Raw genomic sequence first — 72,089 nt, 5'->3', positions numbered from 1 at the left:
ATAGAATGTCAAAATAACTTGGCAACTCCCTAAGGACAAACTCACAATAGATTTTCCTCAATAAATATATAGGAACCTCATGATTGTTATAAGGAGGGGAATAGAAGACCATCCATCATCTGTCCCACAAGTTATTTTTTGTTAGAGTAAATAATTAATTAATTATTCTATTTACTTAAGCTTACTTAGGTTAATGCATTTATTTAATAATTAGTAGTTATTAGTTGTAGTGATGAGTTGTTGACAACATGGGAGTTTGTTCCTTTCTAGCATGTTCCACTTTTTTGTGGAAGAGTGCTTAGTTGTTAACCTTATCTTCTACCTCCTTTCATCTTGTTCTACAAGCTTCCTTGAGGCCTTTAGAAGCGGTCTCTCTCTCTCATTATAAATTCATCCATTCACATAGCAATTTCATTTTTCCTATTGTGAAATATTTTCTCTTGCTTTGTTTCCTTCAAGCTCTTGCTTCTTAGGTTTCTCTTTGGTAAGCTATTTGCACTATAGGTGATCTTGACAACTGTGAAGTTGGATTTCATCAACTCCTATATGGTATCAGAGCCTCCTTGCTGCTTCTTGTTTGAAGGATTTTTTTGAAGCCGCAATTCGAAGACACAAACCCTAGTTTGTTTGTGATTTTTTCTTCAACAAGAAGGAAGAGCATTTTTAAAAGTATTTGGAGAAAAATGAGAAATAGGGTTTGGCATAATAGATCTAATATTTTTTGGGCTTTTTTCTTTATTTTTTGGAGGTGCGACGGTGGCGATTCAGAAAAAATAACTACAGAGGTGATTTTCAAACAATGATATCTCCCTCATATGGACTCATTTTTTCAAGCAATTTTTTTTTGTTTTGAGGTAGAATTTTGTGATCTACACATTGGTGCAAGTGGTTTGACATCTCTGTTCTTGAATTTTTTTGCAACTCACAAATTCCAATTTTTGCCACTTTAAATGCTTTGTACGGGCTCATCTAGACACATAATCAGGTTCCATTTTTTTTGAAAGTGTATATTGTTTTGTCTACTTTCCAGATCTGTAATTAGATTATAGGTTCTGTGGACAAAAATATTACTTTTAGAAATAGGCCCTAAATTGGCTATTATAATCGCACTAAGTAAAGAGTGCCCAATTTATACATTGTGGGGAGGGGGGGAGCATTTTCTTTTCTATAATTTACTTCAGAATAATACCCTTCTACTTTTGTCGTCTTCTTTCTCTCAATGGTGGATCCATCTATGACCCATCTCACACCACACAACTATCACACCTGGAAGGCAAAAATGACACAGCTTCTCATGTCAAGGGGCTAATGGTCATGTCTAGATGAGAATCAACCTATTCTTACACGAGCTTTTGAGGTTCTTCAGCATAGGAACAAAATGGATGAGGCCATGGGATTGATTGCACTAAACATTTCAGACAATCTACTATTTCACTTGGATGGTTTGACTACTCCATGAGCTTATTGGCTCAAATTTTAGACTTTGTTTGGCCAAGTGAATGAGTTTTGAGCTCTTCAGCTAGATGTAGAGTCGAATTCTTTGACACCTGACAACTTTCCCACCATTGAGGACTTCTTGATGAAGTTCAAATCTCTACATACACTTTTGCAGGGATGTGGGAAAACCAAGACAGATGATGAGTGTATCTTTTTGATACTCTCAAAGTCAAGGGGACAGTATCAGATCTTCTCTTCCACTTTCTACTTCACTACGGATGCCTTGGGTGATAGACACAGGATACCTTCATTTGAGATATTTTGTGATCGATTAACCCGTGAACAGTCCAAGATCAATCAAATGGATTCACTTTCAGGTTCACAGTCATAGGCATTGCTTGCCAAGGATACACAAGAGCAGAAGTTGAAGCAGATATCAAATCCCTCTTCTACTGGTTCATCATCTTCTAAGAAGGAGAAAAATAAGACTGAGACTCCTACCTATTCCTATTGTCAAAAAGGATCTCATGATGAGGCACATTATTTTTAGAAGAGATTTGATGGCTATGAGAAACAAATTGCGGATTTGCAAGCTCTTCTTTAGAAGAACATTGTCTCTTCTCCATCCTCTTCTACCTCATAGGAGTCTGCCTTTTAGTCTTCTTCCACATCTTTTCCATCTACATTGGATCTTGGAAAGGGTCACGCATTATAGGCTACCATTGCATCTCCTTTACAAGTTCCTTGGATACTGGATTTAGGTGCTTCTCATCATATGACATCTTCTCAAGGCATCTTCTCTACTCTTGAGGCTTCTCCTATTCCTCATATTCTCATGGGGAATAACACTGCACTACCAGTCTACGGGAAAGGTTCAATTCACATCCAAGATGGTATATTCAATGATGTATTTTATGTTCCTAATTTTATGTTCCATCTTTGTCTGCCAACCTTCTCTCGATTACTCAGATTACACATAGTGGATCAGGGAAGACAGTTGAGTTCACTATTGATTCATTCTTCATTCAGGATTGTGTAATAGGAAGTCTTATTGCTACAGGGGTAGTTGATCCTTCCACTTGTCTCTACACCTTCTCACACTTTGGTCCACCATCTCCATTATTGGAGCACACTTCTTCTCTTTTGCAGGAACATCATGTGGTGTAGTCAGGATACTTGAACCTTTGTATTGTTCTTGAGATCCCTATTTTGACTACCACACCACATCCAGTTGAGGACTTTTCTCTTTAGCAAGATTCTTCTTCTTATGCTCTGCCTGATCCTCTAGCTTCATTCATTAAGACTCTAGGATCACTTGTTGCAGATACTACAATGGACATTCATGACAATGTCATCACACCTACCTTAGGGATTCCCTTTCTGGTTCCTCATACATTCTCCTCTGAGCATCAGCTAGGCTTTTCAGTTTTGCCTCTCATTCAGGGATTCCCTTGTTATGTACCCTTGTTTCTTCCACATTGGAGTTGCATTGGTTCAATCCCTCCTTCAGGGGCTCCTTTATTCTGGGGAGGCTTTAGTATCTCTCATGGGGGGGCTGGTTGTACTTATGATTTTGAGTGGGTCTCTTGACTATTTTCTGATGGAAGTTGTCCTTGGGGGGATTGGTTGAGGCCTTCCTTTTTCTGCATGTTGTTTTTACCTCTTTTTGGGGGAGGGTTTTTTCCACGTGGTTTTCTCTATTTCCCTATTTATAGAGGTTGCATTTTTTTACATTGTACATGGGTACCTAACATGGCCTTGTTGTCGGGACCCATTCTACATTTTCTCTTAGTTTTTTGTGAGCTTAAGGCATTCTCCTAAGTTTCACTTAAGGGGGGGGGGGGGGGGGTTGTTAGAGTAAATAATTATTTATTTATTCTATTTACTTAAGCTTACTTAGGTTAATGCATTTATTTAATATTTAGTAGTTATTAGTTGTAGTGATGAGTTGCTGACAACATGGGAGTTTGTTCCTTTCTACCATGTTCCACTTTTTTCTGGAAGAGTGCTTAGTTGTCAACCTTATCTTATACCTCCTTCCAGTTTGTTCTACAAGCTTCCTTGAGGCCTTTATAAGTGGTCTCTCTCTCATTATAAATTCATCCATTCGCAAAGCAATTTCATTTTTCCTATTGTGAAATATTTTCTCTTGCTTTATTTCCTTCAAGCTCTTGCTCCTTAGGTTTCTCTTTGGCAAGCTATTTGCACTGCAGGTGATCTTGATGACTACAGAGTTGGATTTCATCAACTCTTACATTTTTCACATTCTCATTTAAGCAACAATGAATTGGGAACCTCTTTGTTTTAGTTCTAAGTGTACCATTTTCCTTTGGCATTTTATATAATTTGTATATTTCTTTTTTCTTTTTTACACCCTCATTTGATGATATATTTACATAAGAATGCCTTTGTTCTTCTCTACTATTATGCCATAAATTAATTTTTTCAATAACTATGTCTACATGGGTCAAGATTGATTCAAGTGAACTTGAAAGTTTTTCCCTTCTAGGATTTATTTGAACTGAATCTTGTAGCCTCCTAACTAAAGATTCTAATTTTGTTTTCCCACTTTCAATTTGAATTAGTAAATTTTCTTGTGTTTCAGGAGGTTTCTAGATTGGTGGAGGAAGTTGGGGTTCATCTTCTCAAATATTTTCTTTTTTCTTAGGCTTTTGAGGAGGGTTATCTTCTTGCACATTTTCCTTGCTGGAAATATTTTTAAAATCTATTTAAAATGCCTAATTAACCATAAAATATAGTAAAATAAACCTTGATAGTAAAATTAATTAAAATTAAATTGTAACTTTAAAACATATAAGAGGTGAAATGAGTTATTTCTTTTAACAAGAATGACTTTTCATTATCATGGGGGCATTTTTGGTTTTATCTAGTGAAAAAATTGGTAAATCAAGGTCCACACGTGCTTTGATAAGGCTCTTCTAAGAAAATCAACGGATTGTGGAAAAATGAGGTTTTAGTTGTTGGTTTTTCATTTTTGTATTTTTCTATAGTGCATGAATGTTATGCTTGAATCTCCTAAGGTTATGGATGGGGAAAGCCAATTCATAGTGCATGTGTGCTAGAGTATGTGTATGTAATGGATTGGATTGGCTAAAACCAAAGTGACATCTTTTTGGTCTCACATATTTGTGCACTTACCCTAGAGCCTACAATCATTCAATATTATTATTTTTATATGTGGACACCTAGAATCGAAAAATTGATGAATTAGGAATTGGACAAAAAGAGTGACCTTTGGGATTTTCCAAGTGGAGGATTCAAAGAGGCAACATATGTCTCTTGGTATTTCATCACTCTACATTACTTGAAAGATTGGATGCCCAAGTTGGATAGAAAGTATTAGAGCCAAAATGATCTTCCTTTCAACTTTTGTGGAAGTAATCCAAGGTTTGTGGTCATTAGAAATTTAAATCCTTCATTAGACACCTTTATTGATGGTTTTCAAGCTCTTTCCATTCTATAAAAAAGTCTTCAAGGATGTAGAATGTTGTTAGGAAATGAAGAGCAATTAAATGTAGAGTTAATATGCAAGAACAAGGATTGGTGAAATATAAAAGGATGTTGTTCAAAGACACAAAAGTGTTGCAATTTTAGAAGGTATAAGGAAAAAAGGAAGTGTTCACATATTATTGTCATGTTTATTGTTTACAATGCATATTTGATGGTGTAGGAGCACCTTTCGGTAGGCTAGAAAAACCCTAAGTTTCCTAAGTCATTTTGGATTGTAAGTGACCTTGGCCAAGTCACTAATGAATAAGGGCCTATCTAGTGTCCTATAAATGTGTTTAGGTGTCTAGAATGTCCACTAGGTGATAAGGGAATGAGTTACTAAATGTTGATGCAAGATTAATAGTGTTGTCAAAAGTTGTTAAGTTACAACTATGTGAGCAATTTATTTTTGGAACCCAAGATTGATGAGCAATAGGAAAAAAACATGTTTAAGGAGGTACTTATTCAAAATTGACCAAGAGGCATAAATTTGGAAGGCCCAAGTTGAAAAAAGAGGAAAAGTACAAGAAAGTTGTAAAGTTATCATTGATAACGTTTTGCCAAAAGTTACAAAACACCCAAAAGTAGTTTTGGGGCAGTTTGAATAGTTAAAGCTTGACATATTGGAGCATATAAGGAGACCTACAACCTAATCAAGGGTTGTTTAGCCATTTTGGTGAAATTTAATAGAGTAAACCAATTTTTGTGCATTTTTATCACAGTTTTGATTGCAAGTGAGGCAACTCACTAAAATGGATTGAAATGTAATATTGTAGATGATGGACAGTTAGATTTGTTCAATTTATTGCTTTTCCTACTTGGTTAGTTATAGTTGATTCCATTTGCATAGGTTTTGAATTTTTTTCTTCTCTGGCCAATTTACTGGTTTGTTTAGGGTAAGGAAGACAAAAATGCCTCTTCCATAAAATCCCACCAAGGGACTATCAAAGCCTATTGGGACATGGACGGGAAGTCTATGTATAGTGTAAATATTTATTTTGGAGGTCTAAAAGTGATGTAGTGCAAGGTAGGAGTATCCCCAAAGGAGGTGACCTAGCCCCCAACTATACAACAACATAGTAGAAACACAACAACAAGAAAAAATAATGCAAGACCTAATACCAAATTACAATAATATATTCATATAATATAACTGAGTACATGCAATATGCTGGGATGTAAGGCTTTCCCAGTTATGGCCAAATACAAAGCAAGTAATATTTCTAGAAGATCCCTCAAGATCCAATCCAAACATGTGCTAGTCTAGATCCACACTCTGGTAGAAACCCCCAAGGAAGATCTCAACTTGTGCTTGCAAGCCCACCAAGCAATCCCGTTGTTTTCCAAGCCCCAGCTACTAGCTCTTCTCCAAATTCACTCTTCAAGCTCCTCCTGTTCTCCACGATGGATGAATCCTAACTAAAGACTTCTCCACAACCCCTACTTATACCAATATAAGCCACAAGTTGGCTAGAACACAAATTAAATACAAATACATAAATTAAATGCCAAAGTCAGCCTCCAACAACAATTAAATGCCCAAAATCAATGTTTGAGTAAAATTGTGATATCTCCTAGCTCCAAATGAATTAGAACTCATGCTACGAACTGAAGTTAGTAATCTAGGCCCTCTTCAATCCCTAGAATTTTCATCCTCTAACTCATTATAGAAAATTAGTTATACAACTTGTAACAGGCACAAAATTCCTAAGCAAGGTCGAGCTCTTCCCAGACCATACCGAGCAACCAAAGACCATGCCGAGTCCCCTGACCATGCCAAGCTCCAAAGACCATGTTGAAGTACTAGAGCATGTTGAGCTCCAAAGACCATGTTGAGTCCCATAGACCATGCTAAGCTCCCAGACCATGCTAAGCTCTAAAGACCATGTCAAGCTCCTAGAGCATGTCAAGCACCAATCCTTCCTTGACCGAGTACCAGTCCATGTACCCTCCAAAGTAACTACCGAGCCTCCTCCCATGAACTCCAAAGTAGTCACCAAGCAAACCTAAGATGCTCCTACATCTAAAAGGATAGTTTCTATTTTTAAAACTTTTCCCTAAGTGAGACAAAGTGTACTTGGGTAGGAGCAAAGATCATCACAGTTGAAGAAAGCACACATAAATGGATGGACAAGTGAATTAAAGTGTGTGAATAGGTAGAGGAACCCATAAAGCTAGTGTGAGAACAATGACAAGGTTGGGAATATCCATTTGGGGATGTTAGAAACCCAAGTTCTCCAAGTCCCTGAAAACCCTTGTATTTTGGGCCTGCTCAAGAACTCAACAATATGGACAACTTGAGACCCTCAAACCCTAGAAATATTAAAGCTCTCCAAAAAGGGTATTTGGAATGGAAGTTTTTTCCTAGGGTCCTTAAGGGAATTCTCAAGCTATTAGGCCAAAACTATATTTGGAGGCCTAATTGGGGCTACTACGTCTACTAGCCCTATTTTCTAGTGATTGAAGAGATTAGGTAGAAAACAAATTCTAGAGAATTCCAAGAGGATTTAAGATTGATGAAAATGAATTGTTTGAAGCCCATTCATCCATGGAGGTGTTGGTTATAGAATTGATGTATCTTGGAGTGGTTTTGAGTGCTTAAAGCCAACAAGACTAGTTTTGGAGGTAAACTGGTGAAGAGATTCTTATAAGTAGGAGAATAGATTGGATTCTCCTGAGGTAGAGGGTAACTAGTGTGAACCCTAGAGGGGCTAGAAGGTGGTCCTAGTAGAGACCTAGAAGAGAAGGTCTATATGAGAACCCTAAGTAGGGGTTTTCTTGGAATCTCCCCATCATTTGAACTCTCTTCTTAATGGTTTTAATGTTGAAAGGGTTTCTCCACATATATCTTGTGTAAATTATTGTTCTAATATTTTTTATTTTTGCCTCATTCCTACTATCTTATTATGATTATATATATATATATATATATATATATATATATATATATATATATATATTATTGTAATAAGTTTACTTAAGGTAGGATTATTAAGTATTCTATATACATGCCAATTTTTGACATTATTAGGAAGAAAGATCTAATCACAATTTTCTAGATTAAGGAAACTTAATTCTTAGATTTGCATACAAGTCTAGATTCTCATGTTGTAGTTTTCCAAGTCTTGTATTGCATCCTTTGATTGGTTTATTGGATGGAGATCAATTTTCATAGTATTTGGAATTGAACATGTTTATTTTTCAACATATTTATTCTAAAAATCCATTACCCTACCATGATTCCACCAAACAAAATTAGTATCCAAAAAAATCTTGCTTTTGATTTCTTTTTTTAGATCGATCATTTTAGCACCTTGAGATTTCCTTGTAATAAAGAGAGTTACTATCCTATATTGTTACATCAAAGGAATTTGAGGTAATCCTTCATAATTTAAAAATTAAATTCAAATTCCATGAGATTAATGAATTCTATTAAAGTGATTCAAAAATTTCAAAATATTAATCATAAAAAATAATAATAATCATGATGCAATCCTAGTGAACCTTGATAAAGGATTTAGTGGGAAATGATGTTCATTTCTTTATATTTGTAAAGTTATATTTTTTTATTATGTGTGTTGCATCTAGGAGCACCTAAATGGACAAACATTGTGTTAAGATTCCTTGGAAACTTTATAGATATTCCATTCTGGGGGCTACTTAATGTGTCGTATCATAACAATAGGATTACATTCAATGTGGGTGTCATAGTGGGATACAATATATAAAATTTAATATTGGGGAAAGATATTCACTAAACTAAAAACATAGTACCCAATATTAAATGAGGGGCCATTGGTATTTTGTTCACATGGTTTTGTGGCACATAGTTTTACTTTGCCACTAGTATTTTTTACAAGCTTGTGTTTATAAAAGAAAACACATGTTAGTGGTTTGGGTTGGTTGGTCAAATGGGCTATCTTTATTGATTATTTTTTAGGGTTGCATTTGTGAAGAATGACATAAGATGTATGGATATATGCTTTGACACATGAGAATTTATTGAAGGGGTTGATGTTTTGAGAGCATTCATTGTAACTCTATAAGTGCTTTGTATTGGTTTATGACTACATAAAATTAGAGTATGGATGCTTTTGGAGCTAGGATTTTCACCCATGAGGATTTTCCCATAGTTTATCTTGTGGCTTGGCTATTTGATCTTTGCATCATGAAAATTTTGCAAGTTTGTATGCATCTTATCTATGATGGGTTATGTAGGAAATATATTAAACATGACTAGATACATGCATTATATTTTGATGCTAGGATCCACCATCTCAATATCCATATTCACAATCAAGCCCACCAGATAAACCATTTTTTCCAGATAAACCATTTTTTCTAATAAGAATGGCGTCTCACATTATTAGGAAAAGGTCATATAATTGGTTTTAGATAAGGATGTATGATATATTAGTAGTTATAGGAATAAACAAGGTAAAGATATAATGAAAATGTTAAATTATTCAAAGAACTAAGGTCCATACTGTTTAACAAAGTTGCAATCTTCTATATATTAGAATTGAATAAGAAAGAAGCATAAATCCAAAAACTCAATTTTAGGAGTGACCAAGATATGACCCTCCGCAAAGAACTTACACTAAGGATGTTTCCTTATGAAAATGAAGATGAGGGATCAATTCATCACATCCATAGAAACCACATGAACACATTTATTTGTGATGTAGTGCAAGGTAGGAGAATCCCCAAAGGAGATGTCCTAGCCCCCAGCAATAACCACACAACGAAAACATAATAACAAGAAGTAATAATGCAAGATTTGATACCAAAACAACTATAATTATAATTATACTCTTTATTTATAAAATAACTGATTACATGCAATATGGCTAGCTATAAGGCCTTCCAGATTAGGGCCAAATACACACAATAATTACAAAATCATTTCTACAAGATCCAACAAGATCCAACTTACAAATCCAACCCCAGCTAGTCCAAATACATGACTAGAAAATAACACCAAGAAGAATTCACACTTGTACCCTTAGGTCCACCAAGAGATCCTTTGGTTTCTAAGTTGTAGCCCTAGCTCTTCAAACTTCACATCTACACTTCATTCCCTTCAAAAAATCCATGACTAAAAGACTCCATAAGACCCTTATTTATACTTTCCAAAATGACTTACATAACATTCTAGAACATTACAAAATAGGAAGGCTGACCCAACAACGGTTAGAACACATCCCAAGGAAAGATCTTATCATAAACATCATGATTGAAATAAATCCTGCAAGTCAGCTCATACTAAAAATGTAGAAAACACATCCAAAATGCTAACAGTCAGCATCAACAGGAAAACTTGGTACATTAAGAACCAGTGGACACATGAAGAGTCACTCAGCACATGAAAAGAGTCAATTGACACACACTGTAGAGCGAGATGGGATAACACACTAACTTGAGTGTTAGCATGACATGGGATAACCTCAACTTGGCTTTAACTACAAAATTATTGGCACTTGACAATTGCTACAACTTGGCAATGATTGTACCTCGACAACAATTGCTAGAATGGACACAAATGAGTAGGATAACATGTCAACCTAGGATGCTCCTGCATTAGACACCCTAGGTTCAAAAAGATGTTCTAGAAGTTGGAAGAACATCTTCTAGGATTCAACACATAAATCCCAAACTGGTTCTTCACATAGATGCCCTCCAAGTCCTCAACTTGCACACTCTTTCCCTTGTTTTTATTCTTCGTCTTCTTCTTCTTCACATCCACCTTAGGTTTGCTATAGGTCTACTTTCCACACTGATCTCCTACCTTCTCAGAATTTTCCAACTCAACTTGACTACCAATTCTTAGGTTCCTCCTACCGAGCTCTTCATTCTGCAAAGGAATCAGGGAAAACTTCCTGCCACCTTTCTCAACAATAAACACATTCTTGAAATAATCATGCACACCCTACAATCATACTACCAAGGTCTACCAAGTAACACATGACAACTATTCATATCCACAATATCACACAATACATGGTCCTTATACTACCCAATCTGGAAATCAACAAGGCATTGCTCCCTCACTTCCAAAGCATGCTCACCTTACAACCAACCAATCCGATAAAGAAAAGGATGCCTCACTCTCTTCAAACCAAGTTTTTGAACCATCTCTTCAACGACAAGGTTATTAGTACTACCACCATCCACAATCACCTTGCAGATTTTACCACCAGACTTACAATAACTCCTGAACAAACTAGTCCTTTGACAAGAATCCAATGTTCTTTGACCTACTAGTACCCATCAAGCTAGCAAATTCTCTCCTTGCTCAGGTTGACTATCCTGGACTTCAACCTCATTCACAACAACAACTATCCTACTAATTGGACATTCAAAAAATCTATGCCCTTCTTTGCCACATTTGAAATAATTACCTCTGAACATACCTCCACCTATCCTCCTTTTCTGATCAATAGGTTTTGGTTGATGCTTTAAACTCAGTTTAGCTTGTGTTGAGCTATCTTGCTTCTCCTTTCCTCGAGGATTTCCTTGATGTTTCCTCTTCAGCTTCTCTTTTTCTCTCAAAGCATACTCATAAGCATCCTCAATTGAAGTAATATTCAACATACCAATCTCATCTTGAATATTGAATCTTAAACCATTAATGTATTGAGCTACCTTTTCCTTTGACAATTCTCTATGCCCAGATTGAATAGTCAACTTGTAGAACTCCTTGGTATAGTATTTAACATATATATCTTTCTATTTCAGATTCTATAGTCTTTTAAACAACTCAAGTTCATAATCAGTAGGAATGAACTTAGCTTTCAACTTAGTCACCATCAATCTCCATCTAGAGATCTTCATTTCACCTTCCTCCTCTCTGTCTCTTTGCAGTTCCTTCCACCAAAAAGTAGCATGTCCCTTCAACTTAGTTTGTGCCAACCTTACTCTAAGTGGATCCTCAATATCCTCAAGCTCAAAGTAGTCTTCCAATTCACTAGTCCAATCAATCAGGTCTTCAGGATTCAAAGTACCTAAAAAATTAGACACTTCCATCTTATGCTTTAGCTTCAACTGAGATCCATGTCGAGCAAATTGACCAGCCCTAATTCCAATAGGTCTCTCCACATGATTAGTTTTGTCCTTACCACTCAATCCAACACCTTCAAAGTCTTCGACAACTTCCTCATAACTACCTTTAGGACCCACATGCCTAGGCATGCCACCTAAAGCACTCATGATTTCAACAATCATGTCACTCTTCATTAATGCTATCTAAGATTTAAAATTGGCTTTAACCTCCTCCATCTTAGATCTGAAATCTGCTTTAACCTTCTCTGAGATCCGTTCTTCCATAACATCACTAAGATCATCAATCACCCTAGGGTCCAATATTCTTGGAGGCATCTTCCAAGGTTTTCACAAACCCTAAGCAATAGATCCACAAATCTAGAAGATCAATTGGGTCCACCAAATCAACCTTCTCCAACCCACAATCTTGGTACAAATTGCCACAACTTTTGTGATCTATCTACACACTTAAGAACGACCTTCACTTTGATACCACCTAATGTAGTGCAAGGCAAGAGAATCCCCAAAGGAGATGTCCTAGCCCCCAACAATAACCACACAATAAAAACACAACAACAAGAAGCAATAATGCAAGATTTGATACCAAAACACAACTCTTTATTTATAAAATAACTAATTACATGCAATATCCCTAGCTGTAAGGCCTTTCGGGTTAGGGCCAAATACAAACAATAATTACAAAATTAGTTCTGCAAGATCCAACAAGATCCAACTTACAAACCCAATCCCAGCTAGTCCAGATACACGACTAGAAAAGAACACCAAGAAGAATCCACACTTGTACCCTCAGGTCCAGCAAGAGATCCTCTAGTTTCTAAGCCGCAACCTTAGCTCTTCAAACTTCACATCTACACTTCATTCCCTTCAAAAAATCCATGACTAAAAGACTCCACAAGACCGTTATTTATACTTTCCAAAATGGCTTACAAAACATTCTAGGACATTAAAAAATAGGAAGGTTGACCCAACAATGGTCAAAACACATCCCAAGGCAAGATCTTATCATAAACATCATGATCAAAATAAATCCTACAAGTTAGCTTGCACCAAAAATGCAAAAAAATGTCATAAATACTGACACTCAGCATCAAAAGGAAAACTCAGCACATGAAGAACCACTCGGCACATGAAGAGTCACTCAGCACATGAAGAGTCACTTAGCACACATTGCAGAACTTGGCACACATTGCAGAGTGAGATGGGATAACATGCAACCTGAGTGTTAACATGACATAGGATAACCTCAACTCGGTTTGAATTACAAAATTACTGGCACTCGACAATTGTTGCAACTTGGCAATGACTGTAACTCGACAATAACTACCAGAATAAACACAAATGAGTAGGATAACATGTCAACCTAGGATGCCCCTACATCAGTTTGATACATGGAAATTGTTGGGTTCCTTTGCCAATACCACATTAAAATATTACTAGGTGAAAACTTTTGAGCTAGGTGCAGGGATAGAGAAATAAATAAAATTGGTGTCAAGGGTACAATCTTCTTCAATAATATAAATTGCATCATTTTTTGGTAAATGAATTGGGGTTTCCAAAATGATCCTCTCCCTAACAAAAGCACTACATTCATGATAAGGATTTACTTCTTTTCTTGCAAGAAATGTAGAAATATGTCTTTGAACAAGTACTAAGTATAGATGGAGGCCATAAGGTAATGAGAGAATGAAGGAGCATCATTTTTCATGTCAGATGCCAAAAGTTAAAGAAGGTTGAAATCTAAGTGAGACAAACTATTTGAAGCCCTTATAGCAATAAATTACCTGCCATTTTGACACCTTTTGTCATTATTTATATCGTCTAAAACTTTTCCTTGAATGTACTCCTTGCACTACACTTTCACTACTACTTGTTCACAAATGTCACCATATTTTGCAAAGAAAAAAAGTAAAGTTGATGAAAATAGTTTTTGAATTTGATTGTTTTGTAGCTTTTGCATCAATATTTTGGATCATACTTTGTGATCCAAAACGTTGATGTAAAATGATATAAGTTGCTTCATGGATTTGAAAAAATAATGAATTCTAAACTAAAATTACATATAGGAAAGCAAATGTATTAAAAATACCCTTAAATAAATAATTTTAATTAAAGTAGAAATCTTATTTTTCAATTAATAAATCTAGTATTGAAAATAGAAATGTTATGTATTTCATGAATTAATATATGATACATCAATTGATACATAGTAAAAAAGGTGAAGTCCATAAAAAAAAAATTTAGATTTGATTTTGTTGTAGTTTTTACATCCCTATTTCTTTTTTTCCATGATGAATGGAATCTGATTCTAAATGTTGATGTCAAAACTGTAACATGATTAAATTCAAAAATCATCTTTCTTAGAGTAAAACTATATATTATAGAAAAATAAATGTATTGAAAAATAATTTAAATTAAATAATTTTTAATTAAAGTACATATTTTGGGTTTTGCTTAACAAGTCTTGTATTATTATTTTGATCGGTAAATGACCAAAGCCTTTGTATTATATATATAATTTAGAACAAATTACTAATGTTAAAAGCCTTAGTTCAAATTGGTACTACTAGGAAAGAATGGAGAAGAAAACCTCTAGTCTTGCTTGAGACTTTCATCCTATACACTTACACATTATAAAAGAGGCGTACCCTAGTTTATTTATAATTGGATCTGAGCATGAGACCTCTGGTCTAGCCCGATACATTTTTACATCTTAAAAGAGGCATTCCCTAGTTTTTGTGTGAGCTCTGCTTGTTTTAATATTAATTTGAAGAAGTCAAAAGCCTCCTTCTCAAAATTCTAAATGAATTCTAAAGCATAATAGTGATAGAATGAAATAGTACGCTTGGGTCTAGCAAATATGCAAGAAAGGATAAACTCCTTCCCACCTAGCCTACTGACAATTTACATGAAGCTCCTTTGAAACATTAGCAAAGTTAAAATAAATTAAAAACTCTTGAATAACTACCAAATTTATGTTGGAGTAAATAATTATTTATTCTTTTACTTAAGTTTACTTAAGTTAATGCATTCATTTAACAGTTGTAGTTGATGAGTTGTTGACAACACATGAGTTTGTTCCTATCTAGTCATACTTATCCTCTCACCTTGATCGAGGATATTCCACCTTTTGTGGACGTATTCTTAGTTGTCAACCTTATCTTCTAGAACTTTCTAGCTTGTTCTACAAGCCTCCTTGAGGCCTTTATATTCAGTCTCTCTCATTGTAAATTCACATCATTCACACATCAATTCATTTTCACATTGTTGCAATATAATTTCTCTTTGTTGCTTCAAGCTCTTGTTCCTTCCTTCTTCGGTTTCTCTTTAGTAGGTTATTTGCATGTAGATGATCTTGGCAAACTGTGAAGTTGAATCAACTTCTAGATCATATCAAAGCCTCCCTACTGCTTCCTGGTTCAAAGGATTTTTGAGGTTGCGATTCAGAGACACAAAACCTAGTTTGTTTGTGATTTTTTCTTCAATCGGGAGGAAGAGCATTTTTTAAGTATTTGGAGAAAAAGGAGAAATAGGGTTTGACATAATAGATCTGACATTTTTTGGGCTTTTTTTTTTGGAGGTGTGATGACGGCGATTCATAAAAAATAACTACATAGATGATTTTCCAACAACGATATCTCCCTCATACAGACTCATTTTTTCGAGCAATTTTTTTTTGTTTTGGGGTAGAATTTCATGATCTACACATTGGTGCAGGAAGTTTGACATCTCTGTTCCTAAATTTTTCTGCAACTTGAAAATCCAATTTTTTGCACCTTCAAAGGCTTCATTCGGGCTCATATGGACACATATTTCAATGCTATTTTTTTAAAAAGTGCATGATTTATTGTCTAATTTCCATATCTAGAATTAGTTTGGAGTAATATTGAGCTCCTATTTTTGGTATTGAAGTAGAGGCTTTAGTTTCCTCCCTCTCTACATCCAGAATCCAAGTTCTTTTCTCAGTTTTTGTGCTTTCTATAGTTTTTTCTTTGGTATCTGAGGGATATATTTATCAATTGTGGGGGAGCATTTTATTTTCTATAATTTACTTCAGAATGGACCCTTCTGCTTTTGTCTTCTTCTCCTAATGTTGGATCCTTTTATGACTTGGCTCACGCCACACAACTATCACACTTGGAAGGCACAAATGACGAGGCTTCTCATGTCAAGAGGCTTATGGTCATGTCTGGATGAGAACCAACCTGTTCTAATGCGCCCTTTTGAGGTTCTTTAGCATAAGAATAAAATGGATGAGGCCATAGGATTGATTGCACTGGACATGTCAGATAGTCTACTATTTCACTTGGATGGTTTGACCACTCCACGAGCTTATTGGACCAAATTTCAGACTTTGTTTGGCACAGTGAATGAGTTCAGGGCACTTTAGCTTGATGCAGAATTGATATCTTTGACACCTACCGACTTCCCCACCATTGAGGACTTCTTGATGAAGTTCAAATCTTTGTGTACACTTTTGCAAGGATGTGGGAAAAACAAGACTAATGATGAGTGTATCTTTTTAATACTCTCCAAGTTGTGAGGTCAATATCAGATTTTCTCTTCTACATTCTACTCTAATATGGATGCCTTGGGTGATAGACACAAGATGCCTTCATTTGAGATATTTTGTGATCGATTAACTCATGAATAGTCCAAGATCAATTAGATGGATTCACTTTCAGGTTCATAGTCGTAAGCATTGCTTGCCAAGGATACATAGGAGTAGAAGCCGAAGCAGATATTAGATTCCTCTTCTACTGGTTTATCATCGTCTTTTAAGAAGAAGGAGAAAAAGAAGACTGAGACTCCTACCTATTCCTATTGTTGGAAAGGATCTCATGACGAGGCACATTATTTTCAAAAGAGATTTGATGGCTATGAGAAACAAATTACAGATTTGCAAGCTCTTCTTTAGAAGAGCACTGTTTCCTCTCCATCCTCTTCTACCTCACAGGGGTCTACTTTTCAGTCTTCTTCCACACCTTCGACATCTACACTAGATCTTGGAAAGGGTCATGCATTACATGCATCCTTTACATGCTCTTCACAGGTCCCTTGGATATTGGATTTAGGTGTTTCTCACCATATGACATCTTCTCAAGGTGTCTTCTCTACTCTTGAGGCTTCTCCCATTCCTCATATTCTCATGGGGAATAACACTGCCCTACCAGTTTGCAGGAAAGGTTCAGTTCACATCCAAGATGGTATATTCAATGATGTATTGTATGCTCCATCTTTGTCTGCCAACCTTCTCTCAATTTATCAGGTTACACATAGTGGATTAGGGAAGATAGTTAAGTTCATTACCAATTCAATCTTCATTGGGGATCATGTTATAGGAGGCCTTATTGCTATAGGGATAGTTGATTCTTCCACCTGTCTCTACACCTTCTCGCACTTTTGCCCACCATCTCCATTTTTTGAGCACGACTCTTCTCTTTCGCAAGAGCATCATGTGGTGTAGTCCGGATACTTGAACCTTTGTATTGTTCCTGAGATCCCTATTTTGACTACCACACCACATCCAGTTGAGGGCTTTTCTCCTCTGTAGGATTATTCTTCCGCTCTACCTAATTCTCCAGCTTCATTCATCGATCCTCTAGGTGCACTTGTTGCAGATACTACAACAAACATTCATAATAGTGTCATTACACTTGCCTTGGGGATTCCATTTCAGGATCCTCATACTTCTTCCTTTGGGCATCAATTAGGCCTTCTAGTTTCCCCTCTCATTTAGGGGTTCCCTTATTATGTGCCCTTGTTCCTTCCGCATTGGAGTTTCATTGGTTTGATCATTTCTACAGGAGCTCCATCATTCTGGGGGGGCTTTGGTGTCTATTCTCATGGGGGGACTAGTTGTACCTATGGTTTTGAGAGAGTCTCTTGAGCCATTTCTGGTTGTTGTCCTTGGGGGGTCTTGTTGAGGCCTTCCTTCATGTTTTTTTTCTTCGTGTTTGTTTTTACCTCTTTTTGGGGGAGGGTTTTTCCATTGAGGTTTTCCCTCTTTCCCTGTTTTCATAGGTTGCATTTATTTTCATTGTACATGGGTATCGAACATGGCCTTGTTGCTAGGACCCATTCTACATTTCATCTTAGTTTTTGTGAGCTTAAGGCATTCCCCTAAGTTGCACTTAAGGGGGGTGTTAGAGTAAATAATTATTTATTCTTTTACTTAAGTTTACTTAGGTTAATATATTCATTTAATAGTTGTAGTTGATGAGTTGTTGACAACACATGAGTTTCTTCCTATCTAGTCATACTTATCCTCTCACCTAATTGATCGAGGATATTCCACCTAGAAGAGCTTGACAACTCTAAGAGAGCACAAAAGAATAGGAGCACACAGCCCCAAAATCTTAGTGAAAAGAATACCGAATAAATAAAAGCAAACAAAGTATTAGATAAATAAAGAAGTCAGACTAGATACAAAGATCCATACATAGCCCGAACTATAGTTATGTACAAAACTACGAGAAGATCAACCACAGGAACAAAATAATAGAGAGCCCCATAAACAAAAAGAGAAGGGCTCAACCACAGAGAAGAAGCTGAAAGAAGGAACAAGGGAAAAAAAGAAAGACTATGTATTTTATGAATTAAATTATTGTATATGCAATTACTAAAATAATATTTAAAATAATAATTATGCAATCATATTTTGAAATAAATAATTTATCAATTTTTTTCCCCTTTAGTATCTTTCCTCCCTTTTCTTTTTGTAAATATTTACTTTATATTATAAATTAATTAAAAAGACATTATCCATAAAAAAATTGAAATAACCTAATTCATAAAAAATTAGAACTATGTTAGATATGCAAATCTAAGAGAAAATACATCAAATGAAAATTATTTTTTAAATATGAAACTATTTAATTATTACAAATAAATGAATTTTTAAATATAAACTATTTAGTTATTATAAACAAATATAATTTTTAAAAAAAAGTTGTAATATAATTCATACAATATAAAATTGGTTGAGAAAAATAAATAGATACAATTTTAAAAAAAAATCTAATTAAAAATATTGAGTTTTTATATTTATATAAATTAAGATATAATGAAAAAACTTGTATTTGCTTATGTAATTCTCATCGAAAATATTTTCTAGTGTAATCTTGTAACATAACCTTTTCAAAAAGATTAAAATAAATAACATCACATTTATTAGTTAATAAAATGAAATCAATAAGAGAAAAATTATAATTAAATAAAAAAAATTAACTTTACTCTTAATTATTCTATAGTCAATGATTAATTTTTTAAAAATATTGACAATTTAAATGATTAATTTTTTAAAAATATTGACAATTAATCATAGTATGGTTATTCTTTATACAAAATTGTACGAAAAAATAAAGCATAATAGTGCTTATTGAGTTCATGACTCCTGCTCTTACACTACAAGAGATGATGGTGGATTTAGGTCAAATGGATATCCTGAGTCCTTGACTCTTAGTGGAAGAGGTTCTAAAGCATAATAATGCTTAAGTGCATGACTCCTACTCTTACACCATAAGGGCCCGTTTGGTTGCTGGAATACAACCGGAATAGGAATAGGAAATTAGAATATGATTTGTATTCTTTGTTTGGTGCATGGAATAGGAATACGTATTCTCATTTTAGTCCCAAAATGAGCTTTTGTCCATTCCAAAAAATACCTGTAATTGGAATTGCTATTCTTGCATTCATTTTAACTTTCTCAAATTTGATTAAATTTTCAAATCCGCTTTGACCTGGAGTGAGCGCTGGAACTTTGTTTTCAATATTTTCAAATATTTCAGCGATTTTCCAATGGCGCCGATTGCATCTTTAGAAATATTTTCAAATGGCGCCGATTGCAAGTTAACCCTATTCCAATTTAAGCTTGCATAACCAAACAAGGGATAAACAAGATTGGATTGCATTTTTCCATTCCTACTCTTCATTCTCCATTCTCATTCAAATTTTCTATTCTAATTCTCAATTCCTACGCTTGCAACCAAATGGGCCCTAAGGGATGATGGTGGATTTAGGTCGAATGGATATCCCTCCTCGACTCTTAATGGAAGAAGTTCTCTGAAGCTTCGACAAAAATATATGGCATAACACAATGCTATAGTGCAAAGACAAAAATATATGACATAACACAATGTTATAGTGCAAAGTGTTTCCATTAATGAAACTTGATATCATTAGATTGTCTGATAGAGACTTTGCCAACATTATCAGATTTCCATAGTTTGTACCGGTATATTCTATTTTCTCGTTTATGTGTAGCAATTTTTAGCATTATGATTATGAATCATGCATTATGATATGAAAATGTTAAAAATTACTACCCAATAGAACAAAAAAATATATAGTAGGAAGAATTTATAGTCTAAAGATTTACAAAGAGCCTGATATCGTTAATAACACAACATACTACCACCAATTTTTTAAACATTATAAGGATGAAAATAAAACCAATAAAAATTGGCTTGCATGAGAGGGACACTTCATTAACTACAAGTCCAATAACTTAATCATACAATGTATACTATTTTTTTTGGTTAAAAATTAAACATTTAATGCCTGTTTTCTTTTTTTCATATACAAGTTCATGCAAATTATATATATTACAAATTTAAGGCTTCATAAGATAACTACAAGTGAAACAATGCCCTACTATTCACTTAAGTAGTTGTAAAGTTAAAAAAAGAGCAGTATTAGAATGTGTATCTATGTGCAGACTCATAGTCCATAATTAACTGTACAAATTGGGATATCTTAACATCTAAAACTGGAATGCCATCCATCCCTTCAAATCTCTCCCTTAAAAAGGAAATCGAACCGTACAGTTACCATCCGCGATAATTCAAACCTACGCTTAATTACATAACTACTGACCGCTTGCTCCATGGAACGGATAAATTAGCTTTTCAAAATGGTCGGACATGAAAATTAAATTCGTTTTTCTTCATCGCTTCTGTCTTGACCGATTAAACTCAAACTTCATGATAATACTGTTGGAAAAGTACAGGGAAGTGGAGTTCTGTTTTTAACAAGAGTCGATGTGGAGGCTTTATTTGTAATCAGGTCAGTGTTTCCATTCATACCTTATTGAAAACTTCATATTGAATGTTTGCTTTGGTTGTTCCGGTGGTGGCATGGACTGCATTCTCACTTGGAAGCTTAAGCTAGTAGAAGTGGGTTTGGTCTTGAAAGTTCATTGTCTGGTATGATAATTTATAACTGAGTAAAACCGGATTTTATGGAAGTTTAAGAGGTTTTAGATGTGAGTTCAATTTGTTATTATATTATTTCATTTTGCAGATGCATGGAAATTCAGTTTTGTTGTTAATGGTTTCTTCTTAGATTTTCAAGGCTTCATTTGTATGGATAAATGTCTTTGACAAAGCCCGTGTCCGCTAAAAATTTGATGGACGTTATAATGACGATTCGTATTCCCTCAACTCGGCACAACCTAGATGATACTGATCGCCTATTCTACGGTGTGGTTATCATTTTTAATTGAAGTCGGTTGCTTCCAAGAAAGGCCGTTTCTAACCAGGTCATTTGCTAAATAAAGAGAGTTCATTTGTTAACCGAGTTAGTTGTTTTCAAGAAAGAATTGTATTTTTCTCCCAAAGTTGGTTAATCGGTTCAATTGTTTCCCAGAAAGATATTTTCACCCTAGTAATCTTTATGAATGTTAAATTTTTTTTGGAAACTATATATAAAAGAATTCAGGTTCTACATTGATGGATTTTGACTGCCACTATAAAAGGACTTTTTTTGGTATAACATTTTCTTTCCCTCTTGGTCTCTGACCAGGGGAAACCATTTTCTTACTTGGGGATCGAACCCGGGTCAACTCACCCAGCAAGGATTGAACGTGGTCAATTTTCTTTCAGTGGAATCTAGATCACGTAGAGTCCCAGGTGGCTTTTAGTAGAAATTCGACCATCACTACTAAGAGAAACGTGACTTCAAGCCCAATTAAAACTAAAATTGACTGACCAATAGGCTCTGCTCTATTCCGTAGCTCTTTGAATTCAAAAACTTTTAAATAATCTAAGTTAAACGGCCACCTGAGCCAACAGTTCAATAATAAAGGCCTTTGTGCTAGTCACCTTGCCTTAGTGGCTGCAGTTGAATGCTTGAATATATTCCTGAAAAGCCTACTTCCCCTTTGCAGACCTACCTAAGCAATCTGTCCCATTCTCCATCTTCTACCTGTCAATATTCTATTTCAGATATATGCCTCACCTCAAAATCTTCAATTATTCTCTTAGCTTCTTCTTTTGGCATAGTGTAAAACTTGGTCAATTTACTGCACGGTATTGGTCTTGTAATTGCAGATGGAGCTTTTCCACAAACTTTCCTGTTCACTCTGCCAAGGATCTCACAGTTTGGTCCCTTCGTTTGTGGAGCCTGCTTGCATCTGTTTGATTAAAGGAAGTAGCTTGGCTTCCTGTCCAGTTATCAACCCTACAGTATTAAATTATTAATATATCCTGTCAGCTCCTCTCTCGTCTGAGCACTGAAAATCTTTCTGTCAGGGACCTCTTCTCTGTTCTTTGTATTGGTAATTCCTTCAAACGGATGTAGGAGTAGCCTTAGTGGCACTTTCTCATGCATAAGGAAAAATGATTTCTGCAGAACAATTGTTGCTTACTTTCTCATCTAGAAGTTGTCAGCTCCATTGCTCTCTATTCATGTGTCATTGCCAAGGTATCTTCTTCTTCTTTGTCTTCATCATCATCATCATCTTCTTCTGCTTAGAACATTTTCTTTGGGCTGTCGGAAAAACTATATTATTGTCGCTAAGATCCTTCTCCTCTCTGCTTGATGCTTCTTATCACATTTGGTAACCTGCTATTCTAACAAGAGCAGGGAGATAGGGAGTTGAGGAGTGGGGCAGAAATACAGTAGGACAAAAATACAGAGCCGAAGCTGAGATGTTGTGGCCCGTGGGCATAAAGACAATATCGGTAATCAATAAATAATTTAATACGAAACTCTTTGAAAGAACTGGCAGATCTTACTGCTGCTAAACATAATTTTTACTTGGTTGAACCATTGTTGTTTAAGGATCCTTAACTGGCTTTGAGCCCTTTTGACTACCTGACAGAAGGGAAGCTTGAGCAGGTGAATATTGTTTTTAATTGTGATTGGCAAGAATTCCTTCAAGAGGTAGATGATGCACCAAAGTCATACAGCACACCCTGCACATGAATCCTCAGCCAGGTGAAGTTCTGTCTGGGAACCTAGCAAGTCTTAGAATTTGAAGGGCTGCGTGGTAGGTTATGAGTGCAAACATATGTTTGATTTCACTTAGTGCCATTCCACAATGGATAGAATAAAACTCAAAGGAAAGATGCATTGATCTTCTACTTTGTTGAGTTACACAACTTAGAGATTCTTTGTTTCGAAGTTGTATTTGGGAGGGTTAGTCTTTGAGTAGATTGTGTGAGTTGGTTTCGAACTGACATGAATGAAGCACTATATGTTTATTCTGCATGTTGGTTAGATAAGACCGGAAAACTGGCTTTTTAAATGTTTTGCTAGCTACATAACTTCTACTTACCATCAATTCATGTAGGCTCAAGCTTAAAATGTACTGATAGATAGCTGCATTTTTTTTTACAAGTCTATGATTACGTGTTTATGTGGTAGATTGGAGTCGAGAATAAGTAGAAACTTATGGGATTGGCAATCTGATAGCCTTTCTCTGGGACACTATCTCTATTCTTGCCCATGTCAATAGCCTGTTGGGTTTTCATTCTTATATGGACAAGCTTGGGAAGATGAAAATGTAAGGTTTTATTTTTGTTATAATCTTGTGTATGTGAGCCCACATAATAGATTGTCACCGTGAAGACGGGTATAAGACAAATAAAATAGTTCCCTGATTTACTGGGATATGTTAATGAGCAAATACAGATACGTTACAAAGCTTAAATCGATAAAACAAGATTTTGGAAGAGCTCCAAAACAGATATGTTACATTCATGTATTCCTTAAAGACTGTAAAACAATGGCGATTTCAGAATAGAAGTTTGTCATGTGAAAACCATTCAAAACTTTGCTTGATGACTGGCTTATTTGACGAGAAGGATTCTACTAACATATGAAATTTTAAATGTTTTTTTAATCATATTGTACAACTTGTGGAGTAGAGTTCACATTCAGAATTGATTATATCTGCGGTCTTCTGAATGGTGTGCTTTGTAACTTGACTGTATCTATCCTAGATTATGCTGAAAGGAATATTTGATCTGTAGCTATGGAAAGGCATATCGGAGATCTAAGTTACAAGGTTCAAATTCAAATTTGAGTTTGGCAATCATAAAATTCAGATGAAGTTTGACAAGGCTAAAAATTTGGGAAAAAAAATCTCTAGTAAATTTGCCTAATATAAATTCATTTATTCTTAAATATAAGTAATATATCCACAAAATTGTCAAAATAATTTTAACCCTGCTAAATAATTTAACTAAATAATTCAATATTATATTTAATAAAAAATATATAATAAATAAAAGTATTATATTATTTTAAAAAAAATTTGATGAATTTTGGGAAGGTAAAAACTTGTATTTCATGGATGACGTTTTTTAATAAATGCCGTGACTTAGTCTGAGACATAGAGTGGATGTATCTGGCTACATATTATGCCTCTGGCATTTGTAGTTAAATGTTTTGTAGGGACTATATACTGTTATCCTCGAAGCAATGCAGGATTTGACGTTATGAGTTTTTTCTGACAGGTGCTTTCTTATAACTGGTATGAGAAAATGGCTTTCAAATTGTGGAGTAAAATTCCTTCTTGTGAACTTACGTCTATGTAGTCATGAGGCATGGAGAACTTAGATTCAAATGATGCTGTCTAGTTTGTGCTTGTTTGTATCAGAGTATTTTCATGTCTAAAAGCAGTTGCAGTTACTCCAGACTTAAGAATCAAGTTTCCAAGGTTTGTTCAATGTGGCATTCATAGGAAACTTTTAATTACCGTCATGTATTTTGCAAGGAACTGTCTCATCTCTTATCAGCTTTAGGGGCTCTCTTGAATACTTCTGTACCAATAAATAATTACTAACTTTAAAATTAGCATCCGTTTCCTCATTTCAATCCTTATCAATGTATTTTCTTAAAAGCTTGCTGCAGAAGGAGATTGACTAAGCTAAATTGTCTTTGCTAGGCAAATTTTGTTTCAAGATCAGAGAGGGCACATGACATGAATCCATTTGACTAGTCACACTTTCCAGCAGCTGCTTTATGATGTGGAAACTCCTTGTGGGGTTTTAATTGGATTATTGTCTCAGTAAGTATACCAACTGATTTCTAGGCTGCATGCCAAGTTCCAACAGACAGTGTAATTGCCAAGCCAAAGTTTAAACATGGGAGTGGACAGGGAGCTGCGATCAAGAAAGAGGCAAACAACTGGATTGGCATGTGCAGATGTTTCTGCAGTGAACTCTCTACCACCTGGCCAGGCGATTTCTCTTGAAAGTCAAGTCCACTCAGAATCTGGTACATGGGGGATGCCTGCTTGCAAGAAAGCTGTAAATCATCCAAGTACTGATGCTATGGAGGAAAAGAAGGATTTTACCAGAGAAAGTTGTGCCGATGTCTCCAAAAAACCTTTCATAAGGAAGTACAGTAGAGTAAAGGGCAATTCATGCAACAGATTTACTGGCAAGTTGGGTAGCTTGAACATGGCTCCAGCCAAACAAGAATTTGGCATAACAAGTGAAGAAAATTCCGATGATTTATTTCCTGAACACAATGGTAATGTTGTAGACAATCTGCAAGTGTCAAGAGGGATGAATAAAGCTGTATCAGAGACAAGTCCATCTCCTGCTATGAAAGACCTGAGAAATTGCACACTTATTTCTTCTGTTGAACATGGTTCTGACAAATTAGTTCATGTTGTAGAGTCCAAAGCAACTAATAAGATTTATACTAAGATTGAGGAGGATGGCACTGATCTTCAACAGTCAGAAAAATCGAAAGAGTATGCTGCTGAGAGATCTGGAAATATTGATCCTGGATGGAAAGTACAAATTTCTGATAAGAAAGCGAATGGCTACTTTCATATTTCATCAGACAACATAATACTCCATTCAATGAAAAGTGTTGTATGGCACAATATAGATAGGGAAATTCAGAAAGAAGAGAAACAAGGTACAGCAGAACCAAATGAGGCTGCTTATAATGTTTCTGTTTGTTTGAACGTAAGTGATTCTAGAAAGGATACCATCGCGGGAAATTTGGCCACAGATCAGCTTCCTCGCAAAACTGACAAGGAGGCCAGCAAACTATCTTTAGAAGCCACCACCTCTGTTGTAGCAGAGCATGAACCAAAAAAGGGTCACAACTCTATTCTGGGGGTATGTTTACCATTGTTGCAATGTTCAAATATGTCCAACTAGGGAATACAATATTTTGGCTGCTTTCCCTTTCTTGCATCTTTTAACCTGTTGTAAGAAAATCTTAGAAGCTGAGTTTGGAAGAGGCAATCAATGAATTGACTAAATATAGTGGCTGTAATGGTAAAGCTTGGGACCTTGCTGGACAATCCATTGTGAACCTGTGGTGCTTAGGCCAGACACTGGGTGAACCTAGGCAAATCTAAGATAAATCTATGGGCGTGATAAAAAAGTCTGACAGAAAATCTTTAAAACAAAAAAAAACACATTTTTTATTCCTAATCTGACCTTAAGTGACCCAGTATGACCTATTTTGGCATAATGTTGATAAAATAAACATTTATTTGACCAATACAAAAGATCACAATAGTTATTTTGCCCCCAAGTTTTCATTTTGGATTCTTGAAGCTTGCTGGGTACTTTTTGAAAATGAAGGACACAAAACAACCAATAACTTGACAAGATATAGTGTCAGTTAGGGTAAAGTTTGGGACTCAGCTGGACAATCCATGGTGAACCTGGGGTTCTCAGGCAGACTCTGGCTGAACCACGGCACACCTAAGACAAATCTATGAGCATAATGGCAAAATCTGACAGATAACCATTTAAAAAACAAAAAAAACACAATTTTATTTTCAATCTGACCTAAGGTGACTCAATATGACCTATTGTGGCATAATGTGGTTCAAACAACATTTGTTTGACAGATACAAAAGATCAAAAATAATTATTTTGCCCCCAAGCTGCTGTTTTGCATTCTCGAAGCTTGCTGGGCACTTTTTGAAGGTGAAGGACAAGAAACAATCAATGAATTGGCAAATTCTAGCGTCAGTTAGGGTGAAGTTTGGTACCTAGCTGGGCAACACATAGTGAACCCGGGGTGCCCAGGCCAGGCTTTGGGTGAGCTCAAGCATAACTAAGACAGATCTGTAGGGTATGATGGCAAAATCTGACAGAAAACCTTTTAATAATTAAATAACACATTTTTAATTTGTAATCAGATCTAAAGTGACCCAGTGCGACCTATTGTGGAATAATGTGATTCAAACAACATTTTGTTTGACAAGTAAAAAACATCAAAATAGTTATTTTGCCCCCAAGCCGCCATTTTACATTCTTGAAGCTTGCTGGAAACTTTTTGAAGGTGAATGACAAGAAACAATCAATGAATTGGAAAAATATAGAGTCAGTTAGGGTCAAGTTTGGGAGCTAGCTGGACATCCCATAGTGAACCTGGGGTGCCCATGCCAGACTCTGGGTGAGCCCAGGCATACCTAATCTATAGGTGTGATGGCAAAATCTGACAGAATCTTTAAAAAAAACAAAAAATCACATTTTTAACTCTGAATCTGATCTAAAGTGACCCAATATGAGTCATAAGTTATTGGGGCATAATATTATTCAAAGAACATTTGTTTGACAAATACAAAAGATCAAATGATTATTTTTATCCCCAAGTTGCCACTTTGCATTCTTGAAACTTACTGGGTACTTTTTGAAGACAAAGGGCAGGAAAAAATGAATTGGCAAAATATAATACCAGTTAGGGTAAACTTTGGGACCCAGGTAGTGAATCTGGGGAGCCCAGGCCAGACCCTTGATGAACCTAGGCATACCTAAGGGAAATCTATGGGCATGATGGCAAAATCTGACAGAAAACATTTTTTTTTCCAAAAAACCACATTTAAAGTCCTAATCTGACCTAAAGTGATCCAGTATAACCTATTTTGGAATAATGTGCTTCAAACAACATCTGTTTGATGAATACAAAAGATCAAAATAGTTTTTTTGTTCCCAAGTTAACATTTTTAATTGCTAATCTAAGTTGAGGCGATCCAGTATGTCCTATTTTGGCATAATGTGATTCAAACAATATTTGTTTGATGAATACTAAAGATCAAACTAGTTATTTTGCTCCCAAGTTAACAGTTTGCATTCTTGAAGCTTCCTGGGTACCTTCTGAAGGTGAAGGACTGACGTAGGGATTAAGAGCTATATGAAGATAATTGATTGTAATTTGTCTTGATATATGACATCAATTCAATAATCATAAGTATTATGTTATTTTTACAAATAATGAGTATTTTGGTAAATTTTTATTGATACACAGCTTCCCTGCAACTGCCCTCAACCTCAATCCCCTCAACAAACAACCAACTGTACTGAACCCATGGTAAAAAGCCTCCACCATATGGTCAACTACACATACATCCAGCAGTATCAAACCCATGGACAAAATATCCACCATATGGCAAATACAAACCCTGAACTTGAACCTGAATTTATCACAGAAAATCTGAAAACTGCATGAGAAGATAATTGACTTTATAATTTTTTTTGGTGCATTAAATGATTTGGCCAACTTTTAATAATTGCAAAATTACTCCTTAAAAACATGCAAGACCAGGACCAATGCTTGTGCATAAACAAGAAGATTTTCATGGTTTTGATCTGTATCTTGGATAATCTGACTTTTATATTCAGAATTAAACTTACATTCATAAGGTGCACATTTCATTGTGTATGATTTTTTTTAGCATACAAAATTCCTTGTAAGATCCTCTAACTCGCAAATATCTCTTAGGACTTAATTGATTACATATTTTGGTATTAACATGTAATTTTCCTTTTGCTTGGATGGATCACTGTATTCTTTCAAATGCGTTTTCTGCCTGGGTTGCTACTATGCAAATTTTCATGGTTTTGATTCGTGTCTTGGACAATCTGACTTTTATATTTAGAACTACCTTACCTTCATGAGTTGCACATTTCATTGTTTATGCTTGTTTTTAGCATACAAAATTCCTTGTCCTCTGATTTTCATGGTTTTGATCTGTCTTGGACTATCTGATTTTTATATTTAGAATTAACCTTACCTTCATGAGCTCCACATTTCATTGTGTATGATTGTTTTTAGCATAGAAAATTCCATGTATGACTTGCAAATATCTCTTAGGGCCTAATTGATTATATATTGTGGTATTCATATGCAATTTTCCTTTCTCTTGTCTGGATCACTGTGTTCTTTCACTGTTATCTTATTTGTGATGTATATGATTTGCTATTGCTCACAATGCCTAACCTTGTGTTCTCTGATTGTCATGAATTTTCTAATATTGTTTGTAGACAGTATACAGTCAACATTGTATTACTACATAGGGTGTTCATAGAGTTTGTACTACAATGTAGACACTATTTATCCCGTAAATAAACTGTGTGGAAATGACGTCCAGTTTTTTGGTACTTTTTAATCTTGCTTTGAAATTCTCTTTGAATTTAGGGGTTGTTGAATTATTTCCGTTCTGCATAGGTTGTTCATCTTCTTTATTCTTAGGTCATGCTTTCTTATGTTCTCAAAGAGTGCCATTTGAATGGACGAATAATGGAATCTGTTGTTTCTAACCTTGACATTTATGTATTCTTGGTTAAACTTTTATTTGTTTTGCCAGCAAGATTATATATATTCTCGAGGAAACTTGCAAATAGTAACAGTATTTCAGGTAACACATTGTATTTGTTTGAATTTCAGTCGAAATAAAATTGTGCCATTTAGTGTCATAAATAATTATTCGTAAACAATTATTACAGGTCTGGATTTGTTATCATTTGTTGCGGTAAATGAACAACCTTTTACCTCATTTTGGAAGCACTTTGATATTTGGAAGAATCTAAGCCCAATATGACTAAACTATAAAAAACCATTGTATGTTGATAATACAGGCCCTGATAATTGACTATGTCTACTACATAAAGGCCTTTTACTATTTATTGGTTTGGTAAACTTCATCTGATTTATTTTATTAGGTAAAAATATCACTTCTAAAGCAGTAAGGATCCCACACAAGTTAGCTTAAAAGAGAAAAGACTTGTAGCAGGCTTGCTTATTTCCTTTTCCTTTTGTGCTTTGTGATTGCATATTGTATAACATTGGATTTGAAGCTTTTACATGTCCTTTTCAAGATCCCAGAAATCTATTACATGGTCTTTCCAGGTTTCTAGACATCTGTTGCATGATCTTTTCAGGTTTCTAGACGTCTGTGGTTTGTAAGTTTTGTTTTGAAGGCGGAGCTGTTGGGAATTATTGTTCGCAAGGGTTAAGAATAATAATGTGCATAGTTGTATACAAGAATAAGAATGTGAGTTGTTAATGCAACTCATGTAGAGTATTTGTAAGGATTTTGAGTTGTTAAAAGTTAAACCAACTCATTATAATTAGGAGAGTTTTTATAGGGGGTTTCCTATAAAATAGGATATGGAAAGCCTATATATACGTAACTTGTATTTGGATGAAATTAGGGAAGCATGGATTATATTGTTTAAACTATTCATACTTAAGTGTCTTCCCATATCTGTAATATGGTATCAAAGCATAATTGATTTTGTGTCTATTCTTTGGTGATAATGATGTGAAAGGCCATATATTGTGCCATTATAGCAGGAAAGGATTTTGGAGACTTAATTGTGTCATAGAAATCTGCTGTTGGCAAGGCAACACATGCTGATAAAGATGGGATGCTGATCGCTGTTTGTCTTGGCGTTGAACATATGAGAGGCACCATTGATGATTGTTGAAAGGCACAAATATCATGTGTGGAGCTTAATGAAAGCTCTTTCGATGAGCACCAGTTTATTTCAAAGTAAGAGCGGGCAAGACGATTTATACGAGATTGTGATACAATTACTAGATTGCCAAGTGATTGAATATCTTATTCTTGGCTGCCATGTTTCATTGTGTTGTTGGTTCCTCTGTGAGACAATGTTGCGAAGACTGGTATGCATGGCACACGTTGGACTTTGTGAGATGACTTATGAAGATCAGGAATTGATTCTCTCATTGTCGAAACAGCTCCAAAGTACTATGTTGGTTTTTCATGTTTCGTTACACCATTGAAATGTGCTCTTGGATGTCAGATTAAGGAGGAGAAAGTTCAGCGTTAGTGCAGGAAAAGAAACATCATTTCTTTGCATGCCTTAAATTTGGTGTCTTCATGCAAGATTTGTCGCCCTCTTGCATCTCTTGCCCTATTCCTTTTAACCTTGCATCCTGTCCCTTTTCTTTTCGCCAATTAGGTATGGTATAATATGCTATTCATTAAAGTAGTTCCATGTTCAACATTTTTGTACTAGTAGTCTGTTTTTGGGAGGTTTAGCTATAGTTGTAGAAGAGGAAGTTGACTTTCACTGGAGGTCCCAACATAATTTTCTGGGAGCAACTGTTGAGGCATGGGTTCCTTGTTCCAATGGAGTTTCTTAGGTACCAACTAGATTGCTGGGTGCAATTTGGTAAGTGTTATCAATACAATAAGGTTTGCACACCAAGGAGACTTGGAGTTCACTCTTTTCTATGAGCATAAAAATCCCTCTTCTCTCATCTTTGTTAGAATTTTTGCCACAACACTCACAGTTGAAAATTCACCACCAACAATACACTTTTTATCTCTACTTTTGTGTATTATTGTCTTTGGTCTAGATACTCTATTATTGATATATTCATAGCCTATTTGGTTATAGGTCAATTGGATAATAATGATATTATTTTTTGTGAGTGAGATAAAGTGTTATATTTTAATCATAGTTTCTTTTGTTACACAACAAAGGAAGACTTGTTGAGCAAGGTAGTAAAAGTCATCACTTTGTCCAAAATTTGAAAAATAGGCTCTAGTGGGTATTCCTTGGATCTTGTAGACGATATATTAAGGATAGGATTAATTCTCCATGTATCTCATCTTCCCCAATTCATTAGGGATAATACTTATTTTGATTAGAGTCCAAGATCTTTAGAGACATGGCTTGTCAATGTTAGAGAGATTAGTACTAGAGGCCATCACAAGTGTATCCTAGAGAACACATGTGCGCTAGATTTTCTTCCGAAGCTTCTAGAAATTTCTAGACACAAGAATTGTTGTGGACACATTTTTGGAGGATGCAAATTGTGTACGATATTGCAATTGATTATTAAAAGTTTCTCTTGATCACCAAATACACAGACATATATATATATATATATATATATATATATATATTTTCCTATAAGCTATGTTTTTCTATAGAGTACATATCACATGACATTATGTTCGCCACATAATTTAGCCCTCCCATTCTATATATATTATATAGTTATATACTTTGTTTAAATGTGTGTTTCTTGTTAGTGTAACATGGAAAACAGGCGAGATTTGTTGTTGCTAAATGAGAGAGATGGATAGGATACAAGGACAAGTTGTTCTGTCATGTCCAAACCATTTTAGGACAGAATGTAGCTCTACCAAGGCCAAGAGGGCTTTGGCATTCACTCCACTCTTGGGCTTAGTGTAGAAATGGCTTTAGGTGGACCTTTCATGCTTCTTCCCCCAAATCTTGATATGTTTGTATATTATTATTGATAATATGAATATTATGTGATCTTGTCTAACCTTAATTGGAACTTTGCATATACACACACACACATATGTATGCATGTATATATGTATGTGTGTATGTATATATGTACATACATATATGTTTCTTATTTTATGATTGTAGGATTCAAGTTCAGGATCACATTATTGTTACAAGTATTGTCATTGATGTCAAAGGGATTCAATCTTGTATGGATGAGATCTGTCATTGATGTCAAGTAATTGCACTGGATCATCATATGAGAGGCAGATAACAGCGAAGGATAAAGAAAAACATTGATTGAACAGTCAATTAAATGGTTAACTTGAAGAAGTTTTGATAAGATCGAAATGATTATATTAATAGAAGACTTCATCATGAACATATAGACAACAATATAAATCGAAATGACTATATTAATAGAAGATTCATCACGAATGTATAGACAACAATATGTCCTATTGATCCATAGTATACAACTGTTAATATATAAAGCAGCAAATCAAAGTTCATATGTGAAAATCAATTTACACAGTTTGTATAGAGCAGCAAGTCAAACTAAGACAAATCAGCATATGTCAAAACTGAAGATTATCATTGAGCAGCGATAATAAACCACCAGCAATCAGCATATAGACTGCCAGCAATCAGCATAAGAAGACAAAAGTGATGGCGGTTTCTACGCTCGAGCAATCTCTTCAGTTAATAAGAGATGCGATTAGTATATCGGAAAACATAAATTATGTAAAAAAAAGCAATTAGTAAGTAGCTCTACTGGCTCGCAAACAATCTGTGTTGAAGAATTGATTTCTTTTTTTGTTTTTGAGGTTTTGCAATTTTTTGATACAACAATATAGCAGTAAAATAGAAGATATTGCAATAATAGTTTCAACTCAAATATTTGGATATTACATAGAGAATATATAACTAAAAATTTCAAGTTTTAATATCAACATAGACACTGAGTATTTTCACAAAATACCAACAACTCAGCTGATAAAATTTCCCATATTATCTAAATCAACAATACCCAAAAATGAAGTTACAATCCATGAACCTAAAGATAGACATGCCTTGAAACCCTCTGAAATGAAGACTAGCAGCAGCAAATTAATTCTTCAAAAAACAAATGCAACTGCAGATATGGAAAATGCTGCTCCCAAAGTGCAGCAAATATAAATGGGTGCTCAACCAACTCCAAATAAACTAGCACACAATTTGATATAACAATTCCCGTGAATCCCTTCACAAATTCCAGAACAACCTCTAGCAGCAAGAAAAATTAAACTTCTCCTTAGCAACAGTTAATATAGCAGGAGAAATGACAAATTGTATACCTTAACATAGTTTTCCAAGCAATCTCGGAATAATTATCAGAATAGAATCTACAATACATAGCTGTAGATCCGAAACCCTTATACTTCAACAAGGGCACAAAATTAGAGCCTCATAAGTGTTACCAAGATATTAGCAGAAAATAGGATAATCAAATAATCAGATGCCTCTCCCATCAAATGGCCTCATATTTATAATCTCCAATGGCACAAGTTTCCCAAACCCTTATACATCAGCAAAGGCACAAAATTAGAGCCTCATAAGTGTCACCAAGACAACAGAAGAAAATAAGATAATCAAATAATTGGATGCCTTTCCCATCAAATGGTCTCATATTTATAATCTCCAAATGACACAAGTTTCCCAAATGAACTTCACTTAAGAAGCTTCCTCCACACAATGCTAAAATAAATAAAGTGCTATTATAATATAATTAATTAATTGCTTTTGGTTCCAAAAATGACCTTTTCCACCATAACATAATATTTTGACACACAAGGGCATTGTTTCTTGTGTCCACAATTTAAAACTTTTTAACTTGGTTCCAACGAGCTATGATACTAAGGTGACCAACATTAAACACTAACAAAGATAACAACCTTAACATATTTAGACGAATAATAATAATTCACACGTCTTGCGAAAACAACTGAAGAAGCATCATAATCAAAAAATTTGACAACACCAGAGTGATCATGATGAAGAAAGGCAATGAATGAACTTGACGGAGTGACTTACAATAAATAGACGCTCCCTCTAAGATTCTTGGAGCCCAAATCGAAAGTCCGAAATAAAAACTGAGAGCATCACTCAACTCCTCTTACTTAATTGAGCTCATCGGAACCAATATTTTGACTTACTATAAATAGTAAGTCCCTCAAACGAAGCCAAAACACACCATAGGTTGTTGAAAAGCTTATAACCCAACAATTGAGACTCTCAAATCCCATTGTCAGCTCACGAGGGTCGCGATGGTGTATTGACCAAGTTAACTGCAGGAACCTACTAAAAATGGGGACATTACAGTCCTCCCTCCCTAAGATTGCTTGTCCCCAAGCAATCCCAGAAAAAAATGAACATCACAGTCCACCTGTATCCCAACGACATCACAATCATATGAAAATTGACTCTAGGCGTCGATGAAGGCAACAACTCATCGGAACTCAACCCAACTGAAATACCAGCTCTGTCCACACCTGAGTCTCTCCATCAAACTGACACACACCCAACTGAACTGTGGAGACAATAATGGCCATAAATACTCGAATCACTATCGTCAACTCCAAGCTTAGATAAATTGTCTTGGGTGTGTGGATACTGTAACTAGTCTAACTTATAGCTACCGATCCCACTTGCAAAAGATGGTGCTAACCCATCCCATAATGGATGGTATGAAATTGGAGCCAACCAATATCGATGTGAAACTAAATCCTCTACCCCTGGGTCAAAAGAGAATTGATGAGCACTCCTCACAGTGTAATGTTGATAAAACTCCCAATCTTTGTCAAGGGCTCATCAATATCAAACTGGGAATCAAGAGACAAGTCCAATCCCCGACTCCAAACTACTGGTCGGGCAGAATCTTGGTCAATCCTTTCAGCAAACCCAACCACGAAATCCATGTGGGGAAGCATGGTAGATAGAGCATGAGAGGCTCAAATGAGAGTACCCTCAGACATTCAATATGAATCCTCCCGCACATTTGAACTCTCCAAAAGATACAAATAAAGATTTTGAGTAGTAGAAATTATATTGGAAACATCAACGTGCTCCCCTGCTACCCACAACTAATCCCTTTGAAAATGTGGCACAACAGGAATCACATTGCAGTCCTCAATTGATGCTCTCACCTCTTCTGTACGTACTGCACCCATATCTAGGGTGGATGTGACTGCCACATCATCATGCCCCTCATCTCCGACCATGGAAACAAACTCACCACCAACCACAATATGTAATTGAACGATATCTGAGGCTGGTGTCGTTTGCACTCGCTCCAACTCCACGGTAACCTCATCCAACTATGACTGACTCTTGAAGAGCCAATTGAGTACATTGAAGAGAGTCCACAGTCACCTCAAGCTCTTGGGTGAGCTTAGCCACCTCCTCCTCTTTCCCCAACAATGTCTCATAACAGGTGCTACCCCACTCTAGGAGGTAGTCGCTGTTAACAACTAACAACGAATAGTTATGCTTCAAGATCTTGATAGCCTCTCGAAGTGCATGAATCTCTGCTAGAGAAAGAGTACTATCACCGTGCTCATCTGACATAGGAGCACCCCGACCATATGCACCTAACATCTGACGAATCACATCATAATGCTCAAAGGCTGAAGAGATGTCACCATCACTCACCTTTAGCTAGATGGCCACATGATACCATCGCTCAGGCTGGAATAGTACTGGGATGGGTGACCTCCCGGGAAGTCCCGGTGCTTCACCCCTGTGAGCATCACCTAGATCCAATGAGTGCTAAGTGTTCCATTTATTCTCATGAGAGATGGATTCATGTTGAATCACTACTCATGAAATATGGGTCAATGAGTTTGACTCAAAATCACACAGTTAAATCCTGATAGCAATATCACAACCTTTGTAATCCCTGACACCTATGCAAGCTCTCTCTGTCTTGCTAACTGCACTGTGATAGAAAATTGAATTAGAGTTGCTCATCATTAAATTGCTCATCGCATGTGTGCTATCGTCACACACATTTGCAACCAAGATACAACTACTCAGTACCTTGACCAACACCTCCTTTTAAAAAGTGGAAGCCCACACAATATCACACTCTTCACATGATTCTACTTCTCCCTCAACAAAAAGTCCCTGTATATCCTAATCCTTCGACCCGTCCAAAACCTCCTTGGAGTCATCACCCAATATCTGACAAGGAGCATCCTCAAATGGATCATGAGAGGTGTCCAAATTATCTGTATCCCCATCACCTAACAGAGCCTCAATTGTTGTCACTTGATTCTGCATACATGACTCTATGCCATGCTATGAATCAATAATGTTGGAGCATAAACCAACATTTGCTGACTCCGCTGTAACACCCAAATCACCAACATCACAATTGGGTGACTCCACACATGCATTGGTCCGGCTTGAGGAAGTAGCTGCCTCCTGCACTGGAGCAACACTATGACAACTGACATATAAATCTCCAATAACAATCCTCTTGAGAGAGCTAGAACAATCAACAGTAACTACTACACCAGTAGCACCTGCACTATCTGCACTAACAACTTTGGAATCATCAACCCGCTGAAGCTTAGTGTTGCTATCCACCAATGGCACTGACACATCCACATGTCTCTGTGTGGAAAGTTCATCATCAGAACTACAGATAGGACTAGTGGGTGTTGTATTGAACAAGGTACATTTGCCTCCTGATTGCTAACCAGGGAGAACTCAAGCCTTCTTCTGTGCATCTTCGGTGCTGGTCTCCTAAACGTGGATGCCATATACCTTGTTGCCCTATCAAACGTCTCCGGGTCTGACAAGCTCTCCGCCAATCTCTTTTGATGAAGCTTAAGTTTCTCCATATTCCTTTGCAAAGCTTTCATTTTCCTGCTAACTTCCTCGTTACTCCACTGGTTTCTAGAACTACTAGTCCTCGTATGTCTATCTATGGCTAGAAAATGCTAGAGTGCTGGTCACTCCAAATACAATAATAAAACTGAATTAATAAATATTTTCCTAGCCCACAGGATGGCAGGAAATTGCTCTGATTCCACTGTAATAACCTTGATTAGGTTCTAACTGAACTACTATAATATCCCTTGCCAAAACTTGCTGTACTTTGCAGAATTGAACCTCAAGGAATATTGTGAAACAATTTTCGTTAAATTTTTGTGGTTGCTGCTCCAGATTTCAATCTGATTGTTCTTGCTTAAAATGATAGCAAATAAGCTTTGGAATGATTGCAAGAATGCCAACTCAAATATCTATAATACAGATGCAATTTATTTTGGTTTTCAAATGCAAAAATAAGACCAACTCATGAGAAATGGATAACTACAGCTCATAGACATTAATGCAAACATTCGGAATACAACATGGATACAAACAACTCATCTAATACTTGACATGCAATTTCATCACCACTTATTAATGACCAGTTCCAATACTGATAAATGTGAATTCTCAAAATGAAAGGAACTCGTTAATCTCAGTCCAAATGGCCGACTCGCAGCAGAGACATACATACGCCTGGACTGAATTGTAACTAGATTTTGAATTAAAAGCCCTTGTAGAAAACCCCATGCTGCTAGCAGATTATTGTCACTCTCACTCAGACTGAGATACTAGAAGTTGTTGCCAAGGAAAAGAGTCCAGAATAGCAGCAGATGTGCACCCAGATTTGAAGACTGAACCATCCCTTGAATTAATAATATTGTCTGCCAATTTGCCAAAAATTAGAATGCCTAGCAACAGTAAATATAAGGGGCATTCAAATCAGTTACTCAAATCACTGAATTTCTTCAGCTCCACAATATCTTCCTAGCCACAGTTAAATAGTAATGGAAGATGCAAATAAATTCTTTTCTCAGCCATAGTAGACATAGTAGAGAAGTAATGGCAATTTTGCTATACTTCAGCAACAAACTTGTAAAGACACCACTCAGAAATCAGACCTTTAGGAATGCCACTAAGACAAACAAATAAGATAATCAAATAATTGGATGCCTTTCCCATCAAATGGCCTCATATTTATAATCTCCAAATGGCTCAAGTTTCCCAAATGAACTTCACTTAAGGAGTTTCCTCCATACAATTTTAAAATATAATAAAGTGCCATTATAATATAATTTATTAATTGCTTGTGGCTCAAAAAATGATCTTTTCCACCATAACATAATATTCTGACACACAAGGCCACTGTTTCTTGTGTCCACGATTTAAACTTTTCAACCTAGTTCCAACGAGCTATGATACTAAGGTAACCGACATTAAACACTAACAAAAATAGCAACCTAAACATATTTAGACGAATAATAATAATAATTCACTTGTCTTGCAAAAATGACTGAAGAAGCATCAAAATCGAAATCTGACAACACTAGAGTGATCATGATGAAGAAACACGATGAATGAACCTGACAGGGTGACTTACTATAAATAGACACTCCCTTTAAGGTTCTTGGAGCCCAAACCGGAAGCTCGAAATAAAAACTGAGAGCATCACTCAACTCCTCTAACTTAATTGAGCTCATTGAAACTAGTAGTTTGACTAACTATAAAGAGTAAGTCCCTCAAATGGAGCCAAAACACACCATAGGCTGTTGGAAAGCCTATAACCCCACATCTAAGACCCTCAAATCCCACTGTCAGCTTATGAGGGTCGTGATGGTGAACTAACCAAGCCAACTGTAGGAACCTGCTAAAAATGGGGTCATTATAGTTAAAGAGTAATGGCAGCAATAATGTTTGGCAAACAACATCGATATACTTTTTTATTTATGTCAAGGAAAAGACATGAGAGAACAACAATTGAAGTCGTCAAAGGAGAGTTGGAAATAAGTCAAAACAGTGACATTATAAAACAGCAATCAATGAATTGGCAATGATAATAATTCTCAGCAATTCATAGACAGAAAGGCAGCAATTTATATAATGATAGAACAAGTGCCAATTTCAGTTTGCCGTCTAAGGAGTATTATAGAAGACAAGTCATCTGAAGCTTGTCACGAATGATATGCTGTGGGGGCCCAACTTATTTTTAAGAAACTGAGGAAGCCAATACAGAGAACGACAATTTTATTAGAAGATTAATTTTACCTTGATTGATAGGATGCAAGATAAGCAGTGTTTATTTCTAATGTGTAATGGCAGCAAGAGTCAAGTTTCTAAAGTCAGCGACTTGATAATGAAAAAGGAGGCCACCATCAATAGAAATTTATAATAAAAATGATATTAAGCAATGTTTGATTTAATAAAAGACAAGTCAAAGTGCCACATCATTAGACAAGCCTGCAATGAGTCTGTACAAAATTGATAAACAGTGATAAAAAAAAGAAATCCAATTAAAATGGAGTGGTTAAACTAAATTATTAGTTAGACAGATTACTTTGTCTTATTCACAAGTAAGCAATGCAGTGATTATTTTAAGATGTGAAGAGGCACGTGGATCGATACATTCATATCAATTTAATATTGAAGAGTTACAATTCTTCTATCTTATAGGTATAAAAGTAAACGCACATCATTTGAAAAAGGTGAATATAAGAAAAAAAGAAGAGAAGATGTGTGTATGAAGAAAGATCAAGAATATAATGTACGAGTCAGAATTGATCAAACATATGAAGTGGACTCATTCAGACATATGACACAGACTCGAGCAAACATATGTGGCAGATTCAAGCAGATATATGTGGCAGATTCAAGAAGACTAATCAAGTAGCTTTATGAAGCATATCAAAGAGAGTTGCATAAGAAATAGGATGGTAGGTTTGTAAGAGTTTTGTGAAAAGATTTATCATCAGTTTTGTGGCATATTTGTTGTCAAAATATTAGGTTGAAGAAAGAGATTGTGCCCATCATCCATTGAGCTAGCAACATATTGAGGGTTCCACAAGTCGGAAAAGAAGAATTATATGAAATAATAGAATCATTGATTTGCCGTGGTTTTCTTCCATTTGGGTTTCCACGTAAAACATTGTGTTATTGTGTTCTCATGGGCATGATTCTTACATGTTATTTCAATTTGTTAAATTTAGTAATTGATGCTATTGAGATGGATAAAGTTTAAATTGGTAAACATAGTTGCTTTACTGATTGAACCCCCCGCCCCCTTCTCTCCCCAAACACTCCTCTCCCCCGACCACCACCACCTCCCCTTCTTAGTATAACTGTGTGCTCTTCAATTAGGAGGGGGACATTATATGTTCGATGAGGATTTGATATATTGAACATGCACAATGTGCTTTAGTGGTTGCTTAGCCTCTCAGTTGTCTGCAAATCCACCCTTAAATGAGATTTTTGATCTCATGAATCGCCATTGATAGGGAGCTGGAATTAATCCTTGTTGTCAGTTCTAATTGAAGAAGATGAGCTGTTCATCAAACAAATATGTATCTAGCTTTATCAATCCAGCTAAGGATCACTATTTTGTTGGTTTACATACATATATGTATGCATACACGTGTGTTGGTCTGTATGTTTTTTTGGCTTATAGACTTGGGTTAGACAACAAGGGGCTGCAAAATATATACAAAATATGCTAATTGCTAATTTATAGTTCACCAAATCCAATAAATATTATCTTGTAAAACAAAGTCCATTATCTGATACAAAATACCTATATAATCTTTCAATATTTTGGCATACAAAAGGTCAGGAATTTGGAAAATTATAAAACCCATAATCCCATGGGGCCATAACTAGACAAAGGATGAGTTGTTAGAGTTCTGCACTTAGTTGAGGTAGAAAATTACGTCTCTCACTCCAACCCCAAACATGTAAATATATTCAAAATCAGATTGAGAGTTTGGACACCTATTTATCTTATTTGCAGCATTTAACCTCTTCTACTATATCTCCCAAAATTTAACATGCAACAGACTAACAATTTCTCCTTAATAGTGAATTTTTTGCAAATGGTTCTTCATCAAGTGTGAAGGCGCTCTAGGAGGCAGCTTCAGTGAACATCAATTTCTTGTTGACAATCCTTGTGTCCTTGTGAAGAATGAAAGACCTAGTGGTTATGGATAGCATAGTCGCACTATTGATAGACTAAGTTATGCCAAAGTCATTTTGCCTCCTACTTGATTGACTTAGGTCCAACCGTCCAACATTGTTTGTTGAAAAACGAGTCAAGCCTACAAAATAGAAGCAATACTTGACAAGGAAACATAAGGAACAGTGAACAAGAACACAAAGCATGATGGAGACCTCAAAAGATCCCAATCAAATAATGAAGGGACGAAAAACCAATGGGGCTTTGAGGAAGTACAACTCTATCGATGGCAACATAAATAGACTGATTCTCAAAATAAAAAATTGTAATGTACATATATGTTTTGTGTATTCATGTGTATACTTAGTATATGGTCAGTGCCTTCATGCATTTATGTCTATACTTTGTGTTTTCATTGTGTATGTTCTGTACTTAGGCTATTTTGATCCAATTAATGAAAATAATAAAAGTAAGCCAAAAAATAAAAAAATGAGTCATGGTATCGTGCAAATGTTGGTTTTTGCAAGTCAATTAACAATATTACAAGATAGCCTGTCCTTTTTTTCTGGACGATAAACTTGTCTTGGGATATAGCTTTGGCAAGCTTCCCTTATTGATAATTAAGTGACACCCTCTAGACTACATGCCTATGAGAATAACCTTCTTGACTAGATGTGTACTTTCTATTCATGCGACTGATGGTTGCATGTTATTGCATAGTGACACCTTGGCTAAGGTTTACAAATGCAAGTGTTGTACTTTGTGCTGTTAGTTTCACCACCTTACTCATATAATAAGTCCGTTAGACTGTTTTGGGTCTCCAGCCCATCTGAGACTTACTGTCTATTTCAGGCAATAATGCTCTAATGACCTTAAGGAATGGTGACTTGTTGGCAACCGTTTTGCATATATGGTTCTTAATGGTAAAAAATCAACTAAGGGGAGTCCCTTCGCAACAGTTCCTAGCTGTTCTAATTCATTTTTAATGTCATTGATTTTATTTCATTGATTTTGTTTTCCTTCCTAGGATAAGAACTGGAACACTTCCTGAATGCTGTTATGTTCTCATTTTCTTGTTTTATAACTCATTTGATCAAGGATTGATCGATTAATTCAAGTAAGACGATATAACATTCTTATTGATGACATGCTGTCGTATTCATATATTAATCTGGTTTTGCCCAACCAAAAGATCATCTGTCATTTATGAGATTTTCAGTGTTATTAAACCATCAAGTTTATCGATGCAGATTAGGTAATGGCCAAGTATTACTCCACAGTTGAGGCAACTCCTTGAACAAGTTTAGATTGTGCTCAAGAATAGAAGGCTAAGGTGTTATGACCACCATGCATTTCTATACAATGATTTTGAACGTTTTGCAGATTTATATCTAGATTGCAAATTCATATCTGTTATACAGATTCATAGTTGATATGCAAATTCATATTTGATATATAAATCTTAAATACACATCTGATATGCAGCTTCATAAATGACATACAGGTTCATAATAGAATTGCAGATACATAATGATATACAGGTTCATAACAGAGTTGTAGCCACATGGATTCATAATAGAACTACAGATTCATATATGAGATACGGATTCGTATCAGAATTGCAGAATTCATATATGGTTTCATATCTGAAATGCAGATTCATTCTAGTTAATGCTTGACATGGGTTTTCATTCTCCTATTTGAAAGATAGAGTGTCTGCTAATGCAGATTGAGTTCAATATGCAAGTCTTTGATTCCGTTTCTTGTATGCAGACTGAGAGAAATTGGTATGCAGCAAGGACTCCAATAATCTCCTCCTTATATAGGAGGCATAGGTCATTAAGATATTGCTAATGCATGTCAATGATCCTGATCTTTCTCATTCCTTTATTACATTCAAGAAATGCTATGCATAACATTTTGACCATTGTAAATCAGCTGCTCAGATTTTAACTAACACCACTTAGAATTAATATGGAAGGATTCTGCTTACCTGTAATAGACAACAGGATGCAACATAACAGGGATCAAATCCCTTAATCCAGCCTTGCTCAGTGAGATGAAGAGATAATGCAACAGCATAATATCTTAGCTGAAGAATGTACACCAATATTGAGTGTCGATAGAAGAAATGATTTCCGTATGTGTGCAGAACATACGAGTCTAAGGAAAAGTATCATATCCAAAGATTGAGAGTCGACAGCCTTTAGAATGTCATCCGAAGAAGGAAGCTCAGTTCTTGAATCCCTCACACACAATTAGGGCAACTCCTTGTTACCGAGTTACCTTCTGCCACCTGGAAGAGAATAATATGATATAAGTCTACTTGTAATATCCCACCTCTGATTATATATTTACTTTTTAAATTTTTGCTTGTCTTTGTTTAGGGTCTTATGTTTTTTTTGATATATTTGCAATGTTTGATACAGTAATCTAATGCTGCAAAATAGAAGATATTGCAGTAATAATTTCAACTCAAAAACTGGACATCACATAGAGAATATACAGCTGAGGAATCCAGATGTTTATATCAGCTTAAGCCCTAGATACACAATATTTTCACAATATATTGACAACCCAGTCCATAAATATCTCCTATTGTCTACATCAACAACACCCAGAAAATCGAGGAGTTACAATTGATGAACTTACAGGTAAGATTTGCCTTGAAACCCTCTGCCATTCATGGTTGCCAGAATGAAGTATAAAGGTTGAAGCAGCCATACAGCAGAAATAATATCATCAAAGCCCTTCCAATATATGGAAGCAATTAAATTATCAAACCCTTGATTCTTTTGTAAATTATCACTTCCAATCTGCACACTAATGATTTCCACATGCAATGAAGAAGGCACAACCAGAAATGTAGAAATTTAATAATGCCCATCTTCAATAACTTCTGATTTCCTCTAAATAAACTCTGAAAATGTTGATAAAACAGCCCCAATCAAGCACAATATGATTTCTGAAATAAAGCCACCAATTAGCAAATCTCAGATGATTTTTCACACCCTCAGAAAGATTGAATCAAAGAGAAGCTGCGTTCTCCAAGATCAATTCGCAGGAAAACCCTAGGTCTCACCTCTGAAATGCTAAAGCACAAATCCAAGTGTTGAAAAAATTGATCAGTAATCAGTTCCACTTGCTTTTCGAACCATTTTATAAACTTCTCAAAGCTGGTTGATCCCTTATGGAGACTTTTAAATCATTTAACATTGTTTAAAATAATATTAATTATGTGCTCATGAAAATATTTTAGTATTTAGCCTCCAGGTTATAACTAAATAATACACTTAAAAAATTACTTAATTGAGTGTCATAGGTCCATTGCACATAAGTGATTCTTAATACCTTATGTTATTGCACTTTATCAATAAAGTAATCACTTTATTAATAATTAAATAACTCTGTAAATTATCATTATTTCTAAATTCCGTCTGTGTCCATTGTGCACCCAACTGCCTTACTATAAATATCAAGGGTCCCTCTATCAACCACTTACTTACTATTATACTCTAAATAGTAAATCCCTCATTAGCTGATCAAACCAATTGTGCATTGCAATCATAGCCTGCTGAGGTGCCCTTCTATAAATAGTAATCTTGACTATTTTTGAAATAGCCACTTACTATAAATAAGCCAAACGAGGAGCAATCTTGAATACTTCTGACCTCCAGAATGGGAATAAACCTCCCACATTACCAACTGGGACCCTCTAACAATCACTCTAACCATATCATCTCTAAAAGGGGACATTACAGGACTCATGGAATGGGAAAATAATAATACAGATTGTTAATAAATGATATGATAAGCACTTAGAGAGAGAGAGAGAGAGAGAGAGTAGTAGTTCCTTCCATTTATAATATAACTATGACATTCTTATTGAAGAAGATTAATTCATTTTAATTAATCAATGAACAAGGAAAGGGCCTTCTATTCCCAAACTGAGAATAGATTACAACCACCAAAGCTAACCCTATGGTGAGGTGACCGGATGACCAAGATACTTATCTACAGTTTCTGATGTGTATCACAATTTTGACCCTTTCCACCTGATGATACTCTTCTCTCCTTCAAGGTTTTGTTCTTCATCCGCTGAAGTGTGAGGTAGTTAGCCAAAACATACATTTCATTCTGATAATATACTAAACATCTCTTGCTAGAATAAATTATCTAGGTTTACCAACATTTATCCATGTTCATTGGTATAGAGCATTATCCATCCATATATTCCATTATTCCTTCAGATGCATCACTATTTAATAATTTTCAAAATAAATATATGTCAATATTAACATCACTTCCAGTGAAACAGATGAAACAGCTATTTGAAAAGTCCACAAGGAAGGGATGTAGCAAACACCACCTTAACCTGGCCTTCCTGATTGCCACACATTGTCTACATTGATCTCTTTTGCTGACCCTCATGTGTTAAGCGTCCAAATTCTCAGCTCTGGAGAACCAACTCTTTAGAAATAGTCTGCAAATATCTTCAAACCTTAGGTATGTCCAACTGCCCATCACCTAAAATGTCTGAAGTGTCCATCTCTACCTTCTTTCTCATTCTATTTTCCCTTTTTTTGTTGCCTTTCTCACTGCCATACCTAGATGTTGAGGCCATTGCTCTCACTAGTCTTCTTACAGTTATTCCACCTCAAAAAGCTGGCAGTCAGAGATCAAATCCACATTATAAAAGTACAGGGATTAATTCCACCTTCACCAAAACACACATTTACTTAAGATAAGTCACCACTTTTGCATTCACCAATCATCTTGCTTCTCTGCTGCCATACCCAGCCATCATATTTACCAGTAAATTCTAATCATGAATCATGTTCAACATTGGTGCATGTGTCCCCATTATTGGCATATTTCATTAATCTTACAGTGTGGGGATGACTAAACCCACATATGTCAACATTTGGGATTTACGTCTTTATTCATCAAACCGGTACCTTATTAGGCACACCGTTTCTTTTTTCCATATATTTTGGTCTTTTTTAGTGTAATGGTGAATTTGAATGTTTTGATAGGGAGCAGAACACTCTAGGTGTAGTTTCTAGATCCTTGCCAATCTAGTCTTGTTTTCTTTGAAAGTTTTTGGAACTATTGAAACCATTCAGTTGAAAAAAAAAACCTCTCTTTTCCTCAAGTCATTGAACTATTTAGAAATCCAATTGAGTAATACTTGTGATGCAAGTAAATAAGATTCAGTGTGCATCTATATATTGGTTTTCTCGCAAAGACATACAAAAGTATTGCCAGTGAACCATTTATTGTATTAATTAGAACACTATGTCAGGCTGTAATCTTGTTAGATACTGCAATTGTTTCCAACCATGTATTGATTCGATTCATATAACCACTATGTTTTTTGTTCTTTTATGTGCAGGGTTCAAATGAAATTAAAGAAAAATCTTTGCATGAACCAGTTAACCTTGAAATTGAAGACAGAGGCACAGAGTTGCTGCAAAATTTTAGTGAAACGCAAGAAGTGCTCCTGAGTGAATCATCTCACTTAGAGACAGAAGACAAACACATAAAGTCCATGCCAAATTTTAAAGAAAAAAATTTGCAGCCACGGAGTGGAACATCTGACTGCAGAATAAAAGATGAAAGCATGATGAATTTACGAACATTTAGCAGTACAGATATGGGGAATAGTAAACATACGCATTGGACCAAAGTCTTGGAGGAGATACTAAATTCATCATGGGTGACTTCCAGTGGGATTAGGTGTTCCATTTCCAAGGCTCTTGCTTCTGGCCCATCAGAATGTGCAAAAAAGCTTATTCAGCAAAGCATTTCAAGGGATGCTTCTAACAGTGATGGACTTCTGCCCATGAAGGTAATATAAACTCCTTTCCTCAATTTCATGAACATTATAACATTTATTTTAAAATATCCTTTTTTTGATGTTTAAAAATTGATTATAGGAGGCTGTTTCATCGGTACTACCATTGTATCGAGATGAAAAGCCTGATTATAGGTACGCAGAAAGAGAGGAATTTCGTGAGGAAAATGGGATTGTCCCAGGGATCAGGAAGATGGAGAGGGATACCTTTAATAATGACTCTGGAAGAAAGATGGGTGCACAAGAAGCTGTTTCTTCGTCAGATGTGGTTACTGAACGTTGCTGTGATGTGTTCTTTAAGATTATATCATCAGAAAAATTCATGCTATTATGTAATTTGGTTTGTGGGAGTGTCACCGACTCAAGGGTGCAGGATATGTTTGATTTTCGGCACATTGATTCAAGGATGAGTTCTGGAGCTTATGGCGAGAGACCAAAACTTTTTGCATCAGATATGCAACAGGTATGTGTTCAGTCGTTAATGATGAAAGAATGCATATGCAATTCATATTTCATTTGTAGTAGATGTTGACAATTTGAAGAAAAAATTGTAATCTTCATTATTGTCCTTTAACTAATGTACCTTACTTTTGGGTTCAGCTCGATGTCTGAAATAGATTTCATTTGCATGTTACTAATATCATGGACAATATAATAAATGATCATTGGAAACTGTTTCTGAAACCTTAGGAGCTGCAATTATGACTGGAGACAATCTGGATGCTAACACAACATGACAAAATCATGCACCTTAATGTGCAGTAGATATTTGTAACTGCTGCAGAAGTATGTACATTGTATCTAAAAGCATTAAGGCAGCTGGATACAGTATCTGTTTATTGAAAAAGTACTTTTCAATGTTTATTTGTAGCAAAACCTCAGCAGATTGTATGTCCTGGCATTCTCCCATGAGTATTGCTCGTTCAAATGGATGATGTAAGATTTGGAGGGAATCTAGTTACAAGAACCTGCACTAGGTACATGAAGAAAGTTACAGTAGTTAAAGCACAAAATGAGTAATGCAATACACAAGCTATTCTCGAATAGAGGAAATCAATAATTAAAAAAATCCAATCAAACAGATACCTGTTAAATGGATCAAGTACATATAGAAAGGCCACCTAGATGCATGTCTCAAGGAGATGACATGTTCAATTGTGATATTGCTATCAGGATTTAACTGTGTAGTTTTTGAGTCAAATTCCTTGACCCATATTTCATGAGTAGTGATTCAATATGAATCCATCTCTCATGAGAATAAATGGAACACTTAGTGCTCATTGAGTATCACCTAGGACGGGTGACCTCCTGGGAAGTCCCGGTCCTTCACCTCTGTGAGCATCACCTAGATCCAATGAGTGCTAAGTGTTCCATTTATTCTCATGAGAGATGGATTCGTGTTGAATCACTACTCATGAAATATGGGTCAAAGAGTTTGACTCAAATTCTACACAGTTAAATCCTGATAGCAGTATCACAAAAAAACAATCAATCAATGATAAGCTGTCACGTGACTCAGGTTAGGGTACCATCAGTTTCAGTTATGGCTTTCATTAGCTCTATCATATTTGGGTGTGGATATTCTTTATAATGTTATCTGTAATGCCCGATGTGGACAGTTTTCTTGCTTTGGCTTCATTGTCCCTTGTTAGCTGGACTCTTCTATTGGTGTGCTTTTAGTTTGGTTTTAGCTTGTAGCCTCATTTAGTTCCCCATGTTTTTTGACTGGCTGTTTTTTGATTAACCTATGTTGTTAATCTATCGAGCTCAATGTAATCTGATTATTATAGTTCTTTCAACATCATTAAGTTCCTGGTGGAAAACTGGATAGACATTTTCTTTCATGATAAATTCAACAGCACCATTGTTTGCCCAATATATTAAAATAAGAATGCATAGTACCTCGGTTGGAAAGAAGTTTCCTTGTGACTATGTTGTTCGGCAAAAAAGGATGAAGAAGCTACTATGATACAGATCTCTATAGTATGTTACATATGTTGCAATGTCCCCTTTTGCAATATATAAAATTTTTGCCTTAAAATCACAAATTCCAAATAAAATTAAGAAAATTAATACATCGTAGAACATAAATTTCCTAATTGAAATGCCCCTTTCAAAGAAATTCTTTGTTTAGGTCCTGTACACAATATTAGTCACTTTAAATTGCTCATTTTCAAGATAATTCTTGGTTTAGGTCTTGTATGCAGCCTTAGTCACTAAAAATTGACATTAAAACATAAGCCAAGATAACGTCTTTTTTGACTAATCATCAAAATGCATCATGATATCATGTAAACATTATTCATTAAAATTCTAATTAAGGCCATAGCCTTTCCAATATGGATTGCTTTAATGATCTCATTAGGAATTCTTTGGTGTTTCTGCCACATATGACATAATCTCATACCAAGTATGAACTTATATATCAAGTCTAATTACCAATGTTCTTACAACATTCATACCACTAAAGGAAATAATACCTATGTTCCCCGGGGACGCATACCTAGCCTAAAACCCGGCGTTTCGGGGATGGGGGGTTGGGTATGGGACGTCCCCCAGCTGTCCCCAAAAAGTGAAAAAATGCAAGGGACGTCTCGGAAACTTGGGGACGCTTGAGGGAAAAAAGGGGGACGGTACGGTTGGCGTTCCCCCTTTTTTGTTTGCATAAAATAAATAAGTTTAACATAAAAAATAATTTTAAAGCCTCCAACTTGGTCGGCTAGGGTGTCCCCACCCCTCCAAATGCCCTAAAAGGCAGTAGAGGCAGAATAGGAGCAGCAGGCTGCTTCATTTTTCTATGTTTTTTTAAAATGTTGAACACAAACATGATTATGATACATTGATACTTATTACTTTATGGCAGCCCTCTACACTTTGGGCCTATAGCTTTGGGCATATTTTGATTTTGATTTTCAGATTTATCATGTTTATCATTATGACATTATGATATTGACAATTGTTAATGTTCATTGTTCAGTGTTCACTGATATTGATATGCATTTTGACAATTGGGTACTAAAATCAGATATTATTTCCTAGATGGCATTCAAATGTTGTATGTTATGGTTCTATAATGTTTAAATGACATGCTCATATGAATGACATGTATATTTGCAAATTTCAATATATATTTTAAAATTTCCCTATATATATATAGCCGTCCCCCCCCCCGTCCCCAAAATCATCAAAAAAATTTGCCGTCCCAGAATCTCGTCCCGCCGTCCCCATACCGGAAACTTGGGGGAACATAGATGGCCAAATATATCTTTATTGATTGTACCAAAAGAGTTTACATTAACAATACCATTGATATCCATAATTACCATATTCCTTCCCATTCCCTATGATACTTATATATAGAGGCAAGTGCGCAATGATGGAATCAGTACTGAACTCACTTCATTACTACGTATACCACTGCAAGCAATTTGCCGAGGCGCTTGGATTGGTTGCCAAAACCAACTGTTGCGACTCTTGGTACATAACGTTTCCTAACAACTAGTTAAGTACTCTATTTTACATAATTACCATCTAAATTATCTCCTCCCCCCCCAAAAAAAAAATAAAAAAAAATCAGTCACCTTTTAGACGACTGAATCAACAATACACTTATGAAGAAGGGTGAGATGATGTCCCTGGAGTGGTGGAGGCTTGCACCGTGCCAATTACTATCTTAGAAGCCTCACGTTCCGTTCTGCCGCCATTTTTCACTGTGTGTGCCTTATATAAGCCACAGTGCATCCATTCTATCCTTTTCTACCACTGCCAATTATTTTGCAATTGTAGTTGTCTCATGTGCGAGCTTAGATTCCAATTTCTCCACTTGCTCCCCTATAATAATCCAATCACCTTCTGTCTTTGCTACTTCCAAATTTTCTTTTTGGAGCTCCATGAAGGTGGATCGAAAAACTTCATCTATCTTAGACAAAACAATTAAGGGAGGGCCATGTGCATGTACAACTTGTGATGCCTACCACTGCTGAGATTGTCCCTCTACCTCTTCAATAGGCCATCCCTAATCCATGAACAACCTCTTAAACTCCTCATGACAGTTGTCTTTCATAAAGTGCAAAAGTGATTTGGCTTCAAAAATTACCGTGGTCATGTCTGCTGCCGTGGCTTTCCTTCTGATCTCATGTGTAGCTCCAGTCATAACCTCTAGCACCTTTAGGAATCGTTGTGTCTATTCCTCAAAGCTTATTGGTATTCCTTCTCCTACTATGTGCCGACTTTCCCACTCCATGCCTACGGGCTGTGGCTATAGATCTTCTCTATCTTCTATCATCGGTGGTACAAGATCCCCTATCAAAGTTGGGGAAGGGGGCAGTATGTGCTCCACACCAAGTTGAAATTTGGCAAGTAAGTTATTTGCCTCCTTGTACATTGTGCCAAGTCGTGGTGTTCCTATGGTCTTGTCGACTCATGTGTAGCTCTAGTCATAACCTCTAGTGCCTTCAAGAATCGTTTTGTCTATTCCTCAAAGTGTATTGGTATTCCTTCTCTTGCCATGTGCTGACTTCCCCCTCCATGCCTGCGGGCTTTGGCTGTAGATCTTCTCTATCTTCTTGAAGGCCTGACCATGGTTCCTCTATCATTGGTGGTACAAGATCCCTTATCAAAGTTGGGGAAGGGGGCAATATGTGCTCCATGCCGAGTTGAAATTTGGCAAGTAAGTTATCTGCCTTCTTGTCCATTGTGCCAATGTCGTGGTGTTCCTGTGGTCTTGTCAACTCTTGAGTTAGGGGACCAAGAAGAGAGGGTGCTCGAGAAGGTGTTGTCGTTGTTTTGTGCATTCCTCTTGTAGGTGTCACCAACAATGTAATAGGTTGTGCCGTTTTAATTCTCCGAGGGGTGCTAATCCTTACTGTATGGCTTGCCCCTTTCGTGGCCCTTAAATCTAGCACCTTAGCATTTGGTATTTTACCCACTAGAACAAGATGAGCCATAGATGAAATCTGAAAAGGTATAGTTAATTCGTGTGGCTCCCCAATTTGAAAAGGCTGGTCCACTGCCTGCTCCTTGCTCGTTTCTTTTGGTGTGGATTTCCCTTCAATACTGGTTGCCTTTTCCATGTCCGTGCAGCCTTCCTAGCCCATACGCGCCGTTGTCTCTTGGGTGCATATCACTTGTGCCTTCCTCTTGTGTGCGGCCTATACCACCTCCACCCATACGACCTATACCTCCTTCCCTTGTATGGTCTGCACTTCCTTCGCTCGTACGACTATCATGCCTCTTTAATTTGGCCATACGCATACGGATTTGGTCCATACAAGTGGCTTCATTCCCCGTATGGATGGCGTTCCTGGTGCATAGTTGATTTTGCTCTGTACTTGTTGTGCTGGACTTAGTGTGCGTACTACTTGCCGTCTTGGGTGGACTTTGGGTTCCACTCTCAGGTAGTGGCCCCTTTATTACCTGCACCATTTCTATATCTTCCGAAGTATCTTCCTTAGTTGTTTTGGAAGTACGACACTCTTCCTCTTCATCTCAACTAAATTCCTCCTACTCTTTAGATGATGTTTCTTCTTCCTCTTCAGCGCTGCCCTCTCCTTTTTGTATATCCTGTGTGTTAATGGGTTTGTTTTGCTGCCTTCTTCTTCTGCCTTTTACTTGTGTGGCTCTACTCTTCCTCCTGCCATGTCATCTAAGTGCAATCAATAGAACATGGTAGGCTTATACGGCTCTACTCTATTCGTTGAAACAAATTTTCTCTAGTGTTCAAGTGCCACTTGCGTGCACAATGCATTCAGAAACAAAGCTATATTTTGGTGTGGCATGTAAAAAATCTGGTACTTTAGCAGAAGAAATTCATTTATTCTATCTAAAAGTAATTGTGCTCAGTTATAAACTGTAACACAGTGTAGCCCATTTACCTGTGGTAGCATAGAAATGGCAATGTCTGAGGTTAGGCTTCCTCCTGTTAATTTTTTCTTTATTAAGTCCACAATGCACCTCCACTCTGCATTAACAATGAGGGTCTTCTTAATTTCTCTGCTGCTGCTCCAAATACCATCCCATTGTTGCTTTGTCAGGTTCTCCTTGCATACCAATTCCCCTCTCTTTTCTTCCATAGTCATTTTGGGGGGTTTTGTCGCTTGATGCCATCTATTTGGCACTCCAAATACCTTGGTGAAATCCTTGGGTGTAAATGAAACTACTACATCGTGCTGCACATATTTAATGGTGGACTTGTGGCTCTTTTTGTCATATCTGTGTATCAAGGTCCTAAATACTGGTTCAAATTCTTTTAAATAAAAAATGGGCTATGCACAATTTTTTCTACTTTTTCTTTTCTCAGGGCAGCCTTCAATGGATGCTGGTCATCCGTCCCTTGCTACCAATTCCTACATTATGTTCTTGCAACTTGTTCAAATATAATGCTTGCAACTGAGATCTGTTTTGTCTTCCCTTTGCTCTTCTTGCACTTACTAGCAGTAACCATTTTCTCTTTTGATACTGTCTTCTTTCTTCCTCCTATGTTTTTATAGCTTTCCTCAAAAGAATACTTCTAAGGGTTTTTAAAACTTTCCTTCACTATGTTATATAGTTTCTTTAATATTCCTTTGTACCAATTTTTAAATATATTGAGTGTGGCTATGAAGGGGCTCGTATAAGTCTGCTTTTTTTGTATGTGTCTTTTGTGGGGCCACAAGCTGTACGGTCTTATTTTTATGGACTCCAGTCCTTGTTGCCTATGTGATAAAATTCGCATTGTGCCCATATAGTTGCTTGGGTGTACAAAGAACACCTTCCTCTTGACGACTAGTCTGGTTGTGCTTGAGCGTATGTATATGGCTGGATTGGTTATCCTTACCATATGGATTCATACGCACCTAACTTCCTTGCGGATGTCTCCTTCCTCCTGCGGCCCGTGCTTTCTCCGTGTGCAAGCTTTTCCTAATTCCTCCTATTTGCCATACAACTCCGTTCCCAAACTTATGTTTTGCTTTTCCTTTCTCGAACTTATGTTTCCCTTTTATCATGAGGTTGCCTTCGGATTTTTCTCTTCCTTATTTTTCTTGTTTTTCCCTTTATTACTCTTTTTAAAAAGAATTCTATCTTCTTGCTCATGTATTATACCTTTTTATGTCTTGTTGTTTCAACTTGTATTCCCTTTCTTGATTTCTTTGGAAATTCTTTCTCATGTGCATGCCTTCGATTCCTCCCTCTCTTCTTTATGCTTGACCCTTACTTTGGAAGTCTATTGTAATACGCAAGAGCTTGGGTATGTTTGGTAGCATTTGTTTTCCCACGAGAGGAGCCGGTCCAACACCTTTGTAGCTACCATCACCTCCCAGCATACTTCTAGTACTAGATGACCTCTTCGACTATTGGTGCCTTTGTTGGGTTGGGGATCACTTGCCATAGTTCATTCGCTCTTCTTTTATATGGTTTTTGTCTTGTAGTTGCCTTGTATGATGTTCAGTAGGCCCAAAGTACTGCGGGTAGCCTTTCTTCCTAGTCACCATCCTCCAACCCACAAGTCTTATATAGGATGGATAGTAAAATTTTATTGTTGGATTTGGCTTGTCCATTCACTCGTGTCAGGTTGGATAGGTTATGAAATATGTGGAATTCCTTGGTCATATTTCGCACCACCTGATATACAAAATGCACACCTTTGTCGCTTGTGATAGAGATTGGTATCCCAAATCTGGTGACAATCTACTCATACAAGAATCTGGCCATGCTCAAAAGATGTGTTATCTGGGAGCGCCCTTGCCTCTGCCCACTTCTTGATGTATTTCGTAGCTACCACAACATATCGACAATGCCTAGCCGTACTCACCCTTAGGGGTCCTACAAAATCGAGTCCCCACCTTTCAAATAGTACTTGAGGTTGTGAGGGAAATAAAGGCATGCAATCTCTTTTTAGTGATTTCCTTGTTCTTTACCATGTGTCACAACGCCCACCCACAGTATTGCGTCTGTATTAAGTGTTGGCCACCACAACCCTCCCAAGAGTACCTTCCTGGCTGTAGCATTTGGTCCCATATGTCCTCCTGCCAATCCTTCGTGAGACTCCCGCAACACGCTAGGGATCTCATCCTCCATTACACATCTATGAAGCACCTTGTTGAGTGCTATTTTATAGAGAAGTCCTTGGATGAGCTGGAATGTTTTTCTCTTCAAGGCTAGCATCCTCCTCTCGCTAGTTTCCATGTCTAGGGGAAATGATGCCCTCGACTTCACTCTTGTCACATCTTTTGGTTCTTCCATTTCCATGATCCCTCTAATTTTATTTGGGTTGGGTTTTAACCCTTCCTTGTATACAATGAGTTCCAACAATTTTCCTTTATGCGCCATGAATCAACATTTTTTTCATTTAGTGCCCATCATGCTCTCGAACATCGCTCCATGCATTCTTGCAAGATTGGAACGTGGGTCTCCTTTTTGCTGAACATCTGCCAATCATCTAAAAATGCCTTGAAATTGCTAATGCCATCTTGTCGAATATGCGTAGTATGATCCTCTTGAATGTGGCAGGAGCGTTGCACAATCCAACTAGCATCCTGTTATATGCGTAGACTTCATCCTCTACTATAAAGGTGGTTTTCAGTTTATCTTCCTCTGCTATATTGATTTGGTTGTAGCCTGAGAACCCGTCCATGAACGAGTACATCTTATGTCTAGTTGTCTCCAATATACTGTTTGTAATTGATATTGGGAAGGGTTCCTTGATTGTTACTGCGTTTAAGCATCAAAAATCTACACAGATTCTATTTTGGTTTGTTTCCTTCTTTAGTGAAATGACAATTGGAGACGCCCATTTGCTAGCTTGAACTTTGAAAATAATTCTTGCCTCCAACATTTTCGCAATCTCCTCTTGGACTTTGGCTGCGTAGTTTTTGTTCATGCGGTATGGCCTTTCCGTATGGGTCTGACATTGGGCATCAGTGAAATCTTATGTACGCATAGTTTTGGTGGAACCCCTTTTAGACCCTTGTATGTCCACGCAAACACATCATTGTATTCTAGGAGTATTTTGAGTGTAACTCCCTTAAGGACTGGGTCCCAATCATCTCCTACTATTAGTTTTGGTTCCTCTTGATCACCCAAGTTAAATTCCATCATATTTGGCTCCTTGTATTTTACCTTTTCTTGTTCCCAATATTGATGAGTAGGTGTGTCATCTATCCTTGCGGTCCCTTGTATTCCTTGTGTTCCTCGGGGTACGTATCCTCATTTTCCTCCATTTTGACAACTTCAAGCATGTTGCAGCTCGGTTGGAACACTTCGTACTCCTCCAACTGCCACTGAAACAGTCCTTTGAGAGAGCTTGTCTCATCCTTCGAACAACTACTAAGTCTCAGTGTAACAACTAGTTTTCCCAGGTCTTCATTAACAATTAACATACTCAAAGAAATACAGCTATTACTTCAATTTCATAGGAAGATAGTTATATCAGTTATTTTCATGTGAATGAGATTTACCATTAGAATCAGTTAGACAAAATTTTCTTAACTAGAACTTAACAAAGAATTTACTATAGAAATTTAAATCCATATACCAAGGAATTTGAACCGATAAATCATTGTAAGAAGGCTTCTAAAATCACCCAGATTAGTCCACAAATACCACTATAACAAAATCATATAACGACTACCATCCAATATTGCTATATCAAAATCAAATGACGATTACTATTTAAAACCACTATATAAAATGAGGGAATCACAAACCACTATATCAATTAGGACACTGATTACCATTGGATCATTTAGGGCTTTTGATATCATTGATTCAATTAGGGCTTCCAATACCACTGTATCATTTAGGGTTCCAGTTACCACTGAATCAATTAGGGCTTCAGATATCATTCCTTTCCTTCCAATTACTTAACTGTGGCAACAACTCAAGATTAGAAAATATGCTCATATTCGATATTCATATAAATGAAAAAAAATTCATAAATCTATCTCTTGCATCCTGGTGTAAAATAATTGTAACAATGAATTAACTCAATTAATCTTACCTTCTTGCATATACATCATAAAAGTGATATTACCTGTTTCTGACAAACAATTTAATGTACAACTGATCTTTTTTGTAGTACGTTCGACAACTTGGGGAGAGGTGAAACATTGTTAGGGGCTTTACAACCCAACCTTGGACTTAAACTTGTTCCCCACACAATCTCCAACGAGAAAGGCCCTCCCTACTCGGAATTGGACTTGGATCATTTGTCATCTACTGAGCATCCTGGTATCTAACCACACCACTAGACTCGATAGCAGGAGTTACATTAACAGGATCATGCATGAGCTATTAAATAATACTTATTAAAAATGATAAACATTGATATGTCATAACTAATACTGTTTCATGTTATTGCAGATTCCTTTCTCTCACCTCTTCACCCTATTCCTTGGCTACACAGCCGGGTGAGTCCCAAGTGTTCGGAATTCTCAGAACAATCAGTTTTGTCAATTATACAAAAAGATTATATGCATCCAACATTTCAGTATCTATGGTTATATGATAATGTTCTTTAAAGATTCCAGAATTGATTCTAATATCCAATGGCATAATAATCCATACTTATCTTATATTACGTGTGTCATGGTTTAGAAACATAATATCTATTGCTGTTGATATTCATATTGTTTGTAATGGCTCTTGTTTTATTTGAGATCCCTAAGTTACCATTGACTTCTTTATTGAAGGTTTGAGATATAATGAATGAAAATATACATATAGAAAAACGAATATGAAAGGCTCTAAGAAATTGAAGGTGGCCAACAACAGTGCTACAAATGATAATCTCTGTCCAAATAATGATTTACCATGCCTAGCCGGTTGCACTGTCTTACATTATGGAAAATAAATAAATAAAACATTGGAAGCATTTCATAACTTGGTTATTGATGGCCTTGGCTTGTATTTGATACCCACACATCTTCCAGCCGGAAACTCTTGCACGACTTAGTTTGAGACACAATTTCAAATCAAGCTGGATATGGCATTTGCAGAGTGCGGTGGATATAGGTAATATTTGGAATATCTTGAAACTTGGCTTGTTGCAAGCCCACATACGAAAATGATTGTAGAATAATTGCAAGGTTGGGAGTCGTGTCTTGCTCGACTTGATTATGGATTTGGTTCGGGAGTTGCAAGTAATGGCGGAAATAAGAAAGAACAGTATATAACTCGGCTTAAGCAAACAGAACATATGTAGAATCGTAATAGAAAAAGATGTAAGCTGAGTCTGATATGACCCAACTCTTTATCACGGCTTCTCTTAAGGAACTAACTGTGACTTTCTGGCTCCCATCGGTTTCTCAAGATGTCCATTCGATTTTCAAACATTAATTCGATTTGAAATAAAGAGGAAAAATAATTAAGGAGGAGTTGAAGAGTTGTAGACTTTATTTTATTATTATAATACGTTCTTATATACGTTCACATAAGTCTATTAATGAGGTGACATCATTAAATTATATTATTATAATTTATTGATGCCATTTCATTTTTATATTTATGTGTTCGTATGTAAGTGTTTATTATAATGATAAGATAAAAATTAATAAACAATCTCTAAAGGTATGTAATATATTTTAACTCAATTATTTTATGTTTCTCAATTTATTTATTTAAATAGCTCATGCGGGTCCTACAAATGTATCCTATTTCAAGTCGCTAGGTTATCAACCCATCTGGCCAGTGATGGTGATGCTCCTGTGCCTAATTCTTTTTTGACAATGCTTCCACCCCTTCGACGTGTTTCCTGCAAGGAAGTTCTCTGCAGTTAAATTATATTATCATAATAAATTATTTAATCATAATTAATCATAACGGTTTACCATCTTCTCCATTCTATGAATTCGTGACAAATGATCAACTAGCTTGTTATTTTCATTTTGAAATTATAACGACTAACCATCTTTCCATTTCATAGGATTATAACCAAATTAACCGTCAACTGACTTCATGTGAACCTCAACGACTATATTTTAAATTAGGTAAAAAATTGGGATGTAACACTTAGGATGCCTTCCTCATCGAACTCCAACTCTCCATTCCTTGCATATCCATCTCCTTTCGATTTTGAATCAGATGCCAATTCTTGGCTCATTGTTTGGTTCCACAAGTCAATAGTATGCTATTTTCGTGCGCTTTCAATTGACAAGGTATTCTTTTTCCAGTTATGGTTGGCTTTGGCTAACATTAACGATTTCTTGCGAGGTAAGGCATCGCACTATTTCTTCTCCATAGAAATAACCACAAAGTTCAAAACAAATTGTTGTGTCCCCACAATCTTTTTTTGGCTCATGAGTGTGCTGAGTGGTTTTATGCCGTGTTGTTCTGCTCCTACCAAGTGGAATGTGGGTGGCCATAGTATGGGTTTTCCTAGGATGCCATGTATCCTTAGGGAGTACGTTGACTCCCTATCTGTCATCCACAATGGTATTTGTAAGTTTGTGTCCCATAATTTCTATTTCCATTATGGTGATGGTCCTCCCTCTTTCCACCATAAATAGCGTCGTTTTCGATGTTGGTTGTACCTTTAGTAGGGCCTTTTGATTGTCCTCTTTCTCCCGTGGCTTGTTTCCTCCATAGCTAGGGTCATTTTCTTCTGTCCCTAAAATTGCTAATCTTAGTTGAGGTATTGTATTGAGAAAGTCAGCTGCCCCTACTCGAATGGTAGCTTGCAATATCTATTTTAGTACATTGCTTTTAGATTTCAAACGTGATAGAGTACTTCTTGTCTCCTCACATTTTTGTTCTTCCTCCAATACCATCCGTGCCTCCTTCAATCTTTCTTCTTTCGGTTCTAGGGTCTGGGTACAAAGCCTTCTTTGCTTGCATTCTTGTTACAACCATTAATTCTTCTTCAGGCTTTGTTACTTCCAACATGTTTATTGCCTTCCCCTTGGGACAATCAACATTTTCGTGATTCCCTGGTCGACACCATTGGCATAACTTGTTTCTGCCACTTTGCTGATTTTGGCATTCATGCGCAAAGTGTCCCCACTTGTTACATCTTCTGCATTGTATCATTGAGCAGCCCTTTGCATCGTACTCGATGTGGCTCCGTGGCGTGTAGTTATTGTTGTTGTTGCCTCGTCTATTATTTCGATAGCCTCCCAAAGAGGCATTGAAGTTCATATTCCTTGGTAGGTGGGGTGGCTTGTTCTTGCTTTTAGAAGTACTTGCACTTCTTACCTTTAAGTTGCATGTACACTTTCTGAGAGAGTGTCTAACAACCTGACAGATGTCGCAAAATGAATTTTCTGGACAATTATCTTTGTATGCCCTTCATTTCGACACTCAATACACAACTCTCCACCTTTTTTAATTCCTGTTATCCTTTCATCTCCTTCATCATCCACATCATGTCTTTATAGAGTGCTTGAATTGTTCGTGATTCCCCTTCACTTTCTTCGTCACTGCTGCCATCACTTAGTTTCTTTTTATTCCTTGTGGTTTTATCTTCATTCTCGATGTCCATGGCTCGATCGCATGCATCCTTATATGTGTATGGAGGTACCACTTTTATCTTCCTTTGAATGGAGTGGTTTAGTCCTATAAACCACCTTTTCGTTAATTCATTTGTCGACTTTTTCTTTAGCTTCTCTATTAGTTCTTTCAACTTCGTCAGACACTCTCGTTCTTCCCTCGACATGTATTGTATTCTTGCCACTACTTCCTCATCATCTCTTAGCAGTTTAAATTTTGCCTAAAAAACTTTCTTTAAAACTATCCATGTTATTTTTGTGTGGTGGGAAGATCAGTATACCAATCAATTGCTATGCCTCGTAGCGTGACTGGAAAGGCTTTTAGCCAATAGTTCTTATCTTCTTGCTTTGTGGCATCTCAAATAGTTATACATGTTTTACAATGTCGCGTCGGGTCTCGTATAAATTTTGTCAATTTCTGTTTGTTTGGTGTACTCACATCCTTCCTCTCGTATTCTGATAGTTTACTCCTTGGGGGTTTCTTCTTCCTCGTCTTCCAGGCCCACCTTCGATGTTATTATTGGGTTGCAAGACTCTTCCTTTATTGCCTTCTGATGATTTTTGGTGGTGCTAGTATTCGCACCTTCTTGGGGTCTCTGACTTTGTGTGCCCTATGGTTATCTTGTCAAAGATAACTAATCCTCTTATTCTACTTCTCCTTCTAAGCTTCTCTCTCTGTTTGTGCTATGAGAGTTGCAACAGTGCTTTGTCTCTCTTGATTCGCTTCCAAAACTATTTCTATCCTTGCTGTGCCTTGTGGTGCCAATTGTTGGTTCCTCCCCAATGGCACTTCTGCTTCTTCCTTGTTGATATTTGTTGGGTGGTATAGTTTCGTTGGTGGTGTTGGGTAAGATTTCTCAATCTTCTTTGTCTTTCCTCTAGTTGGTGTATCAACAAGGAACGTCTTGCCTCCTCTTTGCTACCTTCCGAATATGTTTCCTTCTGGCATCTCGTATCTTTATTGGGAAGGAGGGGCATCAATTGTTGAACTGGGCATTCCTTCTGGGGTTCCTTGTGTCTCTTGGTTTGTCCATCGAAGGTTTATTCTACGGTTACTTGTGTCCCTAGATTCTTCCTCTTTGTGGGTGCTTCGGTAAAATCGTTGTAGTACTTGTTGCCTTCTTTATTCCCTTTGGAGAGCTTCGCTTTGTTCCTCCACTTCTACCAGCCTCCGTGCGAGCAGTCGTGGAAGACACTTGAGGAGATCATACACAACTTTGTTCACCGTGAGTTTGGCTCGTAGCATACTAGTGGGTAGAGCCATTTGCTCCACCTCCCACTGGACATACTCGTCTACCGCAACATTCCACGTGTGTGAGGAGATCTTGTGTCAGTTGACCCTCCCTCATCACTTCATCCTCGACGTTGCTATTGGTTATCACTGTTTGCTAGTCAAAGGGGTGGCCCCTAATGCTTCCATCTTCCCCTTGACTTCTGAAACATTGGGTTTGTACTTAAATAGCAGCGCCAAAAATGTTTTTGCCAGAAATGGCAGAATCTCGTGCGAAGTACAAACTTATATATCAAGTCTAATTACCAATGTTCTTACAACATTCATACCACTAAAGGAAATAATACACATAAATGGAAAAATATATCTTTATTGATTGTGTCAAAAGAGTTTACATTACCAATACCAATGATATCTAGAATTAGTAATTACCATATCCCTTCCCATTCCCGATGATCCTTACATATAGGTTCGGATTTGTTGGCAGAATCAACCCTAGCGAGTCTTGGTACATAATGTTTCCCAACAAGTAGTTAAGTACTTTATTTTACGTAATAACCATCTATAGTTGGAATGTCTGCAAACTGTGTTCCCAAGGTTGGTAGCCCTTGTACTGTGAGAGCATGGAAGGTGGATTACCCTTCCATCCTTTAGTTCACCTTGGAGGCTGGCTGTCCTCAATCAAGCCCAAGAGAATGGACGGCTGGTCTTCCATTCCATCTTGGGGTGACAAACTTGGTAAGAGCATGCATGCCTGTCTTGCTTCACCACTCGTGAACTTGGAAGGCTAGCTGTCCTTCCTATTTGCAATCCATCTCTCTAAATTCAAAATGAATTATTTAAAGAAATTCACTATCACACATACATAATCAAGAGAATCTTTAAAATTTCTCACAAAATTCAATAAATTTTGCATATATTACTATGGCATAAAGACATCCTACAATTTAACTTTATTCACAGAAATCATCTTTAATGTATTTGACACTATTGGATATTTGCTTCTGCTCTTAATTCAGATCTGATCTCTTATTTTCTGATACGCTTGTTTTTGATCATACAATCTCCACTTTAATAATATCTCCATCAAATGAATTGCCTAACTATTTATGTTTTAATGTGGAGGGGGTCACATCTCTTCATAAACACTCATTGCCCTTTGCAAGAGTTGCACCCTTTCAAAACTGAGCACTGCCCTAATGTGTTTTAATTAGATCTTGGTCAGCCTCATTGTAGCACTGTTCTCTTGATCTTAGTCAACTCTTAATGAATTTCTATCTTCGTAGGTTGACTGGTTGTATTGAATGATTATTTGAACTTTGGTCAGCCTCCCGTAGATTCGCAATCTGGATATACAATAATAATTTATATTAATTCTAGTTGGCAATCTTTTATAAATCTTATTGTCTAAATTTATTTATTTGTAAAGGCTCTGATTTGTATTAGTTCAAGGGTCGATAACCCAAGTCTTGCAGGGTATGGCTTAAAGTTCCCATACCCTTTGTAAATTGGTAAATTTTACATGCTACGCATATTAGCTCATAATATTTGGAGTTAATGTTGGTACATAGGATAGGTACATAATATTCGGAGTTATGCTATATCTAGCTAGGCTAGACATTAAATTTTTTATTGATTACTTGTGATTAATGTTGGAACATAGGATATATAATTGTCAGCTCTCTAAGGTTATGTTATCACATTCACCCTTAAAGGTAAAGCGGGCCTTCCTTCTATTTTATGGACTTCTGAAAATGTAAGATGGCGATAGTGTCATTTGTGTAAAATAAATAATGTGAGAACCACTATACTGTGCTGTGTTAATGTTTTCTAATAGGGATCCCACTTTGGATTTGTATGAGAAATTTATATGCAACATAGGAATTAGGTAGGATGGAAAATCTGCATAGACGTTAATATATGAGTTGAGTTCAAGGTGATCTATGAAAAGGCACAGGAGAGTACATCTAATGGATGATTGGATGGCTGAAGAAGGCTTTCAAGTTCCCTTTTCATAAGGGTAGGTTGTGTCAAATATATCTCTTTTCTTTTACAAAGTTTAGAATGCTCTTCTGCAATTGGAGAAGCTCATGGAAGATGAGTTTAGAATAGGCCATACCATTCGAATAGGATGCATGACGCTGCACTTGTAGGGCTTAGATGCACATCATCAACCTTTATTGCAGATTACTAGTACCTCACCTGAAAAGCACTGGTTCTCTTATAGCATCCTCCTTTTCTATCAAGAGCAGTCTTTTCTCTGAAAAAGACAGAAGCTAATTTTTGTAGATAACATGATACTATTTTTTAGATTGAAGACAGCCTGATCTGAAAGCTTCAAACGTCAAATCATAAAAATCACTTCCAAGCACGTGTCCATCTCATTGGTCCTGGATATCCTACCTGGCAAGTCGACTAAAGGAAACATCTCATATTTGCAGAGGTATTTTTGTAATGTTCTGAGACTTCTGAGCAAGTTTCTGGCTCACTTTTTCCAATTTGGAAAAACCTTTAATCTATATTTTCATTACTAAATAGTAAAAGAATGAAGTATCTCACTTCAAATTTTCAGATTTATTTGCACAGAGAATGACAGAAAGTTTCCAGATTGCTTTTCAAGCAGCAGCATAGAACAGTAATTATCTTCACCAGTAATTCCAATTATAGCAAACCTTTAATTGTTTACATTCCTCAAGAACAGGATCAATCAAGGGTGCAGAGTGACATTCTCAGATCCTCAAAATACATTTTAATCACAAATTCAGGCCTAAACATTAAATCAAATCACCGCTGACTGACAAGCCATAGGTTATAGATATCTGAATTAGGGACATCTCTTTTTCTCATTTTCCAGTTATCTACCCAGAGAGTTGACTAAATTTTTTGATGAACGTAAATCTTTTGACCAATTATCTGAAATGACTACAACTTAAGGGGACATGGATCTAAAGAATGTTGCATGAATTGATGGGGATGGGGGTGCAGAAATGTAGGCTGTTTGGGGTTCCATCAGTATTGTTTGACATGCTTGAAGAGCAGGAACACTAGTGATGCCCATTTATTAAGGGATTGTCGAGGAGAATGATTTTGGAATGTACTACTGTAACACACACATCTTTTGTTTGTTGTATTTAACATAAGATTTCAAGACTACGATGGTTCTGGCTCTTGATGCATCATTGTTTTTTAGCTTATTTCTGCCTTTCAATGTGTCTGCTCTATTACTTATGCTTCATTTGATATATAAAAGTTTTCTTCAGCATTTACGCTGTTAATTGATCAGAGACCCATGAATATTTTCATATATTTGTTTCCTGTGCCTATTTTGGGAGATGGGCACTATTGTCCGAGTAACCTGCCAGTGTTACCTTGTCCTTTGCTCCATGATAGGTGGTGGACCCGAGGCACTTGAGTCCATATAAACACATTGAGGTGGATGGAGGTCAACTGTATTGGTGAAAACATCCAATGGATTTTGATATAAACATCAACTTGTTTTGGGGCCATCCTATCAAATATCTATGCAGTTCATGTTTTCTGTACATATGTTAGCTTAATCAACTGTTTCCTTCAATGCACTCAAAAAATCTTGGATTCTCTTATCTGAGCTGGATTCTCTTAAAACATATTTTTTGTGGCACCTTCATTTGCTTCTGTAACATCCATTTATCATAAAATTTGCAGCTTTGGAAAAATGTCCACAAGATTGGTAAGGAGATGGTTCTTCTGACAGATGCACTCTCACAGCTTTCTCAAAGTTTTTATGAAAAAGAGGTACAGCCTGATCAAGGAGATTTTCTTTTTGGTGCTATTAGGCTTTGTTTTATTTTTCAGTGTGAAGCTTTACAATTGTACAATTTCTATGCATATGTGTATCATCAAGTGATGTTACATGCTGATTTCTTTCTGAATTGATTGGTAAGAATTAGGTGGTAAGGTGTATTTGTTCTCCAAACTGTTTTCTACATTAGATTTATTTGAATGAAAGGATAAAGCTATATGCCTAGAAATTGTCTTCCAGCTATGTTGTATATCAGTTTAAAATTGATTTCTGTAGGTGGCTGCTGTGCTTCAACCGGGAGCTGTCCGGAGTTGTAAGCTTGATGACATGGATAGGCTAACCCCTGATGGAATCTTATTAGACCAAGGAGATGAAGCCGAGGAAATGTATAACCAGAGGAGACACAAATGTGGGGTGGGCGACATCAGAAATGAGTCTATCACGACCTCTAAGATTCTGGTATGGGCAAAACTTTGAACTATGTTAATAACATTGTGAATTGTTTATTTTCTCTCTGATAAAAGAAACCAGCTCATTTACTTCAATTCCTATCTGTTGTCTGAGACATTGTTAACTTGTGATATTATACAATAGGGAGATAAAGAGAGAGTGAAGGTTTCTGAAGATGGGAAAGTGGAATTGAATGGCATAGCCAATGGTTTTAATTTGTCTCCGAGTGGAGAAATTTCAAGCGCTATAAAAGAAGTTGAGAATTTTAATAGTCAATGTCCACCATGTGAAAAGCCTGACCATCCTTCATCAGGCACCGATGGGAGTCTCTGCAAGGTTTGTGGCATCGAGATTAATACCAACTCTATGCTGATATGTGATGCCTGTGAGGCACCATATCATATATATTGCCTCTCACCCCCATTAGATGAGATTCCCTGTGAGAGCTGGTACTGTTCGTCTTGTTTTGCGGCTGGAAAGGAATCACCCGAAGTTGACATATTTCATGATAGAGAGGAAACCATGCCTATCAAGGAAGGTAATGACACTGTTGTCTATCACTGTGTTGTCTGCGAACGCCTCAGCAAGATTCAAAATTTTCATCCCAATCAACAAGCTGTACCTCAAGGTGTGAGTAAAGGGGATGTAGTAAACCTTCAAGGGGAAGATGTAGAGTTGAGTATGGAGCAGTTAAATTTGCGTAATAACAAAACAGAGATGACTGAACAGGCTACTGGTGAGGAACTCCAACCATGTCATGAGGAATCAATACACGGGCGAATTTGCAGATTATGTTCTGTTGGAGAAAAGGATGGTGATTATCTTATGGAATGCAGTAACATTGAATGTGTTTCCAAATTTTATCACTTGAGCTGTTTGACACCAAAGCTGGATGCCATTCCTCCACCTGGATGGTACTGCCCTTCTTGCCTTTGTAGAATCTGCTTTGTTGATGAGAACGATGATTTCATAGTCCTCTGTGATAATTGTGATGAAGGTTATCATATTTACTGTTTGAACCCTCCTCTAGATGAAATACCAGAAGGAAAATGGTACTGTTTATCTTGTACAAGAAAGCAGAAAATTAAGAAGAAGGAATACAAGGGAAATGGATCAAACATGTCAACTGGGAGAGTGCAACTAAAGAAGAAATCTGAGATTGTATCAGACAATATGGAAGTGCTTAAGGAATCATACGGTGGTAATGTTGGGAACCATCTAAATAAGAAATCTGTTTCTCGTGTTCGTTTAAAGAAAATATCTTCTATGGTGACACATTCTGCACCAACTGTTGTTTCTAACAGAAGTCATTCTACTACAGATAAATTTTGTAGAGGTGTAAAACCAAAAGTCAGTAGAAAAAGGAAGAGAATTCACTGAGAACATACAGATTGGAGTATTGAGTGAATGGATTATTAAGAGCATGCTTAATTAAAAACTGTACTCCAGGTAATATTTTCATGTGCCAAAAATCCATGTATTTTATCAAATGATATTTCCAAGATTTTTTTTTGCTTTATTGTATTTGAAATGTTATCATCAGTGCTGTTTTCTTTCTTGGCTGATGCCATGAGGGTTGTGTTTGATTCTTGACTTAAAAATGCCTGGTAAGTAGAATAAAAACCTAAAAAGAAAAGACCAAGACAGAAATTCAAGATTACTTTTTAAAAACATTTCACAAAGACCATGACAGTCATAGGCTAAAAAGTGTAGAGGCCAATCAGTGCTCAATGTTTGTTAATAATTGCCATTTCTTTCCCTTAAAATTTTAATAGCGAGTGTTTAGAGAAGTAACTGGGTGCTTTGTCTACTGATATTACAAATGCATGTGTCAAAGGTCATGGAAGAAATGACTAGGCATGGAAATGGTTGGTGTGATGATGACTCAGGTACAAAAATACTCAAAGTGATGAAATCTATTACGATTCACAACAATTGAAATGTCAAACTATGTGATGATGATTTAGAATGTAAAAACACAGTTGTGACATTCAAATGCAGCTTCAAATATGGCATGCACACCTTGGTTTAAACAAAGCTTGCACTTCCCATGAAGAAGTTTGTTCTGTATTATTAACTTATGTTGGTTACTCATTACGATCTATTCAGAGCATTGTGTAGCTACATTATGGCTTATATCAGACAAGATATTTCATGTCAAAATGCTTAAAGAGTGGAAGCTGACCTTAATCTTTATGTCAAAATGGCACAACATTGTTTAGGTCAGACATCAATACTTTTAAATTTTAGACATTTTCATAGTACACGTTCTAGGAGCAGCAGTGTTATAAAACTTGATAGTTTCATATTAAACAATGGATACAAAGTTTCTTAAATAGGAAAATACAAGAGATGCTTCTAAACGAAACAATTGTCAATTGAATACAAAAATAGAAACTGACCAATAAAATTGAAGTCACTAAAGATTGCCATAAGAAACATTAAATTATTATTCTAATACACCCCCTCAATGGTCATTGTATTAACTACCCTATAAAAGACAATCTGCAGGTCTTTGGTCAGGGATGCATAGAAGGCTGCTCTCTTCTCATCAGAACACTCTGCACCATGAAACTTGTTGAGGCCTTGAATTTGCCTAATTTCTGGAAATGACCAAGATAACCACAAATCATCCAATTTGATGTTGGAGAACAAAGTTAACACTCCTTGCAGCCAGAGATACTGATATGAAACTGAAATTACAATTTTGAGGAGAAAATTGGCAAACCCTTGTGTAGACCATTGTTTTTGCAACTCTTGAGTGTGATCCAGAAGAGCAGAAGAAACCACCATTTTCGTGGAAAAACCACAAAAACCTCCAATAGTTTTCTTTGAAAAAAAAAATAAAATGTTAGTCCAACAACACTAGCATGATTATTCAGAAAAAGTCAAAAAACCAAGAAACATTTTTTGAGGATAAAATTGGAAAAAAAAAACCATAGAAGAATTGATCAAAACTCAAGACAAAATATGTGAGACACAGATCATAATACAAGACTTAGTTTCTGGAAAAGGCAATAAATGGCACAAAACTTACAAATATATTTTTATAGACAAAAATTACAAAACCTTTCACAATTTGAAGGAAAAAAATGAAAACTCACATATAATTTTTAAGGACAGAATTATGAAAACTCAATATATTTTTGAGGACAAAATTATTAAAACCAACCCAATAATTTTATAAGAAATTTTTGTATTTTTTTTAGAGAATTGACCACCATGATTTTTAGGACAAAATCATGCAAAAGGTTCATAGTATTGAAAACAACTTATCACATAAACTTTCATGGGCAAGATTGCCAAAATACATTAAAAATGGTCAAACTCTTTTCATACAGTAAAACAATAAAACATCTATGTGCCTGCCATAACAGAAATTCCAAAGGATTGTGATACATTTTTATTTAACTTATTTTTAATTAACTATGAGATTGTTCATATTATTTATTAAAATATAATCTTAACATATATAATTAAATTTTAATATTTATATTTCCTAAAAAATGAATGAATGGAAGTTAAAATGAAATTTACATTTTCTTTTAGATGAGCCAGTTTAAGAAGGTATGGTTAAACAATTTTAAGTGCTATGTTTATATTGTGCTTTAATCATATATATGATAAAATTATTAGCTATGTCAAGTGTTTTTTTATTTTATTTTAATAGCTAACTAATATTTACCTGTGTATCATTTTATTCTTGTGCTTTGATTAATTATTTGCATTGACTTCAATTCAATTATGATGAAGTTTCCTCCATGGCTAATTACCTTAACTTTATTGGATAAATTTTTAAATATATTATATAAACTAAATGATCTCATTCTCTTTGAACAATTTGATGTTGATAGAGTGCTTTAATCATATTACATGGTATGTTTGAGATATTGTTTTTCATTCTTGTACTTGTTTAAGATTTGTTTTGATTAAATTATTTGCATTGATTTCAATTCAATTATAATAGAATAAATAATCCTTATTATCTCAATTAATTGTACACATATTAATAACATTTAATTAAAATTAATAAATATTTATCAAATATTGAATTAAATGTTATAATTATGCATTAACAATATAAGATTGTTGGATATTCAATATTATTTAATCATATACTATAAATATACATTCTGCAACTCATTTAGGGCGGGGGCCCTAGCTCGGTTGGCTAAATCTTCCCTGTTGCAGGGGGTTGGTCACGAGTTCTAGTCTCCCCCGTCCTCGTGGTACCAGTCGGCGTGTTGCGCCAGTGCTACCGGTCACGTGAAAAAGTTTACCAAGTGCACTGCAGTTTATAAGGAGGCCGTGTTGCACTGATTCTTGCAGTCTAAAACCAAATAAATTTATTTAAAAAAAAAAAAAAAAAAAAAAAAAAACATAACATTCTGCAAGACAAAAAGATATATTATAATTAACCATCATAATCTTAAATTCTCTACTATCACTTTCAATGTCATCCTAATTATGAGATGTACTAATAATGTGAATTCTAAATAAACTTGTTTACTCCATTAAAAATAATTTCTAGATAATTTAAAAAAAGTAATTTGAAACAATAAGTTTTCAGTTTGAAAAGTGAATTCAGTCAATACTTTTATTACAGATTATTTATCCTGAGGATGAACATTTATATTGTGATTTGACTCAATAATAATTAAGTCGATAGGCTTATTCCTATCAAGCTTGGAAAGACAACTGCGGTCTTTCTTTTTTTATTGTAAAATATCAGGTTGGCCATCAGATTCCATCGTCGCGCATAAGGGAATTGAAGGCATAAGAGAACTGAAGGCATCAGATATGTATCACTTTAAATAACATGAATTAACAATGAGGTGAATGCAATTCAATAATCTGTTCATCAAAACAAAGAAAAATTCCAATATATGTCATATGACTTTTTCATTTTGTTTTCTCTATCCGTGGGAGTGTGATAATAGTAATATATGTTTTTACACAAATTTTCATCTACGTGACTCATTTTCTTTCCCCTTTTGTGCCTTTTCATCTTTCATTTATAATTTTTTTTTTATACCATCGCTCTACCTTTTTGGTGAGTAATCTACAAATTTGGTGCTGTACACTGTAAAAAGGTTTTTGTCAAAGAATCTATTTGTCCTTGAATGACTTCACTATTCACATTTTTCTTATGACAGTGGGAATCTTTTAGAATTTGTGCTTTTGGTTTCTTCTCTTTTGTTTTTTTTAATTTCGAACCACTCAATCAAACATAATCTTCTTACTATGTGAACCGTTCAGCACAATGATTGAGTTATAACGTATATAGCATTCACCCCAAATTATCCGCGCTATCAAGGCTGGTGTTTATGGTTTTCTTGACATTCTAATATAATTTATATCTTAATATCAGCGTGCAGCCTCTATTAATTTCTTTTTAAAATATAGCAGTGCCTATTTTACAATGTAGCTGTTATTAAACTTAACATTTCATGTATCATAGGGGAGAGGACCCAGTACTTGAACATCTTAACTTCGTGCTTA

General features: G+C 36.0%; 1 protein-coding gene across 3 annotated transcripts; it reads left to right on the top strand.

Annotated features, from left to right (window-relative positions):
• The first annotated feature begins 20,839 nt into the window (after positions 1-20,839).
• Positions 20,840-68,111, top strand: LOC149532165 (uncharacterized). Of its 3 annotated transcripts, none has more exons than XM_089808831.1 (8): positions 20,840-21,072; positions 24,750-24,952; positions 25,181-26,372; positions 47,204-47,659; positions 47,748-48,128; positions 66,041-66,130; positions 66,414-66,596; positions 66,732-68,111. In XM_089808831.1, the coding sequence occupies exons 3-8, from the start codon at positions 25,380-25,382 to the stop codon at positions 67,965-67,967; spliced, it is 3,339 nt and encodes a 1,112-aa protein (XP_089664957.1). In that variant the 5' UTR covers positions 20,840-21,072; positions 24,750-24,952; positions 25,181-25,379; the 3' UTR covers positions 67,968-68,111. The 3 variants fall into 3 exon arrangements, with proteins under 3 accessions (XP_089664957.1, XP_089664958.1, XP_089664956.1); XM_089808830.1 differs by having other exon boundaries at positions 21,066-21,212; XM_089808832.1 differs by lacking the exon at positions 24,750-24,952 and having other exon boundaries at positions 20,934-21,072.
• Positions 68,112-72,089: the final 3,978 nt, after the last annotated feature.

This window comes from Cupressus sempervirens, chromosome 11 (assembly GCF_028749045.1).
Source record: "Cupressus sempervirens isolate cs-2001-9-10 chromosome 11, ASM2874904v1, whole genome shotgun sequence".
Lineage (NCBI taxonomy): Eukaryota > Viridiplantae > Streptophyta > Pinopsida > Cupressales > Cupressaceae > Cupressus > Cupressus sempervirens.
Note: the sequence above shows the minus strand (reverse complement) of the source record. Positions and strands in the feature narration are given on the sequence as shown.

Excerpts from the sequence above, each read along its gene's own strand:
- LOC149532165 (XM_089808831.1), top strand. The coding sequence starts at position 25,380 with ATGGGAGTGGACAGGGAGCTGCGATCAAGAAAGAGGCAAACAACTGGA. Across the intron at positions 66,131-66,413 it reads AAAGTTTTTATGAAAAAGAG|GTGGCTGCTGTGCTTCAACC; the intron begins GTACAGCCTGAT and ends TGATTTCTGTAG. Across the intron at positions 66,597-66,731 it reads TCACGACCTCTAAGATTCTG|GGAGATAAAGAGAGAGTGAA; the intron begins GTATGGGCAAAA and ends ATTATACAATAG.